The sequence below is a fragment of the Rhinopithecus roxellana genome, chromosome 7, assembly GCF_007565055.1.
Source record: "Rhinopithecus roxellana isolate Shanxi Qingling chromosome 7, ASM756505v1, whole genome shotgun sequence".
Classification (NCBI taxonomy): Eukaryota; Metazoa; Chordata; class Mammalia; order Primates; family Cercopithecidae; genus Rhinopithecus; species Rhinopithecus roxellana.
Window position 1 is genome coordinate 13,489,226 of NC_044555.1, and position 72,089 is coordinate 13,561,314.

At 38.3% G+C, this 72,089-nt stretch overlaps 2 protein-coding genes and 1 non-coding gene across 3 annotated transcripts; all 3 read right to left on the reverse strand.

The window, feature by feature from the left end:
* Positions 1-20,210: 20,210 nt before the first annotated feature.
* LOC104664219 (melanoma-associated antigen B10) lies at positions 20,211-21,254 on the reverse strand. Its single transcript, XM_010365693.1, has one exon. The coding sequence runs from the start codon at positions 21,252-21,254 to the stop codon at positions 20,211-20,213; it is 1,044 nt and encodes a 347-aa protein (XP_010363995.1).
* A 9,328-nt stretch (positions 21,255-30,582) lies between these two features.
* MAGEB10 (MAGE family member B10) lies at positions 30,583-44,178 on the reverse strand. Its single transcript, XM_010365689.1, has 3 exons — positions 44,140-44,178; positions 35,934-36,082; positions 30,583-32,335 (listed from the first exon to the last, which is right to left on the reverse strand). Exon 3 carries the CDS (start codon positions 32,284-32,286, stop codon positions 31,243-31,245), a length of 1,044 nt encoding a protein of 347 aa, XP_010363991.1. The 5' UTR covers positions 32,287-32,335; positions 35,934-36,082; positions 44,140-44,178; the 3' UTR covers positions 30,583-31,242.
* A 2,182-nt stretch (positions 44,179-46,360) lies between these two features.
* LOC115898962 lies at positions 46,361-46,467 on the reverse strand. The gene has a single exon (XR_004058595.1). It is a non-coding gene; the product is annotated as a U6 spliceosomal RNA (small nuclear RNA).
* Between the last annotated feature and the right edge of the window lie 25,622 nt (positions 46,468-72,089).

Consider the following 72,089-nt stretch of genomic DNA (forward strand, 5'->3'; position numbering starts at 1 on the left):
TGGTTCAACCCAATCTTATTGTCCCTCAGGAATGTCTCATTTTTGCTTCTTTGCTGCTGTTGATACTGTTCTCTCATTCTTTCTATAGTTTCTCCAGGGTCGATTTTGGAAAATATTAGCCAAATTCTGGTTGCCATCTTGAATGCTACATGTAAGGTAGTGTATTGGTCTGCTCAGGTTACCATGACAAAATAACATAGACTGTGTGGCTTAAACAACATAATTTTTTTTAATCTAGAAATTTATTTACCTCCAGGTTCTGGAGGTTAGAAGTCCAAAATTAAGGTGTCCTCAGGGTTGGTTTCTGCTGTGGATTCTCTTCTTGGATAGCAGACAGCTGTCTTCTTGTTGTGTCCTCACATGGATTCTTCTCTATGTTCTTGCAAAAAGAGAACTTTGGTTTCTCTGCCTTTTCTTAAAAACCATTCTTTTTGGATTAGGGCCCCACCCTTATGACCTCATTTAAACTTAATTATCTCCCTATAAAGGTCTTATTTCCAAAAAATGTCATATTGGGCATTAGGGCTTCAACATACGAATTTTGAGGAGGATACATTCAGTCCACAGCTGGCAGTGAATCTGTAAATAATTTAAGGAGGATTGGCATCTTTATAATATTCTTTTCCCCATAAGTGAACACAGGGCACTGATCTATTTATTTGGGATTTTTATAGTTGCCTCCAAAAAGATGGTGTACATTTTTGTTAGGTTTCTTTTTAGGCAAATTTGGATATTTGCTGCTATTATGGTTGAGATATTTTTCTATTATTTGTTCTTATTACTTATTGATTTTGTATGGCAAGGCTCCTGAGTTTGCCATAGTGACACATACAACAGCTTTCTGAAGTCTGTTTGTTGAGTATTTTGTGCACTGGTTCCTGTGGATTTTCTAATTAGAAGAACATATTGTCACCATTTATTATCTCTGTCCTTTCAATATTCATACCTTTTATTTTAGTATTTTTATTGCTCTAGTTATGTATTTCAGTTCACTTTAAAACAGTAGAGATGCTACCATACATTTGTGTCCTGGTCCTCATTTTAATGGGGATGCTTTTAACATTTCACATTCCTGTAAGCTTTTTGTAGATTTTAGGAAATGGAAATCCTATTTCAATGTTATTTTGCTTTTTCTTTAACCATGAATCAGTGTTAAATATTTTTTTCCAAAGGCTTTTTCTGTACCCCAGGAAATGATCAAATGCCATTCTCCTCTAATCTATCAATGTAGATAAATCGCAATCAACCATTTTTCTCTAATGTTATATCATTTTTGCATTTCTTGGATACAGTCTACTTATTCACTCTTACGTTAAACATGCTATGAATGTATTTAGGATAGATGCCTCTGTGTGAGTGAAACTGGCTCATGTGATCTATTCTTGGGGTGTCCTTATTTAGTCTTTGTATTCAATAAAGCTATACACCAAACAAAAGAACATGAAACAAAATGACAAAAGCAATGATTACATGTTAAAAATGTTTAAATCCAAGTTAGACTTTAGATTAGTTAATCATATTATACCAATGTCATTTTCTGCATTTCCATAATTGGACTATTATTACTCAAGTTGATATCTTCAGAGGGAAGTGGGAGAAAGACGCATAGTAACTCTCTGTACTATGGTTGCAATTTCCACTAGTCTAAAATAATATCAAAATAAAGGGTTTAAGGATTTTTGGTTTTAGCACCAACATACAAAGGGCTTAGGAGTTATCTCTCTTATCTTTACAACAAGAAATAGCTGGAAAAATTGAAAACCAATGACTTTCCTTGGACCCAACAGAGAACTGAGGTCAAAGGAATCACAGAGCAACTTGCTACCCTGAAATCTGAAGAGACAGGCACATTCAAATAATTACAGTTGTTTGCTTACCTGGAGCAGAAGCTACTGAAAGCCGTAACAGTGGAACCAATTAGTTCATTAGTAATATTGACAAATTGCTATAGGCTGAATGCAGACTAGTGTGAGATTGCAAAAACATCTAGGAGTTGCTATCACAGAAGGGACCACACTAATGCAGCCTTTCCCTCCAGGAACTCCACCAGGTTCTCAAAATGAGGACCTGAGAGAAATCCCCTGGTGGTTCTGGCAGGGGGAAGGAGAAGTATAACCATTATATAATCTTTCCAGATCCTTCCATATTACAGAGATCTATTCTCCAGAGTAACATAGAAGTCTTATCCCACCTAAAGGAATTAATTTCCACCCCACTATAGCTCCTTTCAGCCTTCCTGTCTTATGTAATAAAAAAAAAACAAAAAACAAAAAACATAGTCAACATGGGACAAGGATTAAAAAAAAAATAGATTGGTAATGATGCAGCCAGGAAAAGAAGCAAAGGGCTGGAGTGGGTGGGTGGGGTGTTATACTCTTGGAGGAGGGACAGAAGTATTTGTGATCATTCCCCCTAAAAGCAGGATTACTAAAATACTAAGATTTAATTTTTTAAAAAATTATAGAACACTTTCTTTTTCCTACATCCTACCACCACAGAAACAAGCCTCTAGTATAGTAACAGTGGATTACAGCTGAAAGATCTGCACACAGCTGCTCTCTGAGGACCAATACAAAGAGAAACCCTAAAGCAAAGAGAGGATAAAACAATCAAAGACACTAGAGGAATGTGAAGCCTCTAGTACCTATAATATAACAAACATTAAACACAAGCCAACTCCAAACCATGTTAATATCAATCATCACACTAAAAGCATATGTTCCCTAGTACCTAACACTGACATATGTCTGGCTTTCAACAAAAAATTATAAAGCATACCAAAAGGCAAGGAAGAAAACAATCTGAAGAGACAAAGCAGGTGTCAGAACCAGACTTAAACATGATACAGATGTTTAAATTATCAAACAAGAAAATTTAAATAGGTATGATTAGAATTTTGAGGGCTCTAATTGAAAAAACAGATAACATGCAAGACCAAACAGGGATTATGTTGGCAGAGAGATGGAGACTATAGGAAAGAATCAAAACTAAATGCTGGCAATCAAAAACACAATAAGAGAAATGCAGAATGCTGTTAACAGGCTTATTAGTTAACATGACACAGCTGAAGAAATAATGACTAAACTTGAGAATAGGTTAGTAAAAACCTCACCAAATGAAACACAAAGGGGAATAAAAAGAATTAAAAATTAACAGGATATCCAAGAACCATGGGAAAATATAAAAAGGTATAAATACAGGTAATTAGAATGTCAGAAGGAAAATAAAGAAAGAATGGGGCAGAAAAAAATACTTGTCATGATAGTGTTGAAGGATTTTCTATCATTAGTGACAGACAACAAAGCATAGACGACCCAGTCAGCTCAGAGAACACCAAGCAAGATAAATAGCAACTCTAACAGATTATACCTAGGATATCATACTTTAACTGCAGAAAACAAAGACAGAAAAAATTATGAAGAAAGTGGACTGGAATTACTTTCCTACAGAAAACAAAGATTAAAATTATAGCAAAATTCTCATCAGAAGTCAGGCAAGCAAGAAGAGAATAACATGAAATCCTGAAATCCTTAAAGTGTTAAAAGACATAAAAGTTCAAACCAAGAATTCTGTATCTAACATAATTATCTTTCAAAGGAGAAGAAAAAGTAGACTTTCTTAGACAGACAAAAGCTGGAGCAATTCATTGCCAGCATACCTGCTCTGCAAGATGTTAACTTCATCATGCAGAAGGAAACTGATATAGGTCAGAAATGTGAATGAACATAAATGAGCATCAGAGAAGGAATAAATGGGGGTAAAATGAAATATTTATTTTTTGTCATTCTTAACTTTAAAAATTATTGCTTTAAATCATTAATAGCAGCAATGTATGGGCTGATTATAGCATATGGATAAGTGAAATGAATGACAACAATGTTACAAGGGATGGAGGGAGAAATTGGAAACCTACTGTTATAAGGAATGTATACTACATGTTAAATAGTGTAGTGTTATTTGAGTGTGGGCTTAAATTATTTAAAAATGTATATTGCAAACACTAGGAAAACCACTGAAAAAATTTTAAGTATGAGGTGTTTATCAGGAGAAGAGATTAAATAAAATCGTATAAAATGCTCAAGTATAACCAGACAATGAAAAAAAAAAAAAAAAAGGCAGATAGAAAAACACCCCCGATGCAACAGACAGAAAACAGTTATAAAAGAATAGATTTTAAGGCTGGGTGTGGTGGCTCACGCCTGTAATCCTAACACTTTGGAAGACTGAGGCAGGCAGATCACTTGACCTCAGGAGTTTGAGACCAGCCTGGGAAACATGGTAAAACCCTCTTTCTACAAAAAATAGAAAAATTAGCTAGGAGTGGTAGTTTGCACCTGTAGTCCCAGCTACTTGTGGGGCTAAGGCAGGAGAATAACTTGAGTCCAGGAAGCAGAGGTTGCAGTGGGCCAAGATCACATCACTACACTCCAGCCTGGGCGACAGAGTGAGACCCTTTTAATACAACTATATTAATAATCACTTTAAATGTGAATGCTCTAAACACAATAGCTAAAAGGAAAAATGTGTCAGATTGGATACAAAAATATAAAAGATTCAACCATATGCTGTTGATAAATCTACTTTGTATACTCACACTCAGGTTAAAAGAAAAGGGGTAAGGGATTTTTAGGGCAGTGAAACTATTCTGTATGATACTTTAATGGTGGATACATGACATTATGCATTTGTCAAAACCTGTAGGACTGTACAACACAAATAATGGATCCTAATGTAAATGATGGACTTTCGTTAATAATAATCTATCAATATTCATTCGTTAATTGTATTAAATGTGCCACACTAATGCAAGGCGTCAATAATAGGAAAAACTGTGTGTGACAGGGGAAGGGGTAAATAAATGGAAACCATATTTCTGGCTCAGTTTTTCTGTAAACCTAAAATTGCTCTAAATGTAAAATGTATAAGTTTTTAAAAAGCAAAGAAAATTCACATATATGTAAATAACCAGCTTACAGTATTTGAACTAAACTTGTACTATAATTGAACTAAAACACATTGGATTCACTAATTCCTTGTCTTATTTTTAGCACAGAGTCCCTGTACAATGGTTATCGCCCACAACTTAACAGCTCCAGATCATCTGCCACACATTCCTTGTCCAACATTCAAGGGTTACCTTAGAACACCCAAGATCAGGCCAACAATTTAGAAGTGATGACTAGTGACATCTATTAATGTTCCACAATGCTGTCTCCTTCAAGAAAGTGTCCAATGACCTCCTCACTTCAAAAAAGGGTCACCTGTAGAAAAGGAAGGAGTTTTGAGATGATGTGATAGATTATGTTGTTAACAACGTATCTCTCAACTGGCTGGTAGGTTCCCTTTATTCTCAGCTGACTTGAGTCTCAGAATGCTCAAGACCAAGGTGCGGGGAAGAAAAGGATAAGCCAGGAAATATACCAAGCTGAACATAAAACACAGCAAACTTGTCCCTTTAGCCAATGCATGGTACAGTCAGCCAGATGACTTTCTTTGATGTTGAAATTAACCTGCTAGGCAAATATGGTAGGTAGCTGGAAATGGGTCTTCAATTGTAGTCATTTCCAGCTAGATAAAGATCTTTAACATTTTTGGATTAAGCAGTTAAGTTCTGTTGCTTATCTGGCTGTCAAGAAAAGAATGACAGACTTGTCAGAGTCTAGTCAGAACTCACTTATGACATTTACGATTTTATTCTATGATCATTGTGTTGCTACTGTTACTGTATGACTCTAATAAATAGAAAAACATTCATGTAGTCCATAGTATGAATTGATGTCTGTTCCACTGCTCTTCATGGTTTGTCTTGTAATGCATGCTTGTAAAACTTGATTTTAGCTTTAAAAAAAATTTCTCATGTAGGAATACTACTTTGAAATTCAATAAAATATATTTTATAGTAAGTCAGTTTAAAAAAAGTAAAGGGATGGAGACAGACATACTATAACAACACTAATCAAATAAAAGCTAAAATAGCTACACAAATTTTAGACAAAACAGATTTCAAAACAAGGGAAATTATCAGGGACAAAGAGGGAAATTATGTAATGATAAAGGGGTCAGTTCCCCAAAAGGACACACTAACTCTAAATGTGCATGCATCTAACAGAGCATCAAAATACATGGAGCAAAAATTGATTGAAGTAAAAAGATACAGTATTACAGTATATTTAATACATTTTCAGTAATTTATAGACAGCAGACAGAAAATCAGCAAGGATATACATGACATGAAGAGTACTAATAACCAGCTTGACTTAACTGACATGATAGAGTATTCCAACCAACAGCAGCAGAACACACATTATTCTCAAGCTCACCTGTGACATTCACCAAGTAGACCACATTCTAGGCCATAAAACACACAGTAACAACTTTTAAAAAAATACATAAATTGCACAAAGTATGTTCTCGGATAACAGTATAATTATATCAGAAATCAATAACAGAAAGATAGCTGGAAAGTTCCCAAATATTTGTAAATTAAACAGCACACTTCTCCACAACCCAAAGGTCAAAGGAGTTTCAAAAGGAATTTAAAAATATTTTGAACTAAATAAAAATGAAAATCCAAATAACCAAATATTGTAGATTGCTGCTAAAGTAGTTTTTTAGAGAAATTTAGAAGATCAAATTCATGTATCAGAAAAGAAGAGATATCTAAAGTAAATAACCTAAGCTTCTACCATAGGAAATCATAAAAAGAGGAGCAAATGAAAAATAAATAGAAGAAAGGGGATAACTTTTAAAAGAAGCATAAGTAAAAGAAATAAAAATACAGAGCAGAAATAAAACAAGAAAACAATAGAGAAAAGCAATAACATTATCAAAATAATCAAATAAACTATTGGCCTCTAGCCAGGATGATCAAGAAAGAGAGAGAAGACATAAAGTACCAATATCAGGAATAAAAGGGGGTCATCACAACTCACAACTGATCTTATAAACATTGAAAAAGTAATAATGGAATACTACAAACAATTCTGCTTACATATTTGATAACTTAGATGAAATGAGTCAATCTCTTGAAAGACACAAACTACCCAAATTCACATGGGTTGAAATAAATAACCTGAACAGTATTGTATCTATTCAAGATATTTAATCAGTAGTTTAAAACTTTCTTTAAAAAGAATCACCAGATGCAGATGGTTTTTTTGGATGAATTCTACCAAGCATTTAAGGAAGAGAAAGTACCAATAATCCACAATATCTTCTAGTAAATAGAAGAGACAAAATTCTCAGTTCTTTTTATGAGGCTATCATCACTCTAATACCAAAGCCAAATAAATACATTACTAGAAAAATAACAATACTCCAATATCACTCATGAATGTAAAAAATATCTTTCATAAAATATTAGGAAATAGAATACAGAAATATGTAAAAAGAATGAAACACATCATGACCAAGAAGGGCTCATTCCAGAATGCAAGACTGAGTCCATATTTGTCAATCAATCAATGCAATTCATATTAACAGATTGAATATAAAATAAATGTGATTACATCAATAGATGCAAAACAATAATTTGAAAAATTTAATACCGATTTATACTTAACACATCTAAAAATTAATAATAGAAGGGAACTCCCTTAGTTTGATAAAGGGTATATGAGAGAACTTATCACTAACACCATACCTAATGATGAGAAAATGAATATTTTCCACCTAAGATTGGGAATGAGATGAGGTTGATTTTTCATTATTCCTATTCAATATAATACTAGAAGCCCTATTTAGCATAAGACAAGCAAAATAAGTAAATAAAAATTATACATATAGGAGAAGGATAAATAAAAATTGTCTTTTTTGCAGAGGAAATGATTGTCTATGTAGAAAACCCAAAGAATCTAAAAAAAACCCTTTCTGAAACAAGTAATTATAATCACTTTACCATTTACCAACAATAAAGAATTGGAATCAGAAATTAAAAAGCAAAAATATTTACAATCACACAAAAATACTTAGGTATAAGTCTAATAAGATATGTACGGAATCCCTATGCAGAAAACTACAAAACACTGATTAAGGGAGATTTAAATAAATGGAGCAGTACTTTCTGTTCCTGGAATGGAAGACTCACTATTGTTAGGATGTCAATTATTTCTAACTTGATTTATAGACTCAATGCAATTCCAATAAAAATCCCAGCAAGTTTTTTGTAGACAGCAACATACTGACTCTGATATGGTGTAACAAAGATCTTAGAATAGCCAACACAATGCTGAATAAGACCAAAGTTTGAGGACTCATACTACGTGATTTAAAGGCTTAATATAAATCTACAGTAATCAAAACAGTATAGTGTTAGTGAAAGAAAGAACAAATAGAATGGAGAATAGGATGCCCAGAAATAGGCTCACACAAATACAGCAAACTGATTTTTCACAAAGGTGCAAAGGCAAATAAATGGAAAATGATCATTTTTTCTCAGCAAATAGTGCTAGAACAGTTGGATATTCATATGGAAAAAATTTAACTTAGACACTAAACTGAGACCTTACACAAAAAATTAACTCAAAATGGATTATAGTCCTAAAACAAAATGCAAAACTATAAAACTTCTAGAAGAAAACATAGGAGAAAATCTATATGACTTTGGGTTTGGGAATGAGTTTTATTAATATATACAATACCAAAAGCATAATTAATAAAAGAAAAAAACACTGATAAGTTGGACTCTATTAACGTTAAAAAATTTTGCTTCATGAAAGACACTGTTAAGGGAATAAAAAGACAATACTGGGAGAAAATACTTGCAAATCACATAACTGATAAATGATTGGTATCCAGAATGCATAAAGAACTCTAAAACTTCAAAAATAATGAAACAAGCAACCAGTAGTGGGTTGAATGGTGACTTCAAATAGATATGTCTATCTCCTAACTCCTGGAACTTGTGAAAGTGACCTTCTTTGGAAAGTTTGCAACTGTAATTAGGTTAAGGATCTCAAGAAGACATTGTTTTTGATTTAGGTTGGACCATAAATCCAATGACAAGTGTCGTAGAAGAAAGGTCAAGGGAGATTTGAAACACAGACACACAGAAGGGAAGGTTGTATGAAGATAAAGACAGATTGAAGTGATTGGTTTATAAGCCAGGAATGTGAAGAATTGCTGGGTAGCCATCAGAAGGTAGGAGAAAGGCATTAAATGGATTCTTTCTGAGAGCCTCCAGAAAGAATCAACATTTCTGACACCTTGATTTCAGACTTCTGGCCTCTGCATCTGTGGGAGAATAGATTTATTTCGTTGTAAGTCACTCAGTTTGTTATAGTTGTCCTAGGATACTGATACACAACCTTATTTTTTAAATAGGTAAAATATGTGAAAACGTATTTCACAAAAGATTTTTCTATGGCAAACAGGCATATGAAAGGATTCACAACCTAAGTTTTCATTAAGGAAATACAAACTAAGACAATTATTTACTATACTAGTACACACATATTAGCAGGGCTAAAATATCATCTATGGGTGAGGATGCTACTAGATCTTTCACACAATAATAGTAGGGATGCAAAATGGTGCAGCCACTTTGGAAACAGTTTGGCAATTTCTTATAAAGTTAAACAGTCTTACACGGTCCGGCTGACCAAACATGTGAAAACTTAACATCAACACAAATAATTGCACAAAAATGTTTTTATCAGCATTATTCATAATTACCAGAACCCAAGATGTCCTTCATAGGAGAATGAATAAACTGTGATACATGCATACAACGGAATACTATTCAGCAATAAAAAGCAATCAACTATAAATCCATACAATAACATAGATGAATCTTAAATGCATATTGGTAAGCGAAAGGAGCCAATCTGAAAATACTACATGTTGTAAGCTTTATGTGACGTTCTAGGAAGACACAACTACAGAGACAATAATAGGTTCAGTAGCTTTCAAGGTATTGTGGGGAGTGGTTGAATAGATGAAGTACAGGGAATCTTTTATGAGAGTGAAACTATTCTGTATGATACTGTAATGATGGATATGAGATGGATTGCATTTTTCAAAGCCTATGGAACATTATAATACAAAGAGTGAACATTAATGTATACAAATAAAAATCAATTCAAACATCTGGGTATATGAGCGTGGAATGCAGACTGCAACAAAAGAATCTAGCTGTATTAAAAGTGTATAAAATGATGTCACTGAAAATAATAGTGAAAAAGAAGTGCTGACCTAAGTAACTTTGGAAATGAGTGGAGACTGTAAGACTAAAGAAAAAGAAAGGAACTGTACAAAGATATTATAATTGTTTCTCACAAGGCCAACAATCTGAAATCAATATTCTAGTACTATATAAATGATTATGTATACAGATGCTGGACAGTGGGAGCCAATTTTGTTATGGAGGCAAGTAGAGGGGATGGCTAAAATGAATTATGTGATACTAGAATAGAGCTAGAAACATCAATAAGAGTAATGTTCAGCTTAATATAGGTACAGATGGATAAATATTGAAATAATTGCAGATCTATGTTCATATACTTTTAGTATGCAGAAGTTTTCCAATATCTAGCTGCTAAGAAGGCTTAGAAGTAAGACTGTAGCACCAATGAAACATTTTGATCTAATAAAGTAACCTAATACTGGATTATAACCTGGAGTATAAGATAAAAATCCACAAGTTCATACTGATACAAATAAATGATTGAATGAATAAGTAAATCAAGGAGAATATGCAATTTTTTTTTTTTTTTTTTGAGACAAAGTCTTGCTCTGTCGTCAGGCTGGACTGCAGTGGTGCGATCTCAGTTCACTGCAACCTCCGCCTCCTGGGTTCAAGCGATTCTCCTGTCTCAGCCTCCCGAGTAGCTGGGACTACAGGCGTGTGCCACCACACCCAACTAATTTGTGTATTTTTAGTAGAGATGGGGTTTCACCATGTTGGCCAGGATGGTCTTGATCTCTTTACCTCGTGATCCGCCCCCCTCAGCATCCCAAAGTACTGGGATTACAGTTGTGAGCCACCTCACCTGCCCGCAAATCTTTTATAAAGAATTCCAAGGCCGGGCGCGGTGGCTCAAGCCTGTAATCCCAGCACTTTGGGAGGCCGAGACGGGCGGATCACGAGGTCAGGAGATCGAGACCATCCTGGCTAACATGGTGAAACCCCGTCTCTACTAAAAAATACAAAAAAAAAACTAGCCGGGCAAGGTGGCGGGCGCCTGTAGTCCCAGCTACTTGGGAGGCTGAGGCAGGAGAATGGCGTAAACCCGGGAGGCGGAGCTTGCAGTGAGCTGAGATCCGGCCACTGCACTCCAGCCCGGGCGACAGAGCGAGACTCCGTCTCAAAAAAAAAAAAAAAAAAAAAAAAAAAAAAAAAAAAAAAAAAGAATTCCAGATAATTTGTGTGGATATTCCACCCTCGATGACAATAGGGGAAAGTGAATACTGAGTGTAAGAGAACTCTGTCTTATCTTTGCAACTTTTCTCTAAATATAAAACAATTTTAATTTTATTTTAAAGAAAGGGTTTAAACATTGCATGAATATTGCAACTTGTGGCATGTTTAACTAGTGTTCACCAGTGCCCAGTTCTTCCACTCTGCCCCCTCTCCTTGGGGGCCTCCCACGACTGACAGCAGGGGTAGAGTTCTGTGGAGTTTCCTGTTCTGATGTGGGAAGTTCCTTCGGACCTTACTCAGAATCCTTACCTTAACATGTGGCAGAGCCTGGACGCCTCCATCTGCTGACTCTCAGCTCCCAGAGTCCTCACTGAGGGAATTCAAAAGGTGCTAAATCAAGTGATCCCTGTCTGGGGTTTAACAGGGCTGAAATCAGGGGTTGGACTCTGTGGGAGTCCCTCCAATCTGTGGTGGGTGGTTCCCTCAAACTTCACGCAGAGTACTTACCTTGCCTAGAACAGGGCCTGGACTCCTTCATCTGCTGACCTAATGCCTCCTCACACATATCAAAGCCTTCACTGCCCTGAAGTGTCAGAGGCAAGGCAGAAAAAACGAGAAACTATTTCCTGTGTCCCCTGCTTAGTGCCTCCCAGGGCTGACGGAAGGGGTGGTCCTCTAAACTGACCCCCTCTGTTCTAGAGGAGGAAGTACCTGCAGTACTCAGGTTTTGAAAGAACTACTGGACAGTGCTGTGCTCTCTCTACTGAATTGAATCAGCCAGCGTTAGACAAAGGCTAACTCCCTGCCCTTCTCATCATTGCCATCTTCCAACTCCCAATTGCAACAGGGTTTAATTAAGGGGTCCCTGTACCTAACAGTTATGCCTGGAGCTCCTGAGGCTGACGCCAGGGGCTCAGGGATGGGGAGAGGGGTTGGGGGGGCCTGTGGGCGGGGCAGTATGTTCCAGTGTTAAGTGGTTCCCGCAGCCCTTCCTCAGGGTCCTCATGTTTATTTCTGCTGAGGCTTTGAATTCTTCTCTTTGCTGACCTGAAGCTGATACCCTGGCCCAATGCTTTCACTTTGCCGTAAAAGGTAATAAAATTTACTACAGATCTTTTGAAAATGTTGAGAACGCCTGGTACAGATGTTTTTTACATTTTAATTCAATCAACTCAACAGAACTCTGCCCCTCTCTCAGCCGTGGGAGGCCCCCAAGCAGAGGGGGCTGAGTGGGAGAACTGGGCACTGGTGAACACACATATCACCATCACCCCAGTCAATTTGACGATAAACTGCATCATCTGCAGTAATTCCCCACCCATCCTGCAAGATGTTTATGCCTGGGGCCAGCCTCCTACCCTAGGCAGTATCTGGTGGCAACACAGACCCCTTAACGGAGCCACAGGACATTTACCCTGTGGCAGCAAATAACTCAGGAACCAAGGGTGACAGTCAGAGGTAGGGAGAGCATCAAGATCTTTTTCTCAAGACATATCCATATTGAAACCTTTATTTGCAGAGTCACTGAGGTACTTAGCCTCAGGGAATTTCCCCTCCAATTTTCCACTGCTTGCAGCTACACTCTCTCTCCCATTATTCTGGTACTCCCTGGCCTGTTTCAACTGTCGTCATTTGCCATCTTTCCCATACACATAGCACCAACCTCAGTGGTGAAAGGGCACTGTGTACAAGGGAAGAAACGCCCTTCTTCAGCAGGAATCAAGACAGCTCACGGCTGCAGTACAATGGCAAAGAAGTACAGCCCACCAGAATAGTGAAGAGCTCTCCCAGTTTCCATCAAAAACATTATTCAGTGACACAGGGGAGCTAGCTATACTTTGCCTGGCAGTAAGTAGGGAGATTCTAAGTTAAGGTAAGGTATCAGCCATGCCTGTGGTGATGTTCTGCAATAGATCTTCCCACTCAGATCACTCAGATCACTCTACAACTTCAGATGGGTAAAAATGATTCAGAAATTCCTCAAACTGCTCGCGTGAGTTGTTCAGGACCCTCCAAGATTCCACACCTTTTCTTTTTCTGATTCGTTCTCAACGAAATGCTGAACTCTGCATACAGATCCTTGACTGTCAGTCTGCCCTAGGCTCCCTGAGCTTGGTTTAGCATGTGGTCTCTCTCATGGACTCTGGAAATTATTCTGTCTCCCTCCTGATGTTTCTCACTTACTGAAAGTGCCCTCTCTGGACAATTTCCTGGGACTTAGTCATTCTGACCAAAACCGTGCTTTTCAAAGTAAAAGGAAATTTTCATTGACATTTCAGAATTTTAAAGCATGCCCAGAGGTATCCTGGTACAGAAGACATCACTGCAGAAACCCTGCTTTGTAAAGATAGGGGGTTGAATTAATTTTGGATTACCATAATTAGAAAACACGGAAATACAAAATAACAGTGAGAACGTATTTTCACCCAAGAGAATGAATAAATTTAAAATTGATCAAGTAAAATTCCTGTGAGAGTATAAGATATTCACATACATTAATACGTGAGAATATGAATTGGTATAGCATTATCAGAATGGAATTTCAGCAATATTTGTAAAAGCTTACAATCATCACACTATTTCCACTTTAATTCAATTCTCAGTTTTCCATGTTTTTCCTACAAGAAAACACCCACATTTGCCCAATAATTTATGTTCAGTGATGTTGATATCAATGATATTAGTCATAGCAAAAAATGGAAGACAACTTACATGTCCATCAGGAGGAGAATTTTTAAATCAATTATGACACATACATATTTTAGAATTTTAGGAAGTAGTTAAAAGAATGAGACATATCTATAGGTGCTCTCACAGAATGACTCAGCACTTATTTCATTAAGTGACAAGTGCAAGAGGCAAAAGAATATGTACATCATTGTCCAGGTATGTTAAGAACATACAATGTATTTTTCTGGTATATCTATTTAAGGAAAAACCCAAAATATATTTTAAAATAATATGCACAAGAACTTGAATTGTGGTTATTTCTGAGGAGGGTTGAATTTTGGAGGAATGAAGTAAGGAAAGGGGTTGTGATTTGTCCATATTGTCAGATTTTTTTGCATCATGAATGTATGCACTATTATTTTTGTAATTAAAATGTTTCAGTAAGACAAAATAGAAATAGTTTCTGTGTATTGTTCATATATGGTAACTGCAAAAGGATTTAATGGAAGAAGACTAAAATCTGAAAGCCTTAGCACAACAAAAGTTTTTGTCTCATGCACTTAAAATCTGATGTGGGTTAACAGGGGGGCTCCACTGTTAGGCAACCCCGGGATGCAGGCTGTTTTTATTGTCCTTTTGCCAATGCACTACAATGTAGCAGCACTGTTTCTTTTTATATGTCAGTTGCAAGGGTAGTCAAATAACTCTTCTTAACTATAAGTGAACTTGGAATGTAGTCTTCCCCTCCCAGGAAGGACAGCACTTGCAAACTTTCCATAAACAGTTACACAGGGGGTGATCAGTGAGGTGTAATTTTCACAATTTGAATACAAGTCTTCTTCATTCATGGAGAAGTTTCTGAGAAGGTCAAAATTGCCCTGCAACTGGCTAAGTTTTTCTGCTGCCTACTATGTAATAGATGTTTTCATCTATTACACTATTACGCTAACTTTCTTTTTTCTTTTCTTTCTTTCTTTTTTTTTTTTTTGAGACGGAGTCTTGCTCTGTTGCCCAGGCTGGAGTGCAGTGGCGTGATCTCAGCTCACTACAACCTCTGCCTCCCAGATTCGAGCGATTCTCTTCCCTCAGCCTCCCAAGTAGCTGAGATTACAGGCACACAGCACCACACCCAGTTAATTTATGTATTTTTAGTAGAGGCAGGGTTTCTCCATGTTGGCCAGGCTGGTCTCAAACTCCTGACCTCAGGTGATCCGCCTGCCTCGTCTTCCCAAAGTGCTGGGATTAAAGGCGTGAGCCACCGTGCCCCGCCACAATTACGCTAACTTTCTAATGGACTCTTTAAGAATTGCCAGCAACTACGGTTTACCCTTCTTTATTCAATAGCACCATTCTCCACTTACAATAGTCGCAGTATACCGAGCATTTCTTTCCTCCTTTCACTACCTGATTAAAATCATAATTTCTGAGTGTCTTCTATCTATCACTTGATGAATACGCCTGAACACTTACACAGGTGTCTTTACACACATTGAAAACCAGGATTTTCCCTTGGGGCGGATGCAGACAAGAGTTAGCTGAAACGTGGAGATGATTTTTACATTTCTCATAAACTCTATAAGGCTAGGGAAACATTTTCTACAGTGTTGGCAGACTGAATAATTGCTACAAAAGTATATACATGCACTTATCCCTGAAAACCATGTGTATGTCATGCTACATGGCCAAAGGCATTTTGCAGATCTATTAAGATTATGAAACCACTTTTTATTTTATTTTTTAACTTTTATTTTAAGTTCAGGGATATAAGTGCAGATTTGTTACATAGGTAAACTTGTGTCAAGGGGGTTTGTTGTACAGATTATTTCATCACCCAGGTATTAAGTCTAGTACCCATTAATTACTTTTCCTGATCCTCTCCCTCCTCCCACCCTCCACTCTCCAAAGGCCCCAGTGTGTATTGTTCTCCTCTATGTGTCCATGTGTTCTTATCATTTAGCTCCCACTTGTGAGAACATGTGGCATTTGGTTTTGTTCCTGTGTTACTTGGCTAAGGATAATGACCTCCAACTTCACCCATGTCCCTGCAAAGGATAGTATCTCATTCTTTTTCACGGCTGCATAGTATTCCACGGTGTATATGTACCACATTTTCTTTATCCAGTCTATCATTGATGGGCATTTAGGTTGATTCCATGTCTTTATTTTTGTGAATAGTGCTGCAATGAACATGTACGTGCATGTGTCTTTATAATAGAATGATTTATATTCCTTTGGGAAACCACTATTAAATTAGGTAGATTATATTGAATTATCAAGGTGGGCTCAATCTAATGACATGGGCTCTTACACACAGAGGATGTTCTCCAGATAGAAGTAGAAAAGAGATATAGCAGAGGAGGAAGTTAGAAAGATTGCAAGTGTAGTAAGGATTCAACCTGCAATTGCTGACACAAGATAAATGCAAAGACTAGAGAAAGGTCTCAAGAAATTATGGTTGCTATAGACGAATGCCAGTCAGAAAATAGGGCCTTTGTCTTACAAGTGCAGAAAATTGAAATCTGCCAATAACCTGAATGAGTTCTAAAGGGAGTTCATCCCAGAACCTTACAATAAGAGTACAGGCTCTGAGAGTTTGGTATGGGCCTTGTGAAACCCAGAGCAGAGAAATCAGCAGAGCCAACCGGGATTTCTTACCCAGAGATGTGACATAATAAATGTATGTTGTTGTAAAATGCGAAATTTGCAGTAATTTTTACTGCATTGAGAGACATCTACCACAACTTCCTGGAAGGACTACAGGGTTTGTTAGAGTCCAATTTTTTTAGATGGTTGCTAGACAGTGACTTCCTTGATCCTTCTTCATTTACCACTTCTATGGGGGGTTTTGGTTTTGGCCACTTAGTTAAGCTCATTCATCAGTGACTAGTCTCAAATAGGTCACCAGATTAAATTCTCCTGTCTTTCTCATCCAATTTTCTGTTTAAAATCTTTAGCTTCAGAGTTGTATGCCAAGAACTAGCAGATTCTGTTTCAAATCTGACTCAACTCACAAGCAAATTTAGAAAAAATTTTGGTTGGAGTGGAAGCACCCAGAACAGATAAGCAGGTACATAACATTCACTGCCTAAGTAAACAATTACATGGAAGGAGCTGTTGTTATCAGAGAAGTTGCAAGCTGAGTGATGTGTCAAACAGAGGACATCTGCAGGGAGTTGGAATGCTCTAAGTCAGGAGAAAGGAAGGAAGGTTATTCTGGGCTTTCTTTCCCATAGGGAGCAGGGTGCAGCCTTCATGGAAGGAAGCAGGGAAGAGCTGGACAGCATGTAAGGATCCAGATTTGGGCACAAGGACTCACAGGGGCTGACTCAAGGAAAGAGCAGTGTAATTTGGGAAGTGCTGGATCTGGTCCCATGTGCCAGCACCTGGGCAAAATCAGCTCCCAAAGAACTCTGGAGCTAGGGGTGGATGGGCCCTATGAAATGAGGCCCACAGGCAGTCCCCAAATGGTGTTCAATTCTCGTTTTCTCCATTATTTATTACATCTGGATTTAGTACATTGACCCCAGGTTCCTTGTTTTCATTGCCCAGAGACACAGTGCAGTAGTGAGAAGAGAAGCGAATTAAGAGACACAAGTCAGCTTAGTCAAGGAGGAGAGGGAACAATGTGGACTCTAGACCGATTCAGAATAGGGGTCTAGTCCCAGTATTATCACTTACAAGTCAGGGAAACTCAGGAAAACTGCAGAGTTCTATGAGCCTCTTCATCTGTGAAGCTGGTTTGATAAACAGTCCTCTTGCTCCCTGGCTCATGTATTTGGCTTCTCAGTATACCCTACTGTAAAGTAGGAATGTTGGGCCGGGCGCGGTGGCTCACACCTGTAATCCCAGCACTTTGGGAGGCTGAGGTGGGCGGACCATGAGGTCAGGAGATCGAGACCATCCTGGCTAACACGGTGAAACCCCGTCTCTACTAAAAATACAAAAAAAAAAAAAAAAAAAAAAAAGAAAAAAAAAAAGAAAAAAGAAAAAAATTAGCCGGGTGTGGTGGCAGGCACCTGTAGCCCCAGCTACTCGGGAGGCTGAGGCAGGAGAATGGCGTGAACCCAGGAGGCAGAGCTTGCAGTGAGCCGAAATCGTGCCACTGCACTCCAGCCTGGGTGACAGAGTGAGACTCCATCTCAAAAAAAAAAAAAAAAAAAAGGAATGTTGGAATGTATCTACTTTATGCAAGGCATCTGGCACATTACCTTATATTGGGTTTTAATAAATTACAGTTATTATTATATTTATATTGACCCCCAAATCTACCAGTTTTCCCTCTTTTTGTTTGCTTTGCTTTGTTTTATCCAGGAATTGTCAGATAATTTGCAGCCCACTAGCATACAGCACAACAAATCAGCCAAAATGTTGCTTAAACTAAGTTTTGCGCTATATAACTTTTTTGAGGACATGTTATTCATTGTTGGTATGGAGGATTCTTATCCAGTTTGATGCAACTCAGAGCTCTTAGAAATTGTGTCAAGGTCTACCTCCGTCCCTCCCTTCCAACTGTCCTTCGCTCCAAACCACATGTATTTGCAATTATTTCACCTCCAAAAAATCTAGTTTTAGTTTATAGTTTGCCAAATTATATACAAGATAACTTAGTTGAAATGCCCATTTAATGGATGGGCTGTCCCTCTCCCAAATCACTGCAGATTGCCAGCACAGTGGCTTCTGAGCTTTTTATATGAGTATCACCATTATTCCTGAGACACTCCCTTGTGGTAATAGGTGTAAATCACATTTTCGTGCACCTTGTTAAATCATCTTTTTGTGCATGGTGTTCACCCACACTGAGGTAAGCATACAGGACGTCTTCCATTTGTGCACTAGGTGGAGATTTCTCTCTGGTTTATTTGTGACCTAAAGGTGACTACTAAAAGCAATTTTCCATTCCAGCCTTCTCAAGTCTGAGACACACCATCTGAGGTGTTGGCCTCTGCCCACCACTCCCAGAGGCTCATCTGACCCACAACTCAGCTTAATTTAAAATTGTGTCACATTGAAGGACTTGCAGTTTCCCAACCCCAACCCTTTGCCACAGGGCATTTACACGCAGCTGCTCATCTGAAACCCCAAAGTCCTCACACCTTCTTTTGACTTCTCCTTTTGCTTAGATTGTCTTACTGCTATGGATGGAATTACTGTGCCCCCCAAAAATTCACATGTTGAACCCTAAATCCCCAATGTGATGGTATTTGGAGGTGGGGCCTTGGGGAGGTAATTAGGTTATGAGGGTGGAACCTTCATGAATTGAATTAGTGCTTTTGTAAGGGGATGAAGAGACCACAGCTTTCTCTACCATGTGAGGATACAAGGAGAAGATTGTTAAGCATTGAGAGAGCCTTTACTGAGAACCTGACCTGGAAACTCGATCTCAGACTTCCAACTACCAGAACTATGGGAAATAAATGTTTGATCTTTAAGCCACCTAATCTATAATTTGTGATAGCAATCTGAACTAAGCCATTCACCGTCTTTCTTTCATGTTAGCTACTCCAAGGCTTTTCATTTCTATGGGTATAGATGATTCTTGTTTACCTTAGCATTGCAAGTACTAACACAAGCCATCCAGAGTAGATGCTCAGTTATTATTTGGGGAAAAAAATAAACCCCTGAGAAAGAGGTCTAATTTATTATGATTTAATTTCTCCTACATTCTTGAATAAACTAAATATATCCAGGTATGTATATACAAATGGATTTTACAAAAAACAAAACAAAACGAAACAAAAAAACAGACTAAAAGTGGTAACTGAAACCAACAATTTACAGTCTTTTATTTTTTCTCCACTTTTGATCCCAACTATTACAATTCTGTGTCCTTTCACATTTCAAAAAAAAAAAAACAAAAAACAAACCAAATTTACTGTCATAATATCTTGTTTCAAACAAGTAAAATGGAATGTTTCTAATTTTTTTCACAAAATAATAAAACTCTTACTCTTACATTCACAGCAATGTTTAAGTAATGTCATTCACAAACTTAGTTTCTAAAGTTACTCAAACCTTCTGATAATAGGAACAATATTTCGAAAAAACTATCCAGGAACTTATTACAGAACAAGAAAACAAACATGTTATACACTGTGTTGCCTCCAATCCCACCCTGACCTTCTACAGCTTAGAATGTGGACTTTTCCTTTCAACCACAAGGCAAAGAATGCCTTGAGTTCTACTAGGGGTGGGAGAATCTGCTAAATATGGCCTGGGAACGTGCATTGACCACAGCCCTAATGCGAGCCCTTGCTGCAAGTCTGGCTTGAGCTCGCTCTTCCTCATCTTTCAAAGCCTCTTCATACCAGGTTGGGAAGGCACTGGGGACAGTATCGTGGATCTTCGCTAAAAACTCTAGGACTTTCATCTTGGTGGTTTCTACATGAGCTCGTGGACCCCATAGAAACTGATAGCGTGGAGGATCACTGTTGGGCACTTGCTGATACTGCAGATAATTTTCTCTCACAAAATCTTGGGTGATGATCTTCTTGGGCTCCCCAAAAATGAAGTGCCTCCTCCCCTCATATAACCCCATCACATTCAATACTTGCCAGATTTGTTCCTCAGTGGCACAATTACCATTTGTGAAGATCACACCCAGGATAGTCATCAGCAGGCCCGTCCGGGGCACACATCTGTCATCACTCAACTTTGCATCATAGGTTGGTACCAGTTTGTTGATGAGGAAATAGATGTGCCTATCTGGATCCACTTCCTTCAAGTCAAGTCCAAAGACCATCTCCAGGTGATCTGAAACTTTCCGTAGGATCTCACTGAAGTATCTCCTGGGAATTTGGACTATATCCCTCAGCATAGCTGCCTTTATAATAAGCTCTTTCATTTGATACTTGTACAGAAGGTAATGCACCAAAATAAACACCTTCTCATCTACAGGGCTTCTGGTCATGTGCTCACTGGCAGCCAGGGCCTGTGAGGATCTTGGCCTTTCCTCCGTTTGGTTGTTGGTGCTTTCATTAGATCTTAAATATGAAACAGCTGCAGCAGTAGTAGTGGTGGATGTGGCTCTCTGAGGCCCGTGGGGATTGCTGGTTGTCTTGGGAGCAGTTGAGCTCTGGATGGCACTACCGAAATGAGCAGAGGAAGAGGAAGAAAATTCTATTCCCACTCTTGCAGTGGCTTGAGCATCCATCAGAGGCTCTGGCTCTTCTCGAGCCTGACGGCGTTTCTCACGGGCACGAAGCTTACTCTTTTGACCCCGAGGCATGATGACTTTAGACACAGTAGTAGATAGTTAGACAGGTGAGCTCTGTGACCTAGAGGAAAGAGGATGAGATGGTTGGGTCACTTCAACTGGGAGACACCTCCGTGACTTTATTGAAGGCCGCCTCAGCAGTTTTCCTTGAAGTCACTGCTCTAGGAATCCTATAATACTCCTATTCCCTGATCTGCTTGTTCCCTAGGAACCTGTGGAATTAACTAAGGTATGACTTAGGTTGTCACTACTTGCCAGATATGCCTGGGACTTACTGGGATTTAGAGAAGTGGCTCTGTTCTGGGGCAGGAGGTCTTTCTCTCAGTTCACATTAAGGATCATTATCTCACTTCTGTTATGACCTGGGGTCCCTCTGATCTATTACTTTGATGCTGACCCCTTACTTCTGTGATCCCAGAAGGTGAATTCAGGGAAACGTCATCTGACCACACCTGCCTGGAGACACAGAGACAGATGAAAGCACAGGCCAAGCTCTGTGGGACTCTCTATCCTGGGGTAATTAGTGTTCTCAGTCCTCACTTAGTGATTTCACCTTTGCTTTTGCTAAGGCCTGGGACTCCTCCCTCTGCTAGCCTTAGAGCGATCTCCTCTGCACAAAGCCTTCATATCCTTGAAAGCCCTAATGAGAATATTTGGCAGACCACAGCCTAATATATCTGATCCAGGTTCACTCAGGTGTGAAGGTCTGAATAGGGCTCTGTGACCCCCTACTGTTCCAGGGTGGGTAGTTCTTTCAGTCCTTACTTAGTGTCCACACACAGACTTCCAGAAGACTATGGGTCTCTTCCCTCTAATGCCACCAAACTGCCCCTCTCAGACTAAAGACCTCATCTCCCTGACCACCCTCCCACCTAGCCCCTCACAAGTATAATGTGAGGGAGGGCCTTGCCCAAAGCCTCTCTGGGCTGACAGCAGGGGTGGGGCTTTGTGAAGTTCCCTTTGTTAGGGGTGGGTGGTTCCCTGAGACCTCACTCAATATTCTCACTTTAACCCCTAACAGGGTCTGGGAATCATCCTGCTACTGACTTGACATCACTCTGCTCCCATTCCAAGGCATTCACTTTCCTGAGATACCAGAGGCAGAAGTCAGGGTTCCTTGCATCAATCCACCTTCATTCACCTTAGCTTTTCAGGACTGAGAGCATGGCGAGGGCTCTGTGAGACCCCTCTGTGCTCAGGGCTTCAGAGGTCCGCTCAGACCTCATTCAGGGTCTTCCCCTTCACTCCTATTAGAGCCTGGGAACTCGCCCTCTGCTGGTCTGAAGCCCGCACCCTGGTCCAATACCCTCACTGGCTCAGTCTCCTCGGGGGGCATTTAGAAGGTACTCAGAGGTCGCTACATCCCACGATTCCTGTCTTTGTTCTATCAGAGCTGAAAGTAGGGGAATAACTCTCTGGGAGCCCCTCTAGTCTGGGGTGGGTGGTCCCCTCACACCTAACACCGGGTCTTTACCTTAATTCTAGGCAGAGATCAAGCTCCTCCCTCGAATGACGTGAGTGATGCTACCCGCCCTCACCCCAACACTTCCCTCAAACACCACATGAGAAAGTCCGTGTGACTCAGGTCCTTCCGCCCCCATCTGGGGCCTTCCCAAGGTTGACCGCAAGGGCTGGAATCTGCGAGGCCCCTCTGTTCTGAAAACCGGGCGGAAAGGGGGAAGCCCTTTATTGCCGTTCTTTCAGGGTCTTTGCCTTTATTCCTGTTAGGGCCTGGGAACTCTCCCTCTGCTGGTCTGAAGCCCACCCTCTAGTCCAATACCCTCACCCGCCCAGTCTCCTCAGTCCGATACCCTCACCCGTCCAGTCTCCTCAGTCCGACACCCTCACCCGTCCAGTCTCCTCAGTCCGACACCCTCACCCGCCCAGTCTCCTCAGTCCGACACTCTCACCCGTCCAGTCTCCTCAGTCCGACACCCTCACCCGCCCAGTCTCCTCAGTCAGACACCCTCACCCGCGCAGTCTCCTCAGGGACTATTTAAAAGGTATTCGGGGATCGCTACATCAGAGATTCCTGTCTGGGCTCTATTGGAGCTGAAAGCAGGGGCGGAATTCTCTCCGAGCCCCTTTAGTCTGGAGTGAGTGGCGCCCCACACCTAACTCAGGGTCCTTACTTAATTTCAGCCACGGTCTGGAACTCCTCCCTCAGGCGGCTGGACACCAGCGCTCTCAGACGGACGCTTTCACTTCCTGCGACCTCACCGCCGGATATCGGGGTGCAAACACTTCCGGGAAAGATTATTTGGGGGTTTCCGGGGCTGGCGCTGGGGCTAGGCCCTGTGGGGTTGATAACTCTTCTGTGTTGCGCGGTTCCCTTAGAACTCACGTAGGGGCTTTTTAGTGACTCCAGGCCAGGTCGCCTTCTGTCACTAAATTAAGTTAACCAGCCTTAAAACCAGCATCTTACTCACATCACCCTCGCTTCCAGAAGGCTAAGTGAAGGGGTTCCTGAGCCTCACAGCCACACCAGAGCCTCCCAGAACTGACAGCAGAAGCCAGCCACTGTGCTGTCAGTCTGTTTTCAGAGGGCAGTTTCCTCAGAAATATACACAGAATCCTTGCCTTTACTTCTGTTAGGTTTAGGATTCCTCCTTCTACTGGCCTGGATCTGACACAGCGATCCACAGTTTTCACTTCACAGTTTTAGATTTTATTACATTTACTACAGATCAGGGACTTTCTTCTTTGTTTTGTTTTGTTTTGAGACGGAGTCTCGCTGTGTCGTCCAGGCTGGGCGCAGTGGCGTGATCTCGGCTCACCGCAACCTCCTCCTCCAGAGTTCAATTGATTTTCCTGCCTCAGCCTCCCGAGTGGCTGGGATTACAGGCACGCGCCAGCACGCCCGGCCAGTTTTTGTATTTTTGTAGATATGGGGGTTTCACCATGTTGGCCTGGCCAGTCTCGAGCTCCTGACCTCAGGTGATCCGCCCACCTCGGCTTCCCAAGGTGCTAGTATTACAGGTGTGAGTCACCTTGCCTGGCTCAGGTGATGACATTTTGAGAGTGGCTGGTACAGAAAGTATTTGTTTGTTTTCAATTTATTCAGGTTGGGGTAATTACAATAATAAAGAGATATCTTTGTGTCTCACAAATACTTGTCACCCCCAGTGAATTTAACATCATTTACACTGCTTCTCCATTCACCCTGGAAATGTTTGCATAGCAGATCAGCCCCCTACACCACTTGGTATCTGGTGGGAAAAGGCCACCAAACACAGCTGAAGGATATATTTCTTCTGGTGTAAAAAGAAGGCAGGAAAAGTGAGAGGCAATCTGAGCTAGGGATAATATGTGGATCCTTTTTCAAGACATGTCCACATTCAACCTTTTACTTATAGAGGCAGTGAAGTCTCAGAGAACTCCCCCTCCAGTTTCTTTATCCTTGCAGTGACACACTCTGTGCCACTACTTATTGGTACTACTCGCCCTGTTTTAACTGTCTAATCACCAATCCCACCCACTTGTACAGCTTCCCATCCACTTGTAGCAGGGTTGAGAGCTGCCTTGATGACTGATCAGAGATTGTAGCTTCCCTTACAAGATACAATCTTTCTTATTCTCACTGGAAGGGGTGCACTGAACCACCATAGTAGTGAAGAGAGCTTTCCTAGAATCAATTAATATAATCACTGGGTGATGCAAGGGAGTAAGTCATACCCTGCCTGAGAAGTGGGAAGGGGAAAGTCTAATAGAGCATGCCTCTTGGCCTTTCATCCAACAGATCTGCCCACTCAGATCACCCTGCAATTTCATGCTGATAATGATTCAGAGATTGCCAAGCCTATTCATAAAAGTTGTCCAACACACCACCAGTTGCCTCACCTTCACTCCTTCTGGTCCCATTGCTATCCCATGCTGAACTCTGGATACAGGTCCCTGACCACTCCCTACCCTGAGTTCTCTGGACTTGGTTTAGCTTGTGATCTCTCTCATGGGTTCTGGAAATTGTTCTAGTCCCCGGTTTTCTTGATGTTCTTCACTAACTGAGGTTTTTCTGTAAGAGTACATTTTCTGAACCCTGGTCATACTAACCAAGTTCTTTCTTCTCAAAGTGAAGACAAATGTTTTCTTGACATATGAGAATTTTAAAGCAAATGCCCAGAGAAATCTCAGTGCTCAAGACATCACTACCGATGTCTCACTTGGGATGAGGGATTAAGTTCATTTTCTGTTCAACCTACTTAGAAAATGGAAATTAAAATTGAAATAGCAGTGAAACAATACAACTTGGCTAAACATTTACCCCAAGTTTAAAATTTATCAAATAAAACACCCGTGAGAGTATACAATATTTTTGGAATGAAAGTTTAGTAATATTCAAAAAAATTGACAATCATCACATTCTTTACACTTTAACTGAATTTATACTTTTCTACATCTTTCCTGTAATAAAACATCTACATTTACCCAAGAAGTCATGTTCAGTAATGTTTATTTCAATCTTATTAGTCATAGCAATAAATGGAAAACACCTTATACGTCCATCAGTAGAAGAATTAATTATGATACATATGTCCTTTGAAATTCTTGGTAGTAGCTTAGACAGTGAGGTGGATCTATATGTGCTCTCATGGAAAGTTTCTGCATCCATTTTATTTAGTGACAAATGCAACAGGTACAACAAAATGTACATCAGTATATATATATGTTAAAAGTTCACAATGTATTTTCCTACCACATGTATATAAGAAAAAAGCCTAGAATATACATAAAAATAAAAGAGTCAAGGTTTTTAATGGTGGTTACTTCTGGTAGGGAATAGATTTTGGAGGAACAGAGTAAGGGAGCAGAATTGTGATTTATCCATAGTGTTAGAATTTTCTTAAGCATCAAGAATATTTGAGTAATTAATATATTTGAGTAAAACTAACAACGGAAATAGGAACTGTGCAATATTCTAATAGTCACTGCTAGTGGATGTAATGGAAGAAGCCTGAAATTCTAAAGTCTTAGCACAACAAAAGTTAATTTTCACACGCATAAAATCTGATGTGAGTTAACAGGGTGTCTTCACTGTCAGAGGACCCAGGAATCCAGGCTACTTCCATCATGTGGCACCATAGCTCATCATGAGAGCTCCACATTTGCTGCTGAATAGAACAGAAAGCATAGAACTGACATATCGACTCTCAAATGCCTTGGCCTGAAAATGACAAACATAGCTTCTGTTTATATTTCAGTGGCCCTTTCTAACAACAAATGGACTGGGGAATAGAGTCTCTCCATGTGCCCAGGAAGGACAGCAAAATAAGTGGATGGAAACTTGGAGTCTCTCCCACAATCTATTACCTATTAGATGCTCAATAAAAAGCAAATATGAAACTTTGTTTTGACAACAATCTCTATTCTTGGAAAAGTTTCTAAGAAGGCCAAAATTGCCTTGCAATTTGGGAAATTTTTCTGGTGTGTACCATGTGACAGTCATTTTCAAATGTAGGATCACACCAATTTTCTAAAGAGCCATGAAAATCTCAGCAAGGATGATCCTTTGTCTCTCATCACTAAATAGTACCTTTCTCTACTGACCTTTGCAATAATCTCAAACTATGGAGGATGTTATTCTTCCTTTTAGTGCATGGTCTAAATAATACCTTGGGAGTCTCTGCTACCACCTAATTAACACACCTAAACACTTGTGCAGTGTGTCTTTACACACACTGAAAAGTAGGATTTTCCCCTGGGGCAGATAGAAACAAAAGTCAGGAGAATTACGGTGAATTAATTTTATTCTTTTCTTATCAAAGCACTGCCAAAGACACATTGTCTACATCAATAGTAGGCTGAATAATTGCTCCACAAAGATGGTTATACCCTTATCCTTGAAAAATGAATGTGCTTTGTTATACGACCAAAGGCACTTTGCAGAAGCATTAAGGTTATGTAACTGAACTTAAAATAAAAATACTACACTAGGTTATTCAGGTAAGTCTGATATCATGACATGAGAATTCACAAGCAGAGAACTTTCTCTGGCTGGAGGCAGAAGAGAGATGCAGCAGAGGGGAAGTTAGAGAGATTACAAGTGTGAGAAGAATTCAACCTACAAGTGTTGACTCAAAATGTATGAGCCCACATTCAAGGACTGGAGAGAGGCCTGCCAGCTCCAGCTGACAGTCAGCTAGGAAACAGGACCTCAATCTTATTACCACAAAGAACTGGATTCTGTCAACAGCCTGAATGAGTTCAGAAGAAGAATCTTCTCAGAGTCTCATAAGAAGACTGCCAGCTGAAAGCTTGATTTGAACCTTGTGAAAATTTGAGTACAGAATCTAGCAGAACCATTCCATCCTTCCCATGTACAGAAATGCAGACAATAAACCCTACAAAGATAATAAACGTGTGCTGTTGTAAACCACTACATTTGTGGTAATTTGTTACAGCTACCATAGAAAACTATTACAACTTTCTGGAAAGACTACAGAATTTGTAAGAATTCACTCTCTTCAGATGGTTGCTACACAGTTATTTCCTTGGTCTTTCTTCATTGAACACCTAGGAGGGAAGCTTTGAGTTTTGGCGCTTAGTTGAGCTCATTCATCAGTGTATAGATTCAGTAGCAACATTCAAAAAGTCACCAGATTAAAACCTCTTCTTTTTCTAATCTCACCTGCTTTCTAAAACCTCTTCTCTACTTCAGGATTATATCTCTGCTTCAGGATAAAGTATCAGTTGATTCTATCCCAAATCAAACTCTCCTCACCAGCAGATTTGAAAGCACTTTGAGTGTGGTGGAGGCACCCAGGGATGAATAGGTGTCTAAGCTTCACTATTTGAAGTGAACAATTACATAGAATGGGCTGTTGCTGTTAGGGGGAATCCAAGGTGAGGGGTGGGGCTTCTAGGGAGTTGGAAGTCTCTATGTCCAGGAGAAGGCAGGCAAGTCTGGGCTGTCTATTCCTCTGGAGCAAGTGCAGGCTCCAGAGAAGGACACAGTAAAGCTGGCCAGCAGGTCAGTTCCAGTTCAGACAGAAGGGCACAGTGGGGAAGACCCAGGGGAAGGGCACGGTAATGTGGGAAAGTGCTGGACTGAACCCATGTGAAGGGACCAGGGCAGAGTCAGCTCCAGAACAATCTGGGCTAAAGGTGGGAGGACTCCAGGCCAATGAACCCCATAGACAGTCCCAGATTGTGTCTCATTCTCATTCTACCTTTCTTAGGGCCTGCTTTTAGTGCTTTGGTGACAGGGTCTTTCTTTTCTTTGTCTGAGAGACATTGTGGAGTAGTGAGAAGTGAAATGAATTAATAGGCCTAAGATCTGCTTCAGGCTGAGAGGAGTGGAATAGTGTGGGCTGTAGAGGAATTCAGACCATGAGGTCTCAACTCAGCCTTGTCACTTATATGTGAACTCGAAAATTCTATGAGCCTCAAGTTCTTTGTGAAGTGGGCTTGATGAAGTCATTTTGTTCTTTGGCTAGCATATACCTTGTGAAGTCTGACTTTTAGAATGTAAGTTATTTGTGTAGGGCAGCTGGCACAGTGTTAGTGTGTACTGGGTTTTTGATAACTAACAGCTGTTTCTATTATGTTTTAGATTGCTAACACTACCAACCTTCCCCTCTTGGAAATTTTTAATTTATTTTTCATCCTGGAGATGTTAATATGCAGCCCTCTAGGACATGGAAAACCAAATCAATCAAAATGCTTCTTACCAAGAGAACGTTACTTACTTGATAAGAAACTTTTTGAGAATATACATTTTTTATATTGTGTGTTGGCAGAATCTTCCCCAGCTAGATGCAGCTCAACTAGATGCTCCTAGAAAATGTGTCAAGGACTTCCTCATTCACTCCCATCAAAACACCTATCCCTTGCTTTGAGTTTGCCAAATTACACTCAAGATAACCTAGTCTAAACACCCTATTAATGGAATGGACTCTGCCATGATATGAATGTGTCTCCCAAAAAGGCAAGTGTTAGACATTTAATCCCCAATCCAACAGTATCGTGAGGTAGGGCCTGATAAGAAGTAATCAGGCTGTGAGAGATCTGCCCTTATAAATGGATTAATACCTTTATCACAAGAGTGGGTTTGTTTCAAAAAGTATGTTTGGTCCCTTTTTCTCTCGCTTTCCCTTTCTTACTACCTCACTTTCTGCCATGGGATGGCCCAGCAAGACATCCCTCCCTTGATGCCACCAAACGCCTTGATCTTGGAACTTCCCAGCCTCCACTACTGTGAAAAAAATTATTTTCCTTAAAAGTAACCCAGTCTCTGGCATTCTATTATAGCAACACAAAATAAAATAACACAGGCTCTGTCTTTCCCAGGCCAGAGCAAAGAGTGCCAGTAAAGTGGCTTCTGAGCATCCCATGTTAAGACAGTATTTTTCTCAGAAACTTGCTGGAGATGATGTGCATAGAACACATGGTTTGTGATCAATTACACTGGAGTTAGGAAAGCACAGGAAACCTTTCATTCCTGCCCCAGGTGAAGATTTCTTTCTGGTTTATCCATGAGCCCAAGCAACTGCTATAATTACTTGTCCATTTCAGACCTTAGTCTTTCAACCCTGAACATGTCTTGAGAGAGGATGGCCACTGCTCACCACTCTCAGAGCCTCATCTGACCAACCAAGCACAGCGGCTCACACCTGTAATCCCAGCACTTTGGGAGGCAGAGGCAGGCAGACTGCTTGAGTCCAGGAGTTGGAGAACAGCCTGGGCCACATGGCGAGACCCTATCTCTACTAAAAATGTAAAACATTAACCAGGCACAATGGCGTGCACGTGTAGTCTCAGCTACTCAGGAGGCTGAGGTAGGAGAATCACCTGAGCCCAGGAAGTTGAGGCTGCAGTGAGTTGTGATCCCATCACTGCACTTCAGCCTGGGTGACAAGAGTGAGGAAAAAAAAAAAAAACACAACTGATTCACACTGAAAGACTTTCAATTTCCCAAACCTCCAATCCCACTTGCCTAAAATATTTACATTTGATGCTCTCATCTAGATAACCCTCCTCCTACATTCTCACTTTCTTTGACTTGTCCTTTAGGTCTTAGTAGGTATCTCACCATATTCCTTATGTAATATCTACCCCTAGATTCTAAAATCCAGTGGGCACAGGTAGATCTTCCTTATCCTGACATCCTAGCACAAGGCCTTCCAAAGAGCAGATGCTCAATTAATGTTTGAGGAATAAATGAACCAGTGGGCAAAAGGCCTAATTTATTACAATGTAATTATATATTCTTGAATAATGTAAGCATATCCTGGCATATATATCTTAATTTTACATAACAACAGAATAAAAGTCAATAGGGAATGTAATAATTAGCCATCTTTTACTCTTTTCTCTATTTCTTTTTTTTTTTTTTTTTGAGCTGGAGTCTCACTCTGTCACCCAGGCTGGAGTGCAGTGTCGTGATCTCAGCTCACTGCAAGCTCCGCCTCCCGGGTTCACGTCATTTTCCTGCCTCAGCCTCCTGAGTAGATGGGACTATAGGAGCCCGCCACCACGCCTGGCTAATTTTTTGTATTTTTAGTAGAGACAGGGTTTCACTGTGTTAGCCAAGATGGTCTCGATCTCCTGACCTCATGATCTGCCTGCCTCGGCTTCCCAAAGTGCTGGGATTACAGGTGTGAGCCACCGCACCTGGCCCTCCTTTCTCTATTTCTTGATCCCATTTATTACACTCCTAAATTATTTCACATTGAATTAGGAAATGCCCAATTTACTACCATGCTATCATGTTTCGATCACTCAATAAATGGAGAGTTTCCCAATTTGACTTATAAAGCAATACATCGCTTACTCTTAATCTCACATACAGAAAAATTTGAGCAATGTCATTCACAAACTTAGATACTGAAGCTACTTTAACCATCTATTAAAGGAACATCATCTTTAAAAAATTCCAAGTCATCACATAGAACATTAACACAAACATGTTATTCACCTTGTTGTCTCCAGTCCCACCCTGACCTCCTCCAGCTCAGAATGTGGATTTATTTTCAAACACAAAGTGAAGAATCTGCCTCTGACTTTACTGCAGTTGGGAGGAGTTGCTGGACTTAACCTTGGAACGTGCACCGGCCATGGTACCAATGCGAGCCTTGGCTGCAACTCTGGCTCTGGCTCTCTCTTCCTCATCTTGCAAAGCCTCTGTATACCAGGTTGAGAATTCACTGGGAACTGTATTATTTATCTTGGCCAAAAACTCAAGAACTTTCATCTTGCTGGTTTCGGCATGGGCTCTTGGGCCCCATAAGAATTGATAGCGTGGAGGATCACTGTTGGGCACTTGCTGGTACTCCAGGTAATTTTCTTTCACCAAATCTTTGGTAAGGAGCTTCCTGGGCTCCCCAAACATGAAGTGCTCAATTCCATCATATAATCCCATCATATTAAACACTTTCCAGACTTCCTCCTCAGCAGCACAATTACCCTTTGTGAAGATAATACCCAGCACAGTCATCAGCAGGCCAGTCTTGGGCACGCTTGTTTCATCACTCAGCCTTGCATCACAGTCTAGATCTAGTTTGTTGATCAGGACATAGATGTGCTTATTAGGCTCCACTTCCTTCAGGTCAAGACCAAAGATCAGCTCCAGGTGCTCAGAAGCTCTCCTCAGGATTACAGGGAACTGGCTCTTGCACATATGGGTTACATTTCTCAGCATATCTGCCTTTGTAATGGGCTCTTTCATTTGGTATTTGTACAGCAAGTAATGCACCAACATAATTACTTTCTCACTTAGAAGGCCTCTGGGAAAGTCATCAGTGGCTGCTAGATCTTGTGTGCATCTTGGCCTTTCTTCCATTTGGTCGTTGACTCCTTCGGTATGTCTTGTGTGTGAAGCAGCTGTAGCACATGTGCTGATGGATAGGGCTTCCCAAAGTCCATGGGGATTGTTGGCTGTCCCATCAAGTGAACTCTGGGAAACATCCTTCGAACAAGAAGAGAGGGAGGGGGGATATTCTTCCTCCTCTTCTAAAATGGCCAGAGCCTCTATCAAATCTTCCAGCCCTCCTCGGGCCTGACGGCGTTTTTCCCTGGCACGGAGTTTACTCTTCTGACCTCGAGGCATGATGACTTTGTTCAGGTGCAGCAGCCAAAAGGGCAGGTGATCACGTGACCTGGAGGAGAGAAGATGAAATGGGGTGTGCCCATTCAGCAGAGAGATACAATTTTAGCTTTATTGATGGCCACCTCTGCAAGTTTTCTTGGTGCATTACTCAAGGAAAAACAAGGCCCCTATTCTTTGATTTCCCTGCCCCCTGAGTACTCTGTGAAATAACTAGGGTGTGTTTTAGGTTGCCACTTGCCAGACCTGCCTGGGGTTTACTGGATGATGACAGCCAGTCCTGGCAGGTCCAGGCTTTGTGGAGGCCCCTTTGTTCTTGGGTAGGGACTCTTTTCTCAGTTCACATTCAGAACTGTCCTCTTGATTTCTGGCAGGTTCTGGGATCCCTCTACTTGACTGACCCCTCATTTCAGTCCCCTCATTTCCCTGCTACCCTGGTGGAGAAACTGAAAGAGAAACTCATCTGACCACACCTGTCTGAGGACATCTAGGATGACTACAACAGAAAAACTCTGAGGGACCTTCTGTATTCTGGGATCCTTAGTGTTCTCATTCTTCACTCAGGGTTTTCACCTTGGCTTCTACTAGGGCCTGGGACTTCACCCTGTGATGACCTGAGACCTATCCCCTCAGAGCAAGGCCCTCAGATGTCTGAGTTACGAAAGGATAAAGTCAGCCTAACATATCTACCCCACAGTCCCTCAGGGTTGACAGCACAGATGGAACTCTGTGCTGTCCCCTTTTGATCTGGGGTGGATGGCTCCCTCAGAACTCCGGATTCTTTTTAGTCTTCTTAGGGCTTGGGACTCCTCCTCTGCTGACCAGAAGCTGGCACTCTGCTCCAGTGCCCTCCTCTCCCTGAGTTCTCACCAGAATTCAGAGGGTGCTTTATCAGGCCCTGTCCTGGACCTGTCATGAATCCATGGGGCCCCAGTCTTTTGGAGTGGAAATCCCCCTCAAACTTCACTCAAGATCCTTGTATTCCCTTTTGGCAAGGCCTGGAAATAGCTCCTCTGACAACCTAAACCTCTTCACTTCTTTGAGAAAGCAGTAATGGAATTCAGAAAGTGTCACAATAGCCACTCCCACCTGGGGCCTCCCTGGGCTGAGAGCAGGGGCAGATTCTGTTATGAACCCCTCTCTTTTGTGGTGGGTGGTTCCTTCTGATCTCACTCAGTTTCCTCACCTTTACTTCTGTTGGGGCCTGGGACTCTTCCATCTGCTGGCCTGAGGCCGTAACCTTGGTCCAATGCTGTCCTTTCCTTGAATTTCCAAAGAGGGAATTCAGAGGGTGCTATATAAGAGGTTTTTTTGCCCAAGGTTGTCTACCACTAACAGCAAGAGCATGGCTATTACCCTTACATCTCACAAAGGATTTTTATCTTAACTCCTAGGAGGGCCTGGGACTACTCCTTCTGCTGATTTAACACCTCCTTCTGGCACCAGTTTTTTAACTTCCCTAAAACTCCAGAGGTGGAACTCAGAGAATGTTATATCTGGCCACTCCATTTATGGGCTTCTCAGGCCTGACAGCAGGAGCCTAGATGTTGTGGGGCCCTTCTGATCTGGTGTGAATAGTTGCCTCAAATATTAGGGTTTTCACCATCACTGTTGGAAGGTCTGGAACCCTGCTCTCTACTGGTCTGATGCCAAAGCGTGGTTCAATGCTGTCACCTCCCAGGATCCTGGGAATTCAAAGGGCACTACATCAGAGGATCCCTGTCCAGGGCCTCCCAGGGCTTACACAGGGCTGGGATTCTGTTGGCCCTTCTCTCTTCTGGTATAAATAGTGTCCTCAGCTCTCACTTAAGGTCGTTAACTTAACTCCTGACAGGACCTGGAAATCTCTGGAACTCTCTTTTCTGCTGATTTGAGGCTACCCTGCTCAGACTAATGCCTTCATTCTTCTGAGAAGTTAGAGTCAGAAGTTGGGGAAGCCAATTCTAGCCACCCCCATATGGGACCTAGTGCTGAGAGCAGGGGTGCAGCTCTTAGAAGTAAGGGGGTGGCTTGTGTTTTGTGGGAATGGGGAATTCTGACAGAAGTTGCATAGTGGTCTTTCATTGACTCCGGGGGGCCTAGGACTCCTCCTCCTCCTGATCTGAGTTATTTGGCTTTAAAAAAAAAAAGCCTCGTACCCAACCACCTCACCCCACAGTCCTATATCCCTGGACTACAGAGGGTGAACTGAGGAGGCTTCTGGGCCTAACATCGAGGCATTGGCTTAGAAACGTTAACAGCAGGGGTGGTCTCTGTGCTGAGCAGTCTGTTATGGAGTGGGTGACTCTTTCAAAACTTCATCAGGGTCTTCATTTTTATTCCTTTTAGAGTCTGGGACTCCTCCCTCTGTGGATCTGAGAATGACACCTGGCCCAATGCCCCTACCTCACAGTGAGAAGTGATGTAAATTTTACTACAGATCATCTGATAACTTTGCAAATGGCTAGTGCAGAATCACCTTTATAAAAATTTTCAGTTGATTCAAATCAAGTCAGGGTTATAACAGTAATGAAGATAGAGATTTGGACTCAACCTATACTTGTTACCTGCAGTCAATTCAATAAGGAACTGCAGCATCTACAATGGTTCTCCATCTACTCTGGAAATACTTGCCTTGAAAACCAGCACCCTACTACAGTGTTTGGTGGCAACAAAGGCCACCAGACACGGCAACAAAAAATCCACTCTCTGTTCTGCAAGGAAGTCAGTGATGGTAGGAAGTATTTGGAGCTGGGGATAATATCTGGATCCTTTTTTAAAGACATATGCACACTCAGCCTTTTAGTTACAGAGTCAGTGAGGTAGTTAGTCTCAGGAAATCCCTCCTCCAATTCCCCCCTCCTTGAATCTACACTACAAGTGGTACTTGAAGTACCACTACTCATTGGTACTACTTGCCCTGTTTTAACTGTCATTAATCATCAATCACATCCATTTGCACAGCTTCAACCTCAGTGGTGGGAGGGCCACATACTCAAGGGGGCCACATACCCAAGGGCCAATACACTCTTTCTTATCAGGCATCAAGACAACTCTCAACCCTGCTACACTGGAAATGGTGCAATGAACCACCAGAGTAGTGAAGAGATGTAGCTCTCCCAGAATCAATTAATATTATAACTGGGTGATGCAGGGGAGCAAGCCACACTCTGCCTGAGCAGTGGGAAGGGAAGACTCTAGCAGAGCATGCCTCTGGACAGCTCAGCCTACAACTTCATGCTGGTAATGATGATTCAGAGATTGCCAAGCCTATTCAGAAAAGTTGTCCAAGACACCACCAGTTTCCTCACCTTTACTCCTTCTGGTCCCATTGCTACCCCATGGCTGAACTCTGGATACAGATCCCTGACTACCTCATGCCCTGAATTCTCTGGACTTTATTCAGCTTATGATCTCTTTTGTGGATTCTGAAAATTGTTCTAGTGCCTGGTTTTCTTAATGTCCTTTACTAATTGAGGTTTTTTTGTTAAGGTACATTTCCTAGAACCTTGTCATTCCGAGTAAATCCTTTCTTCTCAAAGTAAAAAGAAATGTGTTATTGAAATATCAAAATTCTAAGGCATATTGTGGAGCAATATGTAAACAGTTATCCTTAGGTGCATATTGTGGACCAATATGTAAACAGTTATCAATGTATATTTAAAACTCACAATGACCAGGCACAGTGGCTCCCAACTGTACTCCTAGCTACTTGAAAGGCTGAGGCAGGAGGATTGCTTGAGTTCAGGACTTCTAGGCTGTACTGAGTTATGATCACACCACTGCACTCCAGTCTGGGCAACAGAGCGAGGCACCGTCTCTAAAAAAAAAAAAATAAGTAAATAAAAATTAAGAAGAAAAAAGAGCAAACAAAACAAACAGAAAAACCCTCACAGTGTATTTTTGTTGCACATGTATATAAGAAAAAGCCTATAATACATTTAAAAATACTACATGCAGGATTTAAAAAATGTGGTTACATTTGAGGAGGGATTGAATTTTGGAGGGACATAGTAATGAAGTGAAATTTTGATTTATCCGTATTAGAATTTTTGGCAACAAGAATACATGCACTATTTTCTTAGTAGTTAAAATATTTAATCAATAATAACAATGGAATTAGTAGTTGTGCATTACACAGAAAAAGTATGTATGAGATGCAATGGGAAAAGGCTGAAATCTGAATGGCTTAACACACTAAAAGTTTATCTCTTATACAAATAAATTTGGACATGAATTAATAGGGTTTTTTTGCTGTCAGGTGTCCCAGGGATCCATGCTGCTTCTATACTATGGCTCCATATCTCAGCATGGAAGAGAAATCATGGAGGTGGCAGACTGGCTCTCAAACACTTTGATCTGAAAGGGAAAAGCATGCTATTATTCATATTTCAGTGCCAAGGGGGGGTAGTCACATGACCTTTCCAAACTACAAGTGGACTGGCAATGTAGTCTCCATATGAACCAAGGATGGAAAGCAAGACACAAAGTGGATGAGCACTTGCAGTCTGTCCAATTAACTATTACAATAGTACATGCTCAATAAAAGCTACTAATATAAATTTGTTATGACAACAGCCTTCTTAAGTCTTGGAGGAGTTTCTGAGAATATCAAATATCTTTGCTAAACAACATTTCCTAGTGTCTATATGTGACAGGTAATTTCAAATCCAGAATCACACTAATTTTCAAAACAATCCTGTAAATCTCAGCAAGGAGGGTTCACCCCGCTGCACTCAATAACACCTTTCTGCACTGACCTTTTCAATGACCTCTATGACCTCAAGAGACTGAAAAATTTCTTCTTTCTTTTGATGAAAACATAACTTGTGAGTCTCTGCTACCCACCAGCTGATGAACATGTACACCTAAGCACAGGTACAGGTGCCCTTAGGTGCAATGAAAAACCAGGATTTTCCCTTGGGGCAGATACAGACAAGAATCAAGAGAATGATAGCGAATTATGTTTTTTCTTTTCTTATCAAAGCTGGCATGTCTGCCAGAGAGACATATTCTACCTTTGTGGGAGACTGAATAATTGCTCCACGAAGCTTCACGTATCCTCATTCCTGAAACCCATGAATATGTTATGTTACATGGCCAAAGGCACTTTGCAAATATAATTAAAATTATGAAACCAACCTGAAAATAGGGAGATTACACTGGATTGCCTACATGGGCCAAATCTAATTATATGAGGCCTTACAAACAGAGATGTTTCTCCATCTGGAGGCAGAGAGAGAAGGTAGAGAAATTCCAAGAATGAGACAGGTTCAATGTCCCAAGTCTGACTCAACAGTAGAGGCCCACATGCAAAGACCAGAGACAGGCCTGGAGAAAATATAGCAGCTCCAACTGATAGCCAGAAAGAAGACTTACTCCTCACTCTTCTTACAACCACAAAGAACTGGGTTCCTAATAGAATGACCTGAATAAGCCTGAAATGGGATTCTTCACAGTGTGTCCCAATAAGACACACTTATCAGGCTTTGACAGCTTGATTTGGGCCTGTGTAACCCCGAGCAAAGAAACCAGCAGAACCAACCCATACTTCTCACCTACAGAAGGGTGTTATAATCAATATGTTATTTAAAGTGTCTTACTGTATGGCATTTGTTATGTCAGCATAGAAATCTACTATATGCTCCTAGTATACCAGGATTTATAGGAATCCATTTTCTGGACATGGTTGATATACAGTCATTTCCTAGGTCTTTCCTTATCCACCACTTGAGACAGAGGCTTTGATACTTTACCATTCAGTTAAGTTCACTTATTAGTGTATGGATTCAGTGCTAGTCTCAAATAAGTCACCAGATTACATTCTCCTCTCTTTCTAACTTCATCTGCTTTCTATACCTCCTCTCTAACTTCAGAGTTATCTTTCAAGGTTAGATTCTGTTCCAAGTCTGACTTGACTCACAGGTAGACTCGGAAAAAATCTTGAGTGTGGCGGAATTACCCAGAGCAGATGAGTAGGCATGCAGTGTTCACTGCCAAAGTAAACAATTACATGGAAGGGGCTGTTATCAGAGAAGTTCCAAGTGAGCAATGTGACAAAACAGAGGACATCTGCAGGGAGTTGGAATGCTCTGAGTCAGGAGAAAGGAAGGAAGGTTATTCTGGGCTTCCTTTCCCATAGGGAGCAGGGTGCAGCCTTCATGGAAGGACGCAGGGAAGAGCTGGACAGCAGGTAAGGATCCAGATTTGGGCACAAGGACTCACAGGGGCTGACTCAAGGAAAGAACAGTGTAATTTGGGAAGTGCTGGATCTGGTCCCATGTGCCAGCACCTGGGCAAAATCGGCTCCCAAAGAACCCTGGAGCTAGGGGTGGATGGACCCTACGAAAATGAGGCCCACAGGCAGTCCCCAAATGGTGTTCAATTCTCATTTTCTCCATTATTTATTACATCTGGATTTAGTACACTGGCCCCAGGTTCCTTCTTTTTATTGCCTAGAGAGACGGTGCAGTAGTGAGAAGAAAAATGAATTAAAAGACAGAACATCTGCTTCAAGCAGGAAGGGGTGGAACAATGTGGGTTCTAAACAAATTCAGACTATGGTTCTAATTTTGACACTTATGAACCACATGAAGTCAGGAAAACTGCAAAGCTCTATGAGGCTCAGGCTTTACGTGAAGTGATCGTGATAAGCCTTGCCTTGTAGGATTTCTGGGTTATATGGAATGTATGAAAACTCCAGGCACAGTGCCTAGAATTTACTGCATATTTAATAACTAGCATTTGTTACTATTATTAGTTTGACCCCAGGTCCTATCAAAATCTCTGTGATTGTTTTTAAAGCAAGAGATGTCTGAAAATATGCAGCACTCTATGATACAGCACACAAATCAGCCAAAAATGCCGCTTAGCAAGTAAAACTCAGTTATTTACTATGCAAATTTGAGGATTTCTTATTTATTGCGGGTGTGGCGTAGTCCTCCACAGTTGGATTCAATTTAAGACTCCTATAATTTATGTCAAAGACTAATCCCTTCCATCCCTTCAACTATCCTTCCATCCAAACCACCCCTATTTTCATTTCTTTCACTCGCATCAAAAATCTAGCCCTCACTTGAGTTTGCCAAATGATACTAAAGACAACCTAATAAAAATGCCCTTTTAGGAACAACACACACCAGGTCTTGTTGGGGTGTGAGGGGCAGGAAGAGGGAACCTAGATGATGGATCAATAGGTGCAGCAAACCACTATGGCACACGTGTACCTATGTAACAAACCTGCACATTCTGCACATGTATCCAGGAACTTAAAAAGTACAATTTTTTTAAAAAGCCCTTTTAATTAAGTGGGTTTAGTGGGGTTTGTTTCCCCAGGCCAGAGCAAATAATGCCAGCACAACGGCTTTTGAGCACATTCATGTCAAGTAATATCACTCTTGTTTCTCAGAAGGTCCCTGGAGCTGATGTGCATAAAACATAGTTTGTGGACTGTGCCCAACTGCACTGGAAAAACGACACTGGAAAAGGATGCAAGACCTTCCATTCTCGTCTTACAATTACTTCTGGTTTATCTATTACCTCAAAATAACTGCTAAAAGCAGTTCTTCATTCCAGGCATTAGTCTTTTTGAGCATCTGGCCCCTGCTCACTACTCTAACAGCCTCAACCAACCCACCATCCAGACTAACAAAATTGACTGACACTGAAGGGTTTGCAGTTTCCTAAGGCCCCAAACCCACTTGCCTCAGGATACTTTCACTTGACTGCTCTGATCTGGATCTTCCCACCTTCTCTTACTCATCCTTTACTTAGGGTGTATCTCACCATCTTCCTTACATGACAGCTGCTCTTAGACTCTAAAATTCAGTGCGCGCGCTTGGGTCTTATTTATCCTGACATTCCCAGTACCAGCATGGTGCCTTCCCTCCAAAGAACAAATGCCCAAGTAATGTTTGAGAAATAAGTGAGCCAGTGTGCAAGAAGTCAGTTTTATTATGATGTAGCTTCTCCTACATTGTTGAATAACCTAATAATATCTAAGTATCTATCTCTTAATTTTACAGAACAGACTAAACATAAGGGAATGCAAGCATTTATCATCTTTTACATTTTCCCTCTATTTCTTCATTCCAACTATTTTACTGCTTTTTTAAAAAATATTTCCAAGGAAATGACTAATCCACTACTATGTTATCTTGTTGGAGATCACTAAATAGGATGGAAATTTTCCTGTTTTTTTTTTTCTATAAAATAGTAAAACTCTACTCTAAAACCTCACAAATATCAATAAATGTATGACTTATTATCACTAATAATCTTGGAATCTTAAGCTACTTTAACCTTCTATTAAAACGAACAACGTTTAAACAAACATCCAAGTTACCCAGAACACGTTATGTACTGTGTTATAACGAGACAAAGCCAACCCTCCACTAGTGAAACACTGACTGTCCTCTTCAAAAACACAGTAAAGCATTTTCCTCAGCCTTCACTTGGGGCAGGCAAGGCTGCTGGACATGGCCTTGGAATGAGCACTGGCCATGGCAGCAGTACAGGTCCTGGCTGCAATTCTGGCTTGGGATCTCTCTTCCACATTTTTCAAAGCCTCTTCATAATGGGATGGGAAGGCACTGGGGACTGTACTATGGATCTTGGCCAAAAACTCTAGGACTTTCATCTTGCTGGTTTCAGCAAAGGCTCGTGGACCCCACAGGAATTCACAGCTTGGAGAACTGCTGTTGGGCACTTCCCGATACTCCAGCTACTGCTCTTGCACTAAATCTTTGGTGAGGAGGTTGGTGAGGAGGTTCCTGGGCTCTCCATAGATGAAGTGCTCCTGCCTCTAGTATACCCCCATCATATTTAGCACCTTCCAGACTTCCTCTTCAGGGGCACAATTCCCCTGGCTGAAGATTACACTCAGGATGGTCATCAGCAGGCCAGTCTTGGGCAAACTTCTGTTAGGATTCAGTCTTGTATCATGGCCTAATTCTAATTTGTTGACAAGGACATAGACGCTCTTGTTGGGATCCACTTTTTTCACGTCAAGGCCAAAGACCAAATCCAGGTGATCAGAAGCTCTCCTCAGCATCTCAGGGAAGTGGCTCTTGTACGTCTGGATTACATTTTTCAGCATATTTGCCTTTGTAACAGGCTCTTGCATTTGATACTTGTACAGCAGGTAATGCATTAACACAGCAATCTTCTTATCTATAGAGCCTCTGGGCCACTGCCCAGTGGTAGCCTGGGCCTGTGAGGCATTTGACCTTTCCTCAACTTGGCTGTCGATGCCTTCATTAGATGCTGTGCATGAAACAGCTGCAGCTGTGGTGGTGGCTAGAGCTCTCCCAGGCTCTTGCTCATTGCTGGGTGTTTTGACAGCAGATGACCTCTCAGGACTATCTCTGAAATGAGGAGATGAAGTGAAGGACTCTTCTTCCTCTGCTACAGTGACTTGAGCACCTTCCACATCCTTGGGCTCTTCTCGAGTCTGGCAGCATTTCTCATGGGCAGAGCTTACTTTTCTGACCTCGAGCCATGATGACTCTACTCAGAGACAAGTAGTAGTGTGAGACAGATGGCAGGTGATGAAGTGACCTCAAGGAAAGATGGTGTGATCCTCCAGCAGGAAGATATCACTTTGACTTTATGGAAGTTGTTTCTGTAGGTTTCTTTGAGAGCACGGTTCAAGGATCCTATGAGGCTACTCTTCTCTGATGGGCCCTTCCCCTGAGGAATCAGTGGAAGTAACTAGACTGAAGCCTGCCTGTCTTACCTGCATCTTACTGGGACTGATACAGTGACTGGCAGGTCCAGACTCTATGGAGCTTCCTTTTTTTCTGGGGTAGATGATGTTTCTTTCAATTCACATTCAGGGCCATTACCTTGACTTCTGGCAGGACCTGTTATCTCACTGCTTAACTGTTTTGATGCTGACTCCCTCATTCCAAAGCGCTCACATCCTTGACTCCCCAGACAAGGAACTGAGGGGGAATCTCATGTGACCACATTTGCAGAGGGACATTGTAGAATGGCAGCAACGCAGAGATCGGTGAGACCCTCTTTATCTTGAGGTAATTAGTTTTCAGTCCTCACTCAGTCTTTACTTTTGCTTTTTGGAGGGTCTGATTGCTCTCCTTTTGCTTACCTGAAACCTACCCCGTCCAAGCAAGGCCTTCACATCCCTGACACTCCTGATAAAGATATTAGGGAAGCCTCAGATGTATCTTCCCCAGGGACCCCTATCAGGAATGACAGCAATCTTAGGGCTCTATGAATCCTCTTTTCTTCTGGAAATTCAGGTTCCTCCTAATGACTCCTCACCTTGACAGCCTCATACCTTCCCCTCTGAGGACTTGAGGCCTATACCAATCAGAGAAAGGCCCTCTTTCACCTGATATCCCAGAGTATGCAGTTGGAGGGAGGGGGTGGGGTGCATTCAGAATGACAAATCTGCCCAGGGCTTCCCAAGGCTGACCACAGAGGCAGTGCCTAGCCCCATCAGTCCTCACTTTGACTTCCATAAGGGCCTGAGTCACCTCCCTCTAATGACCTGCCACCGACCGCCCTGTCAAATCTATGTCCTCATCATCCTGTGAACACTAAGGATAAAATGAGGGATACCTTAGCCTGAGAGTCATGCTGAAAGGCTACCAAGGCTCATAGTAGTGGTATTCTGTTGGGTCCCCTTTGTTCTGGGGAAGAAAGTCCCCTCAATCTTTGCTCCGGGTTCTAAACTAAACTCCTGGTTACCCCCCGAAGACTCCTCCCACTGCTGACCTGAATGTGCTAGCCTTAGTTTGTACCCTTCCCCAGGACCACCACCAGAATATAAAGCGAGGGGTCACGGAGGCCTTACAGCCACGCCAGGGATCTCCCAGAACTTACAGGAAGGGCAGGATTCTGTAAGGCCGCCGTATTTATGGGAAGCTAGCTTCCCCCACAGCCCACACTGGGGCATTTCATTAACATGTGGCAGAGCATAGGACTCCTTCCCCTGCTGCCCGAGGCAGACACCGTGGTCCAATACCTTCACCTCCCTGAGAGGTTAAAGGTGGAAATTCCAGCTACTCCTACTTAGGATCACCCAGGCCTGAGAGCAGAGGCTGAGTTCTGTGGGCACCCGTCCGCTATGGCAGAAAGGGAGTTTTACGGAACTCACCCTTTATTGACTCCTGGAGGGTTCTAAAACCCTAATCTCGGGTGGCTTGATGCCAACACCTTAGTCCAATGCTATCACTTCCCTGACTCTCCAGAAGAATAATGCAGAGTGCGGTACCTAAGAGGATCCCTGCCCGGGGCTTTTGTGGCTTAAGGCTGAGGCCGGACGGCATGGCGTTCTTTCTTTTGTGGTAGGGGGTCCCCTCAAACGTTATTCAATGTCTTTGCCTTACCTACTGGCAGGACCTGGATGCCTTCCTCTGCTGACCAGATACCAACCGCCTCAATGCAAGGCCTCACCTCCCACGGACGGCAGAAGCGTAAGTGTGTATGACATCCGGGCATCCTGCCCACGGCCCAAAGGGCTGCCAGCAAGAGCGGCGTGGTGTGATTTTCTGTGGCGCAACTTTCTGTGGCGCCCCCTTTGTTATGGAGTAGTAGTAAAATTAAGTCCTCCTCTCGGAAGTAAACCCATATTTTCACTCTTAGTTCATTCATTAAAGGCTCCTCAGGGAAATAATCACCCTTTATTGACTCCTGGAGGGTTCTAAGACCCCAATCTCGGGTGGCTTGATGCCAACACCTTAGTCCAATGCTATCACTTCCCTGACTCTCCAGAAAAATAATGCAGAGTGCGGTACCTAAAAGGATCCCTGCCCAGGGCTTTTGCGGTTTAAGGCCAAGGCCGAACGGCATGGCGTTCTTTCTTTTGCGGTAGGAAGTCCCCTCAAATGTTATTCAATGTCTTTGCCTTACCTCCTGGCAGGACCTGGATGCCTTCCTCTGCTGACCAGATACCAACCGCCGCACTGGAAGACCTCACCTCCCACGGACGGCAGAAGCGGAAGTGTACGTGACATCCGGGCATCCTGCCCACGGCCCGCAGGGCTGCCAGCAAGGGCGGTGTGGCGTGAGTTTTCTGTGGCGCCCTCTTTGTTATGGAGTAGTAGTAATATTAAGTCCTCCTCTCGGAAGTAGATTCGTATTTTCGCTCCTAGTTCATTGACTAAAAGCTCCTTAGGGAAAAAATCACCAAACAAGCTCTGGACAGTTTCGCAACATAAACCCTTACGGACAATGGGTTTGCGTACCAGGGTTGACGGGAGAAGAGAGGCTGCAGCAAAAAGGTAGGGTGCCCAAGACAGATTCTGAGATGTCAGAGTAAGTGCATTATGACCATGGGGTCTCTTCACTGGCCAAATGTAGACATTGGGAACTTTCTGTTCTAAAGGATCTACTTTCTATAGAGAAGCCACAGGTGTACACAGTTTTTTGAGACCCAGATCTCTTGACTTTATCTAACATTGCATTGTATTGTGCAGTGAAATTCATTTTAATTGTGATCTCATTTGTTCCACCAAATATGTTATATGCATGTTCTAATGCTACTGCTTTGTGCGGCAAGGTTTTTGATTTTGCTACAGTGATTTATACACCACTTTTCAGAAGTCATTTATTCATTTGGATCGGGTGTGGTTTTTCCTTTGAATTTTCTAAAATGATCACATTTTCACCAAATAATTTCTATTTTTATTAAATATTTCCAAGTTACATTTGTTTTTATAGTCTTATTCTCTGGCCATGTATTCAGCATACATTTATGTCTGGTTCCTTGCTTTAATGAGAATGCGTCCAACATTTAGCATTTCACATTTAAGTTTGTTTGCCATAGGTTTTAGGAAATGAAAATTATCTTCTGATGTTAGTTTGTGGAATGTTATCAGGCATTTGTGTTGAATTTTTGTTTTGAAAAATTTTTCTGTACCTCAGTACATGATCAAATGCCCATTAAAAAAAATCTAGTGGCCGAGCACAGCTACTCGGGAGGCTGACACATGATGATTGCTGGAGCCCAAGAGATTGACACCATCCTGGGCAACATAGTGGGAGTCAGTCACTATAAAAAATTAAAAAAAAAAAAAATTAGACGGGCAAGGTGGCATGCACCTGTAGTCCCAGCCACTCTGGAGGCTGAAGCCCAAGGATCTCTTGAGTCTAAGGAGGTCGAGGTTGCTCCAGTCTGGGCGACAGAGCAAGACCCATCTCAAAAAAAAAAAATAAATAAAATAAAAAAATAAAAAAAAATTAATAATCTAATCTGTTAGTGTGGGAATATTTTAGGCAGTTTTTCCTAATGTTGTATTTTCTTTACATTTCATGGATGCAGACTTTTTTTTTTTCCATTGAATTAACTGCAATATTGGACCTGCTATGTGTTTATTGAGGATCTTTGCCTCTGTGTGGAGTGGACTTGGCTCAATTGTTCCCCTCCCCCCACCCAGGGTATCCTCAGCTGTTTTTTTTTTTTTTTTTTTTAAACTTTAAGTTCTAGGGTACATGTGCATAACGTGCAGGTTTGTTACACATGTATACTTGTGCCATGTTGGTGTGCTGCACCCATCAACTCGTCAGTACCCATCAATTCGTCATTTATATCAGGTATAACTCCCAATGCAATCCCTCCCCCCTCCCCCCTCCCCAAGATAGGCCCCGGTGTTTGATGTTCCCCTTCCCGAGTCCAAGTGATCTCATTGTTCAGTTCCCACCTATGAGTGAGAACATGTGGTGTTTGGTTTTCTCTTCTTGTGATGGTTTGCTAAGAATGATGGTTTCCAGCTGCATCCATGTCCCTACAAAGGATGCAAACTCATCCTTTTTTATGGCTGCATAGTATTCCATGGTGTATATGTGCCACATTTTCTTAATCCAGTCTGTCACAGATGGACATTTGGGTTGATTCCAAGTCTTTGCTATTGTGAATAGTGCCGCAATAAACATACGTGTGCATGTGTCTTTATAGCAGCATGATTTATAATCCTTTGGGTATATACCCAGTAGTGGGATGGCTGGGTCATATGGTACATCTAGTTCTAGATCCTTGAGGAATTGCCATACTGTTTTCCATAATGGTTGAACTAGTTTACAATCCCAACAACAGTGTAAAAGTGTTCCTATTTCTCCACATCCTCTCCAACACAAAAATATGGAACGCTTCACGAATTTGCGTGTCATCCTTGCGCAGGGGCCATGCTAATCTTCTCTGTATCGTTCCAATTTTAGTATATGTGCTGCCGAAGCGAGCACTTCAGTATGTGTTTTTAAAGGCAGAAGTATCAACCGATAACACTATCCCACCTTAAAAAGTTAACTCCTTCATGTAATTAACTGTCCAGTTATTTTCACATTTACCCACTGACATCATTTAAGTGTGTTCTTTCTTGAACCCGGGTTCAAATAAATCTAATCATTATCATTGCATTTTATGATCGTTAATTTATACATTCTTCCCCCAACACACATATATTACTTCTTTATCCCTGCAATCTTGGTTTTTACAAAAAAAAAAAAAAACAGATCTTATGCTCTGTTCAGTTTCACATGGTCTAGCTTTTGCTTTGTGCAACATTAATGTCATTCTTCTCTGTATTTCTTTGAATTGGTAGAGGTTTTATCATATTGAAATTTAATTTTTATTCTCTCTCTTGTTTTATTTGGAAAGATCACTTCACAGTTGATGTGAACTTTCATTACAAGGAAGTAACTTCCATTATGTGGGAGACCGAATATTTGTCTCCCTTTCTGTTGATGTTGGCAGTCTTTGGAAGATTAGTATATTTATCCACTAATTAATTAGGGGTTGCAAAATGTTAATTTTTCTAATTCTACCATTCCTTCTGATTTCATTAGATGAAATACATCTTTATGTAGAAATCATCCCTTGTCTATCATTTGTTAATATTTACAGTGTTCTCTTATGGTATTCAAGTTCCTTCTGCACCTATATTTTGTACAATATTTTAAAACTACTATCACTTAGTTTTCTTTTGTAATGAAGATGCCTATAAAATTGTCTCCTATATAAATCTTTTAAAAGAATAGGCTTTTGTTAGTAGGCTCCACTGTCTTAATTAACCATTTCTGCATTTATCTTAGTTATTTCCTATGTTTTATTTCTTTGGGTAAAATATGGTTTTATTTCTCTAGCTTCTTGAAGTTTTGCATGTTTAAAATAATTCTGTTTTTTTCTAATCAATTTATTTAAGGCTGTAAATATCCCTTTGTGTACCACCTTATTCGTTTCCCACAGGTAATGCTATAGAGTTTTATGTGCAGTGCTTGACTATTTTACAAGCTGAATATATCTCTGTATTCCTTATGCTCTTAGAATTTTTTGAATATGTGTGTGCAAATGCTGGTGAGTGCAAAAATTATTTTGGGGAATGATGTGAAGAAGAGAGACATAGTTATTTAGAGGAGGTTTCAGTCTCCCAGGGGTGTTTTGTTTTGGTTACATATAATATAAAAGACTTGAACACATTTTACTGCTAGTGACTCAGTTGAGTCGTTCCTATGAATGAAATGGTCTCACATTAGAAAAATCAATCAGTGTAATTAGCTAAGTATAACTGTTAAAGATTATCTAGGAAAACAGAAATTACTTTAAATACATAAGTCAGGTTGAATATGATGCACGAAATTGGTTACTCAAGTGATGGAGAAGCCAAACAGGGGAGAGGTGAGCAAGCCAATATTTGGCAGCTTAAGAAATTTTCTTCAGTCTCTAGGGTAGAAACAAATAAAGGAGATAATGTTAATGGAGCCTTGGAGTTGGGGTCAACAGGATCTGGAACTAAGGTGGATAAGTATGATGAGGATGAGAGCCATGGAGAAGACAGTTGAAGGCAACTGATGCAGAGAGAGAAAATAAAAAATAAATTTTAGCTGCTTCTGTCCTCCTGTGCTGTACTAACCTCCTGCTGGTGCCTTATGTTGCCTGAACCATGATGGCAGCCAAATGTTTGAGAACATAGGAATTGCAGCCTGCAATCATCTCCTGAACACTGGAGAACAGAGCAAGGAAAGAGTGAGAAATGGATCTGAGGCCAATCAGATCAAGGACTGGCATATTGCCTTGACATATTGTGAGAAAAATCATACCTAAATTGATACAGAAAAGTATTTTGTAAAAATCAGCATTAATTCATGATAAAAAGATATGTTATCAAAGTAGATAAAGGATATCTACCAACATCTATAGCAAATATTATACTTAGTAGAAAAACATTGGCTATTGGAAAATAGATAAGAATAGCTGCTATCACTCTTTTTATTCCACATTACAATAGGGGTTCCTGCCAATGCAGTAATGGAAAACAGATGAAATAAAGGATTGGAAAATAAGATGATTTAGATGTCAGTTCTCAAATTATCTTTAATCAAAATCCCAGAAGGATTTTTGTAGAAGTTAATACACTGACTGTAAAGTTAGTATGGACATGTAGTCGACCAAGAATAGCCAAAACGACTTTGCAAAATAAGAGCAAAATAAGAGGACTAATACTACCCAATCTCAAGACTTATTATGAAATTAATCATGATAGTGTGGCACTTTTGTAAAGACAGGCAAATAGATCAGCGAAACAGAATAGAAATACCAAAATGTCAAAACTTATCAAATTGTATGCAGTTTATTGTATTCCAATTGCATCTTTAAAAAGCCATTACAAATTCTGGAACAAGCAAATCTAATGTACAGTTGAAATCAAAACTGTAGAGGACGGGTGATGTGGAGGTGTTCTATTGTGAAAGACGTGATTGATCTTTATGATGCACTAAAATTTTACTCTCTATTTTGATTGGGGATTGGTTACACAGATGTATGCATATGTACATTTAGGTTCTGGCATATGTCCTATTAATACTATTTCATAATAATAATAATACACATATTGTATCAGAATAGAACCACAAAGAACTTTAAGGAAAACAAATATCCAATAAGCTATATATAGGTTATGCTTAATTAGCCACTTTATTTAATTTGTTAATAAGCATAGGTCAAATATTACTTAATTATTTTTAGCTTTGTAGATGCCCAATATTTGAGTAATTTCACTAGATTTTCAATTTCCTATAACTGTGATAGTATTGTGTATCATTCAACTGATTTTTGAAATCTCAGACGTTTTAAGACTCACTTTATTGCTTAGTCTATAATTGATTCCTAATATTTTTGGTCATAATTAACCAAATTCCAAATTTCACAATAACAAAAATAACAAGGTGATGGTGCTTTGTAATTAATGCTAAGTAAGTTCTAGGTGAGTAACTTTTTGAGGCCAGAACTATTATAAGACAATCATATAGGTGGCGTAACCATGTAATGTTACTAATAAACATCCATTCATATACCATAATGGGGCCGGGAGCGGTGGCTCACACCTGTAATCCTAGCACTTTGGGAGGCCGAGGCGGGTGGATCACAATGCCAGGAGTTCATGACCAGCCTGGCCAAGACGGTCAAGCCCTGTCTGTACTGAAAATACAAAAATTAGCGGGCCATGGTGGCGGGTGCCTGTAATCCCAGCTACTCAAGAGGCTGAGGCAGAGAATTACTTGAACCCGGGAGGCGGAGGTTGTAGTGAGCCGAGATTGCACCACTGCACTCCAGCCTGGGTGACAGAGCGAGACTCCATCTCAAAACAAAACAAAACAAAACAAACAAACAAATAAAAAAAAAAACCCCATAATGGAAGCCTATTACTGAATAATTACCACAAAAGTATAAGAAATATTCAATACGTTATTTTAAACAAAAATAATAATTAACTTGTCACGAATAAACACATTTCTGTGAGCTAAAATAATTATACACAGCACTTACAAGGCATAAGCCCCAAAGAGAGTGAGATATAGTATGTGACCCATGTGTATATTGGCTAGGCCTTGCTTAGAAGGATTAGCTTTTTGGCTGTTCATATCACATGTAAGTGATACTTTGCTCAAAATGGGCTATTCCTCTTTGAGAATGGCAACTAGATTGATAGCTGTGCTTTACTGTGCTTTGCCTATGTATTTGATGTGGTTATTCTCATATAAATCATATTTTGATATTCACATTGATTTTACAATCACAAACCAGCTATTAAGATCTAAGATTATTTTGGCAAGTAATTCGTGCAGAAGGCATCCATCCTTTTACTCACTCTCTGATACTTCCACCATTCCTGAAATCCTTATCTAATCAGTGACTTTATGGACACTACTTCATTGACAGTGTCTCATGCCCTGATATTTACCACCTCCTTAATCTTTGTCCCATTATTTAAGCTTTAACCAATTACTGACCCAGTTTCTATATGTTTCCAAGAATTGGACTTGGGGATGAGTTGAGATATTTAGCAGTATAGAATTAGTTTTAAAAAGAAAGTAAATACTTTCATCATCTATAACTTAGATATTCCAATCATCAACATTTTTGTTTTAATTTTTAACATCCATATTATTTTAGCATACTGCCTAGAAATTAAGTGAAAATGTTAGTTTTGCCTTTTCTGTGAATTTCTAGGTCTGAGAACAGGAGTAATACAAGAGGAAGCAAGGACATCAAACATCCTCAAACTAATAATCCTGTGGGGGAATGCCCAAACATTTCTTTTCTCATGTCTACTTATGTCTGGGTTTTTAGGGTCTAGTCCTAAGCGTGGAGTGATGCTGAGACTAAATCTGAAGGACGTTTAACAGTATTCATAGTCTACTGAGGTAGAAAAGTTTCTTAAAGGTTCAAAAATATAATCCAATTTTATCTTCCAAGATTACCATAAAGACATCAAGTGTAACTGCATAAAAATGATTGACTAAAACTATACCTTCAGGCAAGTCCTTGTTCTTTGGTGATAGAAACAAATCTGTCATCTTGCCCAGAGCTCTAACTCCACCAGCATCAGTATTCTGATTAACATTGGGGCCAGCAAGTTAATCCTGATGATATTGAAATACAGAGAGATTGAAATACTAGCAAGCATTATAGTAGTAGATAACTGTGACATGGAATTAGTAAAACTTCTTCCCATGTGTATGCAGAACTCAATGATAATATTTGCAGTACCACACAGGCATGTAAAACTGCACGTCCTCTCTTACAAGTTTTTGTAGAGATGAGGTGTTGCTATGTTGCCCAGGCTTTTCTGGAACGCCTGGTCTCAAGGAATTCTCCTGCCTCAGCCTCCTAAAGTGGTAGGATTACAAGCATGAGCCAGTATACTGGGTCTAGAATTTACTTTTATCATGATTTCTTAACCTCAGTGAGCTTGGTGTTCTGTTAAAATGCAGTACTATAAGCAGACACGTTAAAATAGTTGTAAATTCACTTTGATAAATAACTGATGTCAAAACTGTATTCCTTGTTTTACTTCTACTCCTCACTGTATTACATATATCAAATTTTAATGGGCTATTTTAAGCCAGTTAATTGGCTTGAAGTTTGAACTGGTAATACACATTGTTTATCATACGGCAAAACAGGAGAAAAATGAAAAAAATTTAAATGTTATCTATGTTTACATCTCCTAAAGTCTATTAATAGGTTTTCATTTACAAACAGGAAAAACAGAGATATGTGGTTGCTGTCAAGAACTGTAAAGAGTCTGAGACTTTGCCCTTCTTGCCAACTAACAAGTTAGCCTGCCACTGTTTCATTTATGCTGGCAGAAGACACAAAGCTCTTGGGTAAGAGACAAAAAAACTATTAACCATAGCAGTAGTACTAGCATTTTCTTCCACTGATCCCTTAACCCACAGTTCCCACAGGGTATCAGCATTTTTCAGAGTATCAGCATTTTCTTCTACTAATTCCTCAATCCATAGTTCCCACAGGGTGATGTGAAAAGGTCTGGGTGACACAGGCACATGCGGTGGATTGCATTACAGGAGAGGAATCCTGAGCCTAGGAAACCTGATTTTGCATAATGGGCAGCAAATGTAGCTTCCCTGTGATCTGGAGATGTTATATGTATTTTCAAGGCTGTTCTCTACACAAACTTCCTCGAAAAGATAGTCTAGAACAAAGGGCAACTAGTGTCTCACAAGACGTGCAGAAATGCAAGTGACCCATAGAGAATTGTCTCCCAACAGTGGCATATTTAATAGTGTGGCTGATTTTCTCCTTCTTTCACTTAAACTTTTGGTAATATAAATGGATTTACTTGGAGGGGGGAACACCTCTACAAAGACGATTGTCTCACCTAATTCGTTTTCTAAGCATCCACATGAATATCATATGTTTGGGAGAAAAGAAACAGTAGGACATCAGTTAAAATTCACATAAAGAAATTGGTTTGAATTATTATATGTTTAAGTGACAAGTTGCAAAATGCATTTACTATTGTAAAGCTTATTTCAGACGAGTTTCTTCAACAGAAAGTTGTAGTTTAAGCAAATTGTGATAAGGTCCTTTTTTTCCATTTTATATATAAAATAAAATATTTTGTTAAAATATGAGTCACTAAATGAAATGAATTGAAGCTATAAAGGACAGATAGGTGAATATAATGGAAGTCGTAGGGTTGGGAAAACTCTTCATCTTACACTTTACATACAATTATCATTAGTGTGTGACAGGTAGATGTTCTTAATTGTTCTTACCTCAAGGTTTTAAAATTCTTAATGGCACAATAGTAAGCATTCATTCTCCTCCACAGTGAAATATATTGCATGGTTTCTAATATTCTACGAAAAAGTAATCAATTAGGTGTCATGATACATGACTCCTTACCAGTTTTCTAATGGGAGTAACTTCTGGTTACAGGGAGATTTTTGAGGCATTAAATATAAAATTTGATGTAAAGATTTAAAGATTTACAATTTAACATTCTAAGCATTGTGATAACCTCCTTACAAAAAAATCTGAGTGGTCCTCATTACTTAGGATTTAAAAGAAAATTTCTCTATTTGTATGTTTGAATCCACTAGTGACTTTCACAGATAAAATTTCTTGTTATGGAGGTTGAGGGGGTGCTTCTGGAGCAAATAGTCATAGATCAACTCAAATCACAGATATACACAAAACTGCTAAAAAAATCTTCTGGTTATTATGTCACTTATCAGAATGTGTTGAAGCTATGTTTCAAAACCAAATATAGTAACATTAAAACTGCCTATAAAATTGTCCACAACATATCAGCTCTGCTTCTAAAAATTCAAAAGAGCATAAAAATAAACACTGCATATACCATGTTAGGTTGAAGATCCCTTATGATTACTTTTTATTTCTTGCTACAAGTGTGTAAACATGCCAATAATTACTGCACTAAATGAAAAAAATCTTTCTTATGAACTGACCATGATCAAACAAATACAAAAGTCTACATTTTTAAAATATCAAATCAAATTTCTTTTTAACACTGACATAGAAACAGGCAGTGACTAGAGTTGCATCAATCCTTCCCAACTGTCTCAAAAAATATGTGCACTGTTACAATAAAAACAGTTCACCAGCTGTTTATGTAAAAATTATTTGATGAAAAACAAGCATGGCCATATGGTGCACTAGCTCTGCTGTGGGAGCATGAAGAATCATTTTGTAGGCTGTAGTACATAATGGTCATGCTAAGTAGGGTGTCAACTATTGCAGGCACATTACATTAATAGTTAATCTGTCCTTTTATCCTCTAAGTACTTACATTTCTTAATAGCTTGTAGTTTGGAAACAAGTTAACAACTCACTGATTAAGAATTAAAATTTTGGAGTTCGTGACCAGCCTGACCAACTTGGTGAAACCCCGTCTCTACTAAAAATACAAAAATCAGCCGGGCATTTTGGCGCATGCCTGTAATCCCAGCTACTTAGGAGGCTGAAGCAGGAGAATCACTTGAACCCGGGAGGCTGAGGTTGCAGTGAGCGTGACCTGAGATTGAACCATTGCACTCCAGCCTGGGTGATGGAGCAAGACTCCGTCTCAAAAATAAATAAAATAAAATAAAATATTGGAAATGACAAAATATTTGATGTAATGTCGACATACATAGTATTCATTTGTTAATTAAATACATTGTTTAAATCATACATTAATTGAATGATATGAATGTGATAGGACAGCTGGTTCTCATTTCTGATGAGAAGTTCCAAAAATATGAAGGTACTACTCTACTGATTTAGAAGAAAAAAAAACAAAAAACCTAGTTAGAAGAGGCACTTCATGTAAGAGCCAAATCAGCATACACACTTGCATTCCTAGAGTGTTAAGAATTGTACCTTACGCACCTGTATATATCTATTGCTGTGTCTTGCACATAGTAAACGTGAAATAAATATTTGCTGAATAGAATCCTTTTAGAAATAATGAGTTACAAATGCCACCAGCAGACCCTCGAGCCTCATAAGTTTATTTTGAAATTCTGGAATACATCCGAGAACAACTCTTATCCATTACTTACACTGCACACGTGAGTATTTATTAGGTTATGAAATTCCAGTATTTAACTCTCATATCAATATTTCCTTCTTGAGTTGTTTACATATTGAGAGCTAGAGTCAACTGAAAAAAAAAAAAAAAAAAAAAAAAAAAAAAAAAAAAAAGACTGAACAGCCTAGCTCTCATTCAGCAAATCAGAGTGCTTGACTTAAGATCCTTTAAAAGAAGATGGAAACCAAAATGGAAAAGGAAAAAGTGAGGCTAGAATCCAGTCACTCACATTTGTATGCTTTGGTCGATACCCTGACAAAAAGTTCATTGACATGTGGCACTATCATTAATAATTTCAAAATGTCAGTTGAGTGTCATGGTGACATTAATAACTGAGAAAGAAACCACACCAGAGATAGTTCTGTAAGAAAAATGTTGCAGATGTGCCATCTATTTCTAAAATGCTTATTCTCTATGGTTTTCATGGTTCATTTGATACGTGAATGTCTAGTTTAAACTCATGATCGATGTGATTTTTTTCACTTACACCAATTCCAAGCCAAATGTATTACTTTTTAATTTCAGAGAATTGGAACGCCATATTAAAGAATTTCAGATTGGTAGTAATATCCTTGTTTACAAGTGGCAAACAAAACTAGTGTGTAGGTGCCTAAGTCTCAAGACTCATGGTAAGAATGCTAGAAACTCTGGTATGGATACACATCTAGTATTAGTTCATGGAATATGACAGTCATAATAAGGATGTATTAGGAAAATCACTTGAAAGAACATTTTAGGGAACAAAGTAATTAAGTTGATAGAGACACAGATAGGGAGCTCTCAAGGCTTAATATTTCAATGATGGGACAAATACTGGAATCACAGAAGTGTCAGTACTTTAGTAAATGACAGTAGCAGTGGAGCAAAGCTCACAAGATTAGAAGAGACTGTAAGATATAAAATTATTATCTATGATATTGATGTTTAAGGAAGATTAAAGTTTTTAGTTTAGTTTGTTTTATATATTACAAAAACCCTATTAAAAATACAGTTTTCCTGGAGTGCACATCTTTTTATTGATTTTTACTATGGTATGTGATTAGAGTGATTTTTATCACTTTACAATATGTTTTTATAAAACAAGAAAACCTGCTGTTTATTTGTTGACTGTGACAAATAGTATCTTTAGTAAAATGTTAGATATGTATTTAAGATTTCAAGGGTACCCAGAAAAGTTGAGAAAGCAACAGTTTGAATGTTAAAATATATACTCACCCAGAATGGAACAATATGGGTAGTGTGAGGTAATGGGTGAAGTACATTCTAATTAGTGAAATAAAAGTCATCTGGTATTAAGAAATAAAAATATGTTTGAAGTAGTGGTTGAGATTTCTTGATTTATGAATATATATTTTAAAATATTCATTATATGCTATTCAGATATTTACACTCAGATGTTTATTTTTAAAAGTAAGGAATTGTTCAAAGAAGAAATAAAAATTATCATAATTTCCCAACAAGAGATGCCAATATATGTATTTTAAAATGTATTAACAATATTTTAAATTTTCTGTAATATTAGTTGCAGATACTTTCCCACATATATTTTTACATATGGAATTTTTATTATTATTATTATTAATTGAGATGGAGTCTCACTCTGTCACCCAGGCTGTAGTGCAATGGTGCAATCTCGGCTCACTGCAACCTCTGCCTCCCGGGTTCAAACAATTTTCCTGCCTCAGCCTCCCGAGTAGCTGGGATGACAGGTATCTGCCACCACGCCTGACTAATTTTTGTATTTTTAGTAGATCTTTTTTTTTTTTCTTTTCTTTCTAGAGATGGGGTGTTGCATTGTTGCCATGGCTGGCCTAGAACTACTGGGCCCAAGCAATCTTCCTGCCTCAGCCTCCTGCGTAGCTGGGACTACAGGTGCACCACTGAACTCTGCTTCCTTTTTGTATGATTTCTGTATTTGAGGTCATAAAGTTTGTTCTTTCTTCCAAATGTTCTTTACTATTATTTCAAGACTTTTTTAACCTTTAAATTTATAATACATTTACCAGGAAAAAAAAATCATAAACTGGTGGTCTGCAGGCTGGATTTGGCCTGGAATTTTTTTTTTTTATTATTCACACAGTGAAGTTTTTGTGGTTGTTGTCATTAGTTTGCCTTAGTTTGTTAATGTGTCTGCTTATATACTTATTACTTAAATATAATGTACACAGGAACAGAAATGTGAACAAATCACAAATATACAGCTTGATGAGTTTTCAGTTTCAGCTTGATGAGTTTTCATAAACTGAACACACTCATGTAACCATCATCCAGATCAGGAAAGAGAACCACATCACAGTACTGTAAAAAAAAAAAATTCTGCAGACATGCCATCTACGTCTGAAACTCAGGACCCTGCACACACCTTCCAGTTGCTACTGCTTCCCAAAGATAACTACTATCCAACTTCTTAAAGTTTTAAAAGATAAATATACCAGTTTTAAACCTTATGTAAATTGAAACGATGGAAATTACTGTGTTTTGTATGATTATTGGCCATTTTGATATCCTCTTTTGTGGAGTTCTTAAGTCTTTTGTTCATTATTTCTATAGGGTTGTCTCCCTTTTACTTATTGCTTTATAAAAGTTATCTATGTATTTTGGAAATAAGAGCTTTGTTGGAAGTTTATAGTCAATCTATCTCCACTTATGCCAATCTTAATATATTCTAATTGATCAGTTTTTACCATTTTTGATTATTTTTTGTCCTGGTTAAAAAATTGTTGCCAACTCCATGGTTATGAAGCTGTTCTACCACATTTTCTTCTATGCTATATTGTTTTACCTTCCACAGCTAGATAGGGAATTCATCTGGAAGTCTTTTTTTATTATGTTAATTAGAAGTCAAGGTTAATTTTTCCTCATAAATATCTAGTTGATCCAGGACTATATACAAAAAGACAGTCCTTTCCCTACTGCATTCCAATTTTCATAATTCACGTGACTATATATGAAGATTTATTTCAGAACTCTCTAGCCTTTTCCATTGGCCTACTTATCTCTTCTTCTGCAAATATTGTATTGTCTTAATTACTGTAGTTTGGTATGTAAAATAGTATCTGGTAATTAGTGACAATTCATAGCCATTTATTTTTTTCTTTTGAAACCTTATGTTTCAACTTATAGTATATAAGTATTTTTGCCTCATTGAACTGACTGGAACAGCTTTTAAAATGATAAATAGAAGTGATAGCAGTATTATTAACATGCGTATTTGTCTTGTTTCTGATCTAAAAAAGAAAACTTTCAATTATGTTTGCTCTGGTAATTTAGATGTTCTTCATTAAGTTCAAGGCATTTTATTCCTTTTCTATATCAATAGCTTTTATCAGTAATGAGTACTAAATTTTGTAAATACATTTTCATCATTGATATATATGATTTTCTTCTTTTGTTCCTGTTCACTTTATGAATTAAAATGCTTGATATTTTTAACGTTAAATAAATCTTGTATTCCTGCAATAAAACCCTCTGGTCAGGATGTATTATCTTTTTATTTATCTTTTAATCTGTATTTAAATTTTATTCATCTTTATTTACATCCACTTGGTCATGATGTATTATCTATTTTCCTTGCTTTTTTATTATTTAATTTCTTCATTTATTACTAGATTTTAATTTGCTGATAATTTGTTTAGAATTGTTGTATCAGGGCTTATGAAAGGAATTAGCTTTAATACTTTTTCATAATGTCTTTTTCAGGGTTTGATGTTATAGTTATACTGCTATTATAAAATGAGATGGGATATGTTTTCCCTTTTTCTGCTCGTTAGAAGTACTTTTGTGTAATGTTGGTTTTGTTGTTCCTTAATGAAGCCATCTAATTCTGGAGTGTGCTTTGAGGGAATTTAAGTTATGGATTCTGTTTCAGGATTTTAAACAATGAAATTATAAATTCATTATTACACATATTTTTTATTTCTTTTTTGTCAATTTTATTTAGACGTGCTTTTCTAGGAATTTGGCTTAATTTTTCAAGCTTTCCATGATATTATTGTTGATGCTATCATACAGTATTTTATATGTGTGTTGGATTTGTAGTGATATTTCTTTTTCATTCTGACAGTGGCTTTTTCAGCATTTATTTTTCTTAATCATTCTTGCCGAGAGTTTATCTATTGAATTTATCCTTTTAGAGAACTAACCTTTAGTTTGGTGATACTAAGTAATGAATTTGAACTCTATTTCCTCAAGTTTTGCTCTTATAACATTTTGCTTTATTTTCTTTTGCTATTTTCTTTTCTTTTTTCTTTTGTCGTCTTCTTCTTTTTTTTTTTTTTTTTGAAATGGATTCTCACTCTGTTGCCCAGGCTGGAGTGCAGTGGCTGAAATCTCAGCTCACTGCAACCTCAGCCTCCCGGGTTCAAGTGATTCTCATGCCTCAGCCTCCTGAATACCTGGGATTAAAGGCACGTGCCACCACGCCTGGCTAACTTTTGTATTTTTAGTAGAGACGGGGTTTCACCATGTTGATCAGGCTGGTCTCGAACTCCTGACCTCGTGATCAGCCTGCTTCAGCCTCCCAAAGTGCTGGGATTACAGGTGTGAGCCATTGCGCCTGACCTGCTATTGTCCTAATATGGGTGTTATTTTATTGTTAGTTCATCAATTTTTACCCTGTCTTATTCTCTAACATATGTCTTTTAAACTGTAAACTTTCCTCTAAGTACATGTTGAACATTATACTCTAAATGTTATGGTGTATTTTATTTTTCAGTCATTTCAAAATACATTCTAATTTCTGTTTTTTTTTTCTTCTTTGTGGTTTATTTAAAATTCATTTATCAATCTCCTAAGTTCCTAAGTTAGGAAGATTTTTACGTTTTTATTATTGATATTTACATTTAATTACATTGTGATTAGTGACTGTAATTTATAATTTTCAATTCTTGCAAATTATCTTAAAGTTATTTTATGGCCCAGAATATACTCAATTATTTAAAGTGATTGCTGTCCGAAAAAAAAAATGTGTTATGCATTTTTTGGACAAAGTGTTTTGTATATATAGTTTGCCTCAAATTTGTTAAAACTATTAAAATATTCTCTATTTTGTATTCTATTTGATCTGCGTGATCTACCAATTCAGGTAGGTATATTAAAATCTATTATTATTATTTTCTGAGATGGAGTCTCACTCTGTCACCCAGGCTGGAGTGCAGTGGCATGATCTTGGCTCACTGAAGCCTTCACCTCCTGCGTTCAAGGGATTCTCCTGCCTCAGCCCCCTGAGTAGCTGGGATTACAGGCGCCAGACACCATGCCCAGCTAATTTTTGTTTTTTTTAGTAGAGATGAGGTTTCACCATATTGGCCAGGCTGGTCTCATACTCCTAACCTCTGGTGATCCACCCTCCTCGGTCTCCCAAAGTGCTAGGATTACAGGCGTGAGCCACCGTGCCTGCCTCATTATGATTTTAAAATTTTCTATGTCTACTTGTAATTTTGTCAATTTTTGCCTGTGTATGTACAGTCCATTTTATCTGAGGTATAATAATTTAGAATAGTTATGGCCTTCCAGAGAATTACATTTTTGATCATTCAGAAGTAATTTCTGTATATCTATTATTGCTTTTTGGCTTTAATATGTATTTTATCTGTTATTAAGGTAACTATACTAGGTTTGCTTTGATTAGTGATTACATGATAAAACTTTTCCTATGCTTTGTCAACCTTTTTGTACTTTTTATTTCACATAATTCTCTTGTAAATAGCATGCAGTTGATTTTAAAAATCAAGTCTGAATTGTTTTCTTTATTTTGTAAGAGTCATCCTATTTCCTTCATTAGCTAATGTGTTCAGTTTATAAATACTATTTATTATTTGCATTCTTATTGTCTCACTTGTTTTAGGAGTCCCTTTTTCTGCTTCCTTGCATTATTTTGAATTGCACATTTTTATTATTCCTTGTCCCTCTATGATGCTTTTAGTTTTATATTCTTTAATTCTTCTATTCATTTTTCTCTAGAAATTACAACATGCATGATAAAATCACCAAAATCTATTATTTTTGATTATTTTGTTTCCCTCTCAGAAAACAATGGAAATGTAGACTCTTCATTACAATTACTTCCTTTGTTGGTTTACATCCTATTATTTTTGTGGATTTTAATTGGTTAGTAATGGATTTTTTTTTTTTTTTTTTTTTGGTCAGTCTACGTCTTTATTTCACATCCATCATTGAAGGATACTTTTGTGAGAAATAATTTCTGTTGGTAGTCATTTTAACACATTGAAGTTATAGTCCTTCAGCTTCTGGATTTTATTGTTGTTGTTGCAAAGGCAGCTGCCCTTTTGACTGTTGGTGCTTTAAATGTGATCCCTTCATTAGCTACTTTTAAGATGTCCTTTGTATTTCGTGTTGGTTTTCTGCAGGTATATCATAATATACCTATTTCTGATTTTCTTTTGTTGATCTTTCATGCAATTTGTTGTGATTCTTGAATATGTGGATTGATATTTTCCATTAGTTTTGGAAAATTTGTAGCCCTTTTTTTGTTTCAATTTTTTTCTTTCCTTATAAACTTCAATTAAATGTGTTTTAGAACTTTTCATTATATTCTCTGTTTCTGTCTTTTTTTTCTGTATTTTCTCCACTCTTTTGTCTTCATGATTCATTCTGGGTAGTTTCTTCTGACCCATCTTTCCAAATCATAAATGTTTCAGCTGTATTAAATATGCTGTAAAATCCGCCTTCCATGTTCTTAATTTTTGTCATTGTATCTTTCAGCTCTATGATTTCTGGTTGGTTCTTTTAAAAATTGTATTGTCAGTTTTTACACTTTCTTATTTCTTGGTAAATATTTTAAGTTCAGTACTTACCTCCATGATCATAGTTAACATAACTATGTCTGTTAATTATAATATCTATGTTCATTGTGAGTCTGTTTGAATTATCTTGTCCCCTCATGTGCTAGGTTGTGATTATGTATTGACCATTTTTGTACACATTTTTAGATATTTTATTGTGTTCTGAATATGAATTTGATGCCTAGATTCAGGTATTTGTCCTAAATCCTCTAGGGAGGATTTTATTTTTCTGTATAGTGTTTGGAGGCACTAGCAATGTATTATCACCATAATCCAGTTTCAGGGTTTGAGATTTTCTAGAGACCAAATGACCTGAAACTGAGCTTCAGCTCATGCGAGGGCTTGTTTCCTTCTGTTTCACGCTTACTCCTGTATGCAGGTTCGCAGGAACTATTCTAAATAAAGTATACCTTACAAGACTGCTCTCCATCTTGGCAGGACCTGGAATCCATCTTTTGATCACCTGCCCTTTGAACCTATCACAGACATTACTTGGCCCCTCAGTAACCTGTGAAAAGTGGCATCAAATACTGCAAGTACTGCTTTCACTTCTGTGGGTTTCTGTCTTCCCCAAGATATTGTCTCTTCACTTCCTCATCATTTTGCTACTTTCTGATTACATATTTTTCTTGTCCATATTTTTCAGTTATGTTTATTGGGGTGGAGGTTCTCAACTATGTAATCCATCATTTCAGTAAACTTTATTGGGCTTTTCTCAGTCATTATTTTATATTATTGATACACAAGGGTTGGAAATGAGTATATGTTCTGCCTCCAGTAAGATTTCCTCTGCTTCTAAATTTGATAGGGCAAAGACTATGTATGAAACTTTCTCTAGAAAATACAAACATTGGTACATATTTAGCAACGGTTATATATAGAATATGCAAGAAAACTTTTTGTCACTTTCTGTTAGCCTTTAAATTCTGTTTTCTATTTTTAGGCTTGAAAAGATACATTATTGTCACATTAATTCTCTTTAATGTAAATCTTGAAATATGTAACAAAAAAATAAGCACAAAGCTTAAACACATTTGGCTGCTGGCAGGATGGATGATTCTCCTTGTTTGCCTCTAGAAAATCATACTGGAACAAACTGCAATAAAAAATGCTGATATACTGGGCATCTTGAACCATGCTGCATTTCTCGTCTGGGCATTTAATCACTTCATTTAACAACTTTTAATAATAGCTATCATGTGAGGGTATAGAACATGCAGTTCCTGTTTCCAAAGATGTCAGAGTCTCATGGTAGCAATTGTTCAGTAAAGAGATACGTGTAAAAGAATGTAGTGAGTTATCTGGTAGGGGCATTGACAATCAGTTCTCAGAGTCCTGATGATAAAAGAGTCAATTGACAACAGCACAGCTTTGAGAAACTGATGTATCTTTCCACTTATCCTAGCTAAGGATGTGCCTAAAAGCTTATTCCAAAGCCAATCCACCTTTATCCCCTGTCTTCTGCTTTCCAAGGGAGAATGGCGTCATTTCTAGGCTTTCTTTGCTACTGCGTGCCACATTCACAAGTAGAATACTAAAAATATTTAAGTAAAAATCATGAGCAAAAATGGCATATAAAAATGTGGAAAAGGAGGTGACAGAAGTAAAACTAATCAAACACATCGTTTTTGAAAAATTATCAAAGAAAAACAATGCATTAAGAAAATACAGCGATTTTTTCTTTGATGACTTTACAAACTTTAAAGTAAATTTTAAATACTTTTCTGAAATATTTCAGATCTTATTTCCTTTTATGCATTAATTTACTGGCAATTGTAATTGTAGATATTGAGTTTATTACCATACATAATATCATGAGTTTCAAATTCCTTCAAAAATGAACCTTCAAATAAAAGTGAGTTTTTTGAAATCAACTAACTCATGGCATCACTTCAACTCAGAGACTTATAAAGTGTGTGGAAAGAATTATTTTGATTACTTTTAATTAACTTTGGGCCTATGCAAGTTAAATATATTAACAAAAGGATTTGATTATTTTAAAAAAGATAAAGGGCCACCATTTGGAGGAAAGTACAGATTCAAAACAAATCTTCTTCAGTAAATAAAGGGATATGAAACCAAATTGTTTGGACTCTACACTGAAATAGAAAACAAAAGAAAAGTAATAAAATGAATTAACTTAGATCAATGGTGATACTCCAGTTAGCCATGTATTCTTCCATATTAATTTCTTTCCATTATTCCAAAAATGTTAGCAAATGAATCTCATTTTAAAATATACTTGCATATGTTAATTTCAGTCTGTCTTCCAAAAAATATGAAAATTTTTCTTTAAAAATTAACATGACTAATCTAAGAAAAGTATGTTAAAAATGTAGGTTCATATATTGAATAGTACAAAGACAATATGGTTGAGGATTGCTTCTTTTTCATCATATAACACTTCTGTGTTTACTTATATACCCTGATGACTTTTGATGAAAATATAGTTTTAAAGTAGGAAAGTTTTTCTAATACTCATGTGCATGGCCTCATAAAATTTCCTTTTGGTACCACTGATTATATAATATTTATCAAATGTAGATAGAATTAAGCTCATTGATTTCATGAGTATGTGAGGAAATTCACTTTGTACATCTATGCTGAGAATTAACATACACAAATCTATACATACAAACTGTTGTATCCCTCTTTTGATAATGTTATTTCATTTAGTAGATATTGAAGTCCTTTTTAAATTAGATGATGGAGTTATTAAATAAAAGGAAGAGCAGAAAAATTGTTAAATATTTGTTTCAACCTACATTTTAATTTTTGTCTTATAATTATGACTTTTGGATGATATGTGCCTTTTCACCTATGTGTCTGATTATTAAGTAACAATTTTAATTAAAAATATATGTATCAGTCAGGGGCCAGGCATAAAAAGATAATTTAAGCTATTGAGTTCAATAGAGGGAATTTAAATTGGGAATATTAATGTCGAAAAGTGTCAGAAGAACTGAAAGGGCAAAAAGGGGACCATGAGGCAATCTGGCTGTCAGCACTGAAGGAAACAGGTCCTAGTGCTAGAGAGGCAAGGATATGAGGTGGTGTTACCAGGTGATGTTACCAGGTAGTGAACAGAAGTAAGGGCCTTCTGGTAGGAGCCAGAACTTAAGAAGGGGGAGCGCCTCTGGAAGCTAGAACCACATAGGAGAAGCAACCATAGCCCAGAAGGCCATCTGAAGCAGTGAGAGGTGGGAGAAATACCTTAGATTCTCCTCTCCATTCATCCTCACATATCTGGCCAGTAGCTTTCAGTGGCAGAACTCAGTCAGAAGCTAATTGGTAAGTAATTGGTAAACTAATCAGTAAGGGATGTACTTGTGGGGCTCAGTCACCCAATACACACAGTAGAGCAGGAGGAAAGAACGACATGGCTCTAAGTGCATGCTGGCTAACAAACAGAACAGTATATTCAAAATAGTCAGTAGAAAAGAAAAAAATAGCATTATATAATATTATTTATATAATGTTATTTATAACATAACAATCTCAAATTTATAGAAGACTGGAAGAAATCAGACTAAAAAATGACAAACTTTAAATGACTGCATGGGTTTGAGGTAGTAGGAAAAGATTTTTAAATAAAAAATTTAAACTGTACTAAAAGGCACTTGATAAAAAGAAATGTTAACCTCTTCTGAAAAATTAATAAATATAAATATAAGGATTCTTGCTTAATGTCATAAAGGATACCTTTGTAACAGCTACATTGTCAAGCATTGAATTTACATTTAATTCTGAAATTAGACGTCGATATTGCTACTGTATTTCTTGGTATTGCTCTGCTAGTCCTGGCCTATGGAACAGTGTGGCAAAACAAAATGAGATACGGTTATGTGAAGGTAGTGAAGAAAATTACCATTATTTCCAAATAATATTATCTATATAAAAACTCAGGAACTTATATGAAAAAATGTTTCAACTTAAAGTGCATTTGATTACTGAGAGCAAAAAATAAATAACAGTTGCTAATAAAACTTTTATGTATTTTCACAATTAATGTGGTGGCTGGGAGTGATGGTTTACACCTGTAATCCCAGCATTCTGGGAGGCCGAGGCGGGAGGATCACTTGAGGTGAGGAGTTTGAGACCAGCCTGGCCAACATGGTGAAACCCTGTCTCTACTTAAAAAAAAATACAAAAATCAGCCAGGCATGTCTGTAGCCCAGCTACTAGGGAGGCTGAGGCAGGAGAATCTCCTGAACCCAGGAGGCGGAGGTTACATTGAGCTGAGTTTGCACCACTGCACTTCAGCCTGGGCGACAGAGTGAGACTCTGTCTCAAAAAAAAAAAAAAAAAAAAAAAAAGAAAGAAAGAAAGAAAAGAAAAATTAATGTGGTAATATAATGAAAAAAAAAAAAAAAAAAACAACACCTCCATTCATAACAATAACAAAAAGTAAGTACCTAACTACATATAATACGTTGGAATAGTCATAAAAAAGGAATGTAAATTTCATGGAAAATTTTACACAACTTTAGATGAGACCTAAAATGTCAAGTAAATAGAGACTTATGTCAGGTTTTTGGATTAGAAATCTTATTTTAAATATCAGAATTCCTCTTAAGTTAATGGGTTGGTTTATTACAAGTTTATTCACATTTTCACTGGGATATTTTGGAGGGATAGTCTTGAAAATGATGCCAACTCCCATTTGGAAAAGAAGCTAATGATTGAAGTCAAAAATATTGTGAGAAAGAGAAGTATGAGATTTTAAAATGTAATATCTCTTTTCAATTCCACATGACAGGCTGAGCAACTGTGACTATCACCCCTGACTCCCCATATCCACTTAAAATTGCAGACAGCATATTGGGGTGTGTGTGTGCATATGCAAACAAAAGAACATAATAAAATTGTCAATGAAGAACATTTTATATACGTAGATAAGAGAGTTATTGGTATATAGAAAGTTGATGGGTTCAGATTGAAAGGAAATTCACAAGTGCCAAAAGTGAAGCAAATACCCGAGGTAAGTAGATTTTCTCAAGGAAACCCTGGGGAAAACAAAGCTGAGAGTGCACAAATATCAAAGCCAGACTAAGCCGTAGGTCAATCATCAAGATAATGACTATAAGAAATTTTATTGAGAATAACTGGATGTTTGTGCCCCCATGTCTCCAGCTCATCAACAGAACAGCTGGTTGTAGTGAATTTTGTACTCAAAATAAAGCCCAAGAAATTCCTCTGGATAAAATAGTCTGTTCGAGGGTGGGGTTACTAGTAAGGGGATTGTAGCTTGAAAAGGAAGCCAAGCTTAAGTTGGGACAATCCTCAAGAGATTAAAAAGCAAACAATGCTGCACAAAAATAAAGAGAAATATATTGGATATGTTTCTTTCCAGAGTAAAACTCTTTGGTTTGGCAATTATGAAGACTTTGAGCCTACCTTCTTGCCTTCTCACCATTCACACAAAGGTCAATACCTGTCCCACAGTGTAACTTGTTTATTTATGTAGAATCTGTGGTCAGGCTTAATTACGGAAAAGTCTTATTGGATAAATATACCTACAACCACTGTGGAATCCAGCATGCTACGCTGTACTTCATTTGTAAATATTAATAGACCAATACATATGATAAGACATTTGAGGAAAACACAGTGTGTGAAGAAGGGAGACAAAGAAGAACAAACAGAATAATATAATTGACAGATGAAAACATTCAGAGGAAAAATAATTCAAGGAGAAAATAAATTAAACCCGATTGAGATCATGAGAGAAAATTGTGATTAATATTGCTTCCATGAAACAAGAATGCTTGTCCATGCAAACAGAAGAAGATACAACAATTAGAATACTTTTTTTGAAATGTAAAATTCAATAAACTGACTAAATTACAAATGTACATAAGTTATGATGTTATGACTGAATTGCGGATCTAGACAGTATCACAGAATAATCAAGACAAAATCAAGGCAAAGTATGAGACGTGGTGTACAGATTCAGGTAATTCCAGAAGAAAGAGGAGCTAATGAACTAAAAATGTCTCTGAACTATAGAAACATGTAAACTTTCAGATTTAAAGGATTCATTTATTGCCTATCAGAATAAATAAAATAAGCCCACACTTAGCAAATTTCATCACCAAGGTCAAAATAAAAATCCAAAACATTTCGTAGAAGGAAAAATGTTTGTTTACAAAGAAAGGAAAATTTCAGGGAGGTAACTAGCATTCTCATAAAAATATAAACTCTTCCAAAAAAAATGATACAATAGCTTTATATTTCTATGAAAAATAACATTTTAAAACTACAAGTATATACTCATATCATTAGTAAGTCATGAGTGTCAAATAAATATACTTTCAGACACTTAAGAGCAGAGAAACCTAATGCCTGTGAAAAGTTGCCCAAAACATATTCCAACACAACAAAAAATGTGGCGACATGTAATATAAGAATGATTGGTATCATAGTATGGCCTAGAAAATAAAGAATGCTGAAGTTTACTTCAAAGAAAATCCATTATATGTTTAGAGTATTTTTTCACTTTCAGCAGGAAATAATGATTCAAAGGTCTGGTGAATTATACTACTTAATTCTATGACAGACATGATTTGGCTAATAAAAGTGCTGTTTGTTACTTTTCATGATTTAATATCAGCATATAGAGGAAATCTTTAAAAATTACAGATAGAGAAAAGAGTATAAATATTACAAATGTCACACCATACATATATGATGAACAGAAACGGAAAGTATCATGGGAAAGGGTGGTATACAGAAGCATGTTAATTCTAATTTCTTTTATGAATAGCAGAGTTATGTTCTAGAGGTGAGATCAAGAAGTGCAAGTTTAAGTACATTGTTTAAATTTTACAAACCAACCAACAGAAAAACTGAAAAGAATAAATGCAATACATTCCTCTCTTTTCCCAGAGAAGAGATAATAGAAACTGTATCTTTTATCTTTGGCAAATAAAACTATTTACAAAGATATAATCATAATTGTCATAAGAACTAAGCTCAAAAACCATTATCTGTGAGTGACTCTAAATTGTGTGTGTGAGAATGTGAGTGATGCAGGAAAGAAGAGGCTTTGACTTTTTTGCTTTAGTTTCTTCTATAATATTTTATTTTTCTTGAAATTTACATGCATTATCTTCATAAGGAAATATCATTTCATAAGGTTTGAACTTTCTAATAATGTATCAACAAATCATTTTAATTGAAAGTGTTGCCTGTCTGAGGATGAAAAAAAAAAACTGTTAAAAAAAAAAAAAAAAAAAAGGAAAAGGGCCTGATATATAAAGTCTAAAAGTTCTGTAAGGAAAAGAAGTATTTGTTAAGTAAACATTGCTAGACTATTTAGAAAAGCAATAAATACAGAGACATTTCTCATGAATCATATGTGCATATTTATATTTTTATGTGCGGAAATATTTTTATTTTTCTGTGGTATATTTTGCTTTATCATGCATTAACATAATTATAAGGGCAGATAAAAATTATTTAAAGATTTTGGTCATCTGTAATTCTTATCTTGTGATGACCTTTTTTTTAAACGAAAATAATGATTTGTAAATTTTATTCAATCTAAAACAAAGTCAGAATGTGTAGGCCATACATAGGAGAGAAGGCATCCCCTGATACCCCAATAACTTATGGAAAAATAAAATAAAATAAAAGAACAGCTGTGGAGATAGGAAACACTCCTGTAGGTATTTCTTAAGATATTCAAATAAAGTGGAACCTTCTTTTTTGTTTGTTAAGTTGTTTTTTCAGCTTCATTGAAGTATGATGGCAAATACAAACTTTCTGTGCATGAAGACAATGTTAGGTGACAGAAGGTATATATTGTCAAATTTCATTTTTTAAAAATACCACAAACAAAAATATACAACAAATATTAAAATAGAGAGGAAATTATGTAAAATATATTTTATCAAAGTTACTAAAGGATGCTGTCATTATTAAGGAACACTTTATAAAGCAATGGAAACCGACTTCCATATAAATAAGTTATGAGTTTAAATTTGTAAAAGAAGATGGATGGTCAGTAAATATATAAAAAAATTAAGTCTCAGTAGTGCCCACATAGTTTTAAAATACCATTTAGGATCATCAGATTAGCAAATGTTAAAGTTATAAACACATTTTTGGAAATGAGCATTATTTTCATTTCTTGTAGGAGTATGTATAAGCATAAACTTTTTGAAAGCCCATTTGCAATAAGTATTTACTAGCATTAACAAGGCTATTGCTCATCAGTATAGCAAGCATTTATCATCAGTCCTGTGAAATACAAAGAAATACAGTCAAAGACATGCACAAAAAGGTCATTGCATTATGCTTTATGTAATAGCAAAACAATGGCAAAATAAGCTTCTCCAAGTAGTGAAAGAGAAATGTATAAATACATTAAGAAAAAAACTATTTTCTTAAAAAAAAATCTGAAGCAAGGACTAAGTTGCTTACATTTCAATTAGGATGTGCCAACTCAGTGCTGTGATGATGAGGACAAGAGGGAAATGAGTTAAGATCCAAAGTAATGCCAAACAATGCATCGCTGTATTTGCTACTGCTTCAGGCAAGCCACTAAGAGAGTTCACCGTGACAGAACAGATCACTCAGGAAGCATATTCACTTAGCAACTGAGACTTCTCTGGAAGGGTAGCCAGTCCTGAGAGCAGTCCACAGGAGAGAGAAAATAGGGGTACTTGTCAGCCCTTCTCTCTATTGTTTCTTATTTTCTATTGGCCAAAGGCGATCTTGGGATAGCTAATCCCCCAATACCGATTTGGTGATCACTCTGGAAGCCAGATTCTGCCCTTAACAACAAACTCAACTGTTCCATCCGAGTCCAAACAGGGATGACATGATCTGGAATGGCTTGGCCACCAGCCAAGAAAGTGAAAAATTAAAATAGTCAAGGAAATATGAAAAGGCATACAAGGTTGGCATTTCAATAAAATATAGTTGAATAATTATCATAGAACCTTTATAATAAACTTTTCTAAAAATTAAGAATGGCACAGAAGTGTTTATGAAATTATGTCCAATTTTTAAAAAGCAGGGAAAAGTGGCTACATGTTTGCTATGAACCCAAGATCGCGAGATAGATATGTGGGTAGATAGATAGGCTGATAGTTAAATTGATAATCTAGAAATAAATTTATTACCAGTGTGTTGCTTTCTATGTGAGGTATTTTTACTTTAGGTTCATTTTTTTCCAAATAGTGACTGTGATATTCTAAAATTTCACCATGATTTTGTATTAATTTTATAATTCGAGTAAACAATAAGCATTAGCACACATGAAAAAAATACAGCTGAAGTTGTTGTAATGGGATCCAGTTTTACTAAATTTTAATAAGCTATTCTTCAGTATACATATAAAACTTCAGGAAACTTCAGACACAGGAATACAAACTCCATGGGGATGCATAAAATATGGAGTTTAAAAAACTAGTTGATGTGACAGATGTTCCTTTTCCATCCTGTCAGATAAAAGTACCATTATACCATTTTTAGGAAGAATTTTTTTTAGTAAAGTTCACTAAACAAATAAGCTACATTGGTTTGGCATACTAATAGAAAAAAATAAAATATTTCACATTTGTGGTCCCAAGAATCCTTAGACACATGAAATAAAATTATCAGTTGTAGTTCAGCCTTTATTAAAATAATCTGTGGTACTTTAATCTAGAATATGTAAGGGGATTGGAGAAAATTCAAAAGCATTTAATAAAGGGGATATCATGACAACAATTTACTTTTGGATGATGGATGGAAAAGGAAACATAAGCATTTTAGTCTCTCTGTAGTTTAACCAAATCTATATTCTTCCATCTTTATTTTGATCAGATTTACACAAAACCACCAAAACTAATGTTTTAAAACAAAACAAAAGCCAGCCTTCTGTCTAAATACATTTGTAATTAGACGGTGAGAAAATCTTACAAACGTCAATAAAATCTTCTTAAAGCCCAACTATAGATATTGTTTTAGTTGTGCCTTCCTTTCTATTACTTTGTTTGTTTTCTGAAATGTTCACCAGCACTCTGTGAGCCCTAAGTAATGCTCCTGTAGCAAAAAAAAAAAAAAAAAAAAAAAAAAAAAAAAAAAAAAAAAAAAAAAAAAAAAAAAGAATGGGTAAAAAAAGAGGCATCATAATCATAATAGCAGATATTTAATGAACATCTTATAATTGCCAGCTATAATTCTCAGTGCTTCACACACATTATTAACTCATTTAATACTGACAAAACCTATGACGTATATGAGGTGAATATTATTATTGTCATTCCCACTTTACAGATGGGAAACAGGCAGAGAGAGGTCAAACAGGCAGATGCAGGATTTGAACTAAAGAAGACTGGCTCCAGAGGCTGTGGTATTAACCATTATAGCACATGCTACTTCTCATGTCACTTAGACACTTGCTGAAAAAAACAAATTATGCATTACGTAGAAAATAATCTGCCATAAGGAATCTCTTTGACTTCTCTTTGGTGCAGATGCCTAATTATAGCTGACCAAGAATACGTTTATGGTACAGATATCTACAGAGCTGAGATCTTACATCTGCTTTCCTGGTCCTTCTTTCTCTAAAGCACTTGCCAACCCATGAAAAGGAAGTAATCATGTTGATTTGTGTAATTGCTCTGTTTTATTTCTTAGTACATTTCCCATGAGTAATGACTACTAA

Excerpts from the sequence above, each read along its gene's own strand:
- LOC104664219 (XM_010365693.1), bottom strand. The coding sequence starts at position 21,254 with ATGCCTCGGGGTCAAAAGAGTAAGCTTCGTGCCCGTGAGAAACGCCGT.
- MAGEB10 (XM_010365689.1), bottom strand. The coding sequence starts at position 32,286 with ATGCCTCGAGGTCAGAAGAGTAAACTCCGTGCCAGGGAAAAACGCCGT.